This window comes from Gossypium hirsutum, chromosome A13 (genome assembly GCF_007990345.1).
Source record: "Gossypium hirsutum isolate 1008001.06 chromosome A13, Gossypium_hirsutum_v2.1, whole genome shotgun sequence".
Taxonomy (NCBI): domain Eukaryota; kingdom Viridiplantae; phylum Streptophyta; class Magnoliopsida; order Malvales; family Malvaceae; genus Gossypium; species Gossypium hirsutum.
This window is the reverse complement of record NC_053436.1, coordinates 103,599,143-103,671,231: the sequence shown is the minus strand read 5'-3', so window position 1 is coordinate 103,671,231 and position 72,089 is coordinate 103,599,143. Positions and strand designations below refer to the sequence as shown.

Sequence of the window (72,089 nt, the reverse complement as noted above, 5' to 3'; positions counted from 1 at the left end):
ATACAAAAATAGAAGGAAATTGAAATCCAAACAAATTCTCTGCAACACCTGTCCAAACAAACCCTTCATCAAACAACTCCATTGAAGACATATCATCTGGAGACGCATCCAACAAATATCGATCATCCAACTTTGCTTTAGTATTTGTTGTAACAACATTGACAGGCTCTCCCATATCAGAATGTTGGCCTGTAAGTTCTTGAACAATTGCACGAAACTCTTCAGCATTGCTTGCTTTAACCATCATTGGACTAGAAATATATTTGACTTTGATGGGGATTTTCTTGGGATTTTTGCTTTTATCACAATGGTCATCTCTAAGTTTCCCCATGTTTTTTTTTTTTGGCATAAAAAAAAAGAAAGAAGAAAGACTTTGAGATAGATATCTGGATTTCGTTGGGTTGCCTTTAAATGCTTTGCTTTTTATAGGCAACGGTGGGCTTAAGAAACGAGGACAAACGTTTCTGTTAGGGAAGAGTAACTTCAGAAAGTGACAAAATTGACTGAAAAAGTAAGACACGACACTAAAAATAGTCTTCAAAGACTGAAAATGACTGTTTGGTGGCCGGGAGAATTTGTTTTTGTTTTTCCAAATTGTCTGCTAAAAACTCTAGCTATGAAAACATTACAACATTTTAAGGAAACAAATTAAATTGACGTATGAAAAACCAAACAAATTAAGTTGGTTTGTTTGAGTTAGAAGTAAGATGACAGTAGGATTAATTTGTGTCTCATACGTTTGTTTCATGGTCAAACTTCAAACTAATTAATTGTTTATGTATTCTATTACTACTACTAGGTATTGTTGTCATTTTTGACCCAACTATTTTATTTGCCACTTAAACTGATAAACAGTAATTATCTAGATGTGTTTCTTTCTTTTCTTTTTCTTTTTTTTTTTTTAATATTTTAGTTTTAGTATAGATGAATGTTGCTCAATACTTCAACTTATGAAGTAAGCCTAGTTTGAATATGTTTAATGTTAAGCCTCATCAATTTAGTTTTTGTTATTAAAAATATATATTTAGCAATGAAGAAAATATTGAGTATAACTAAATTTGAAGTTTCCGAATTAAATCCAGTAAATTTGATGTTTGTTAAGTAAAATTTAGAATTTAAATCATATGGTTTTATCCCTTCAATTTTATTTAACACACATAAAATTTAAACTTGTCTTGCAAATCAAATTGAACCAACTTGATTGGTTTAATTTTAGTTTTAAAATTCAATTAAATTTTATATTATTTTTTAGTTGAAGTCAATTAAAGGTGAGAGTTGACATTTCTATAAAATTTCTAAAGATTTTTTTGGATGAATATTTACGAGTTTATATTTTTTTTTCTTTATCTTACATTAAAATATCTAATCTTGTAAGTGGATTTTGGTATTTTTATTATCAAGGCATCAAAGGCCTCTATGTCCAGTCAAATTTCAACATTAATTTTCCTTTCAAATGTTACTGTCGTCTACTGAGACTTTGAGAGGTAGCATATGATCTCCTCCACAAATTAGTTAATTAATTTGAGATGTTTTTATTTATTTATTGAGTTTTAGTTTAATTGGTATGAGTATTATTGTTAATATAGGAATACATAAATTTGAATGCACCAAAGCGCGCTATCCTCCTACTTATGGGTTGGGGAGAGAGTTTAGATAGTTCTAAATATTGTGTTAAAAAAAATAAATATTATCAAAGTAAATAATGAAATTGTTCAAAAAAAATAATTTTGAGTTCTTTTTAATATAATAATAATGACTCAATGCATAAATATAAAATAATTTATTAGAATATTAAAATTAGAGATATTCATGGATCAAATGAAGTTAAGGTCCGATTTTTAAAAAAAATTCAAGTCCAAGTTCATTTTCAGCCCAGTCTAGCCCGCCCAAAAATCCATTTCACTATTCAAAAAATAATAATATTAAAAAGTATATTTTAATTGATATTTTATAATTAAAATTAAAAATAATTTTTATTATATAAATTTAATTTGGGTTCCCCTAGACATTTTTTACTTTCTCCAACAAAAAAACTTGGAATGCCTACTCCATTTGTAATTCCATCGATTACTTGTCTAAAAAAAAAATGAGTTAATTCTTCCAATCCTCTTATACCTTTTGTTAAGGATATTGAATAAAGCATATCTATCTAACGATGATTATATGACTAATCAATCATGTATCAAATAGATCATTTTATTCAATAAATTTCTTTTAGGACCCCTTTTCACGAATGAATTTAATAAGTTGAAATTTTGTAAAGAAGAATAAAAAGGTTTATATAAAATAAATATAGTAAATATTCCGAAACAAGTTATACAATCAAAGTGCAAAATTTTTTATCCAAATTCAGCCTTAATTGAGTTGGATGAACTATTCAGCCCTTGGATTGATCTACCTAAAACATAAGTACAATATATAAAAATATTAATATATTAAATATATTTTATTTTCATATTTAGCCACTATATTATAATATCTATACTACTATATATAAAAGGAAGTCCTTCCTTAAATAACACCTATCCAATGTGACACGAGAAGTTAATGGACAAAATTCTATTCTAATTTACTCTTTTTCAGAGATTATATAAGAATGGTTGAATTTTAGATTTAATTCTCATGTTTCGTTTAAATTTATAATTTAATTTTGACATAATTTGATACCTCAACTTTTATAATGTCTTAGTCCAAATGATTTTTTCTAATTAAAATGTTTTTGTCAATTTTAAAAATTTATTAACAGTGTTAGAATTTTCTATTAAATTTAAGTCCATACAATATCATTTTTTGCTATATGGATACTAAGTGAATTTATTTTTTGAATTTTTAAAATATCACACCAATAAATTTAATAGAAGAATCTTAACATTGTTAATAAATGAATCTAAATTTTTGAATTTGAAAAGTAAAGAGACTAAATCCCAAAAAATAAATAAATAAATAAATATATATATAAAGTACTGCAAAAACTTTAAGCATATAACATTTATTCTATAATTTAATAAAATAAATAATTAATCTGTAATTAGTAACCATACTAATATGTATTATAAAGTAAAGTATATAAACAAATCAAGAAATAATTCTATATGACAACTTAAAATTTTGCCATATATATTTTTATAAAGGAACGTATAAATATGTAAGTCATAATTTATATAATATCAGCCACATTTATAAAAAAAAAATGCAAATCATTTTCCAATTTACATATTAATAATATAAATTAGTTGTTATCTTAATACTCATATTTTTTTAATATACTAATTTTCAATTATTTTATTTTAATTTCATAAGTATATTGTAAATCAATTAAATTTAATATAAATTAATTTAGTATATTTTATTTTTTTATACAAAGCCTATCTCTACCCATAAATCTCCTCAAATTCTTAAATTAAAAAAAAATAGTTAAAACTAAATGTTCTTGAATTGTTATTACAAAAATACTAATTAAATTAAGATTCAATTGACTAATTTAATTTAATTTTTAAATACAATAAAATAAAAATAAAAATAAATTGTTATATTTCCGTATGGTATTTGAAATCAATAAATCTTACAATGTGATCCATATTTTCAAAATCAAGAATTGATTCTAGAAATTAAGGAGTTGGGCAGGTTGCATGACTCACGTTGCAGTTTTACTTTTCCAAAAAAATAAATTGGTTGAAGCATCCTGGAATCTTACTTCAACTTCAATGTCATCTGACTTCCTAACTATTCTTTAGTCAAACAAGGAACCTAATATTAATTATCATATCATGTATGCAATATCATTTGCATCGCATATTTGATGGGAAAATTTCACAAAAATTAATAAATAATAAAGAGAGTATATGAACAAGAAATTGAAGAGTAAACTAAGATGTATTTTATTGTAATATTTCTCTAAAATTAATATTTATAGATATAAGACTTATAAATTAAATAAAATTCTATTAATTAATTTTAGAGTCTTAAAGTATATTAAACCTGATGAAAATCTCGTTAATAATAAAATATTTATATTAATAATTTATTTTATTTTATTTTACAATATAAATTATCTTTTTCTTAAATTTTATTTTATTTTTATTTTTAAAATCTCATATTTATTACTACGAATCTACCGTAGCTCATTAATAAGAAAATAGTTGCTTAAAAAGAGGGCTAATTTCTTTAATTGGTTTTTTAGGTTTTTTTTTTAAATTAGGGATGTTGTAGGCCAATTTTAACTCATTTACATCAAAACTCAATTTAGCCTTACCTAACCCACCAAAATTAAACCCAAAACCCAAAATCTTAACTACCCAAAGCCCAATTTACATCAAAACCCCAATAGCCCAAACCCTAAGCCCAAATCAAAATAAAAAAACCTAGCCCACAACTTAAACTTTTCTCAACTAGCCACACCTTTTCCACCACCAACTCCACTAGCCACACCTTTTCCACCACCAACTCCACTAGCAACTCTTTTTCCACCACCAACTCCACTAGTCACACCTTCTCCACCACCACTTGTACCTACAAATGAAGACATAAACAATAAAAAATATTTTGTAAATGGCTATATAAGCCTTATCATATTTTGTATATGGGGGGATTTTTTTTTTTGGAGAGTTTTTGGGAGAGAAGGTTATTGTAAAGGATTTTTGGAGAGGTTTCTTTTTAAAGTAATTAAGGAGAAGAGTTATTGTGAAGGCTAGTTTTTGGAGAAGCTAGTTTTTTTTGAAGATTAATCAAAGATCAAAGCAAAAGAGGTTTCTTTGTCTATTCTCATTTTAAGTTCTTTGTTTACTTATTGTTTTCCTTTCAATCTTATTTTGTTTCTTTTATACGAAAGTAAAAAATAAATAAAAGGAGGAAGCTTACCCATTTTTACCGAAAAAGTTTTTTTGAGGTCCGGCTGCCGTGTACGGTGGCGCCGGCGGCGGTCCGGCGACCGGACGATGGCCGACCTTGTGGCCGAAAATCATCCACCCTCTCCCTCTCTCTCCTTTTTTGTTATTATTATATTTCTTAATATTATATTATATATATTCTTTTAATATATTAGGTATATTTTAAATTCTATATTACGTATATATATATTTTATACTATTTTATGTATATATCTTTAATATTATATTATTTATATATATATATTTTTACATGTTATCTTATGTATATATCTTAACTATATTATGTATGTATTTTTAACACTATATTATGTACATATTTTTAATATTATCACGTATTTATTTTTTTATATATGTACATATTGATGTAGTATTATTAATAGTATTGATTTTTAAACATCATTATTATTTCTAATATATATATTATGTACATTTTTTTATTTCTATTTTATTTTTTATTTGTCAATATTAATTATTATTATTCTAATATTTTGATATTTTAATATTTTATATTTTATATATTTTATTATTCACATCATTATTCGCATTTTTTTGACAATAATATTCTTAGATTTTTTTTTACTATCATTTTAAAAACTTTTTACAATTTAATTTTAAGAATAAGGCAGTGTACTGATTTTAACATTAAGTCATCGATTTCATCGCTATGTTGGGTGAAATTAATCGGCTCGTGTTAAAAACGGGACGTCCTTCTAAAAAATAAAAAAACTTGCAACTTCTCATTTCCTTCAATCGGATCACACTTAAATGTCAAATTGAATTCGTATTTTTGAAAATCAAGACAACATGTGTTTAATAAGATACCAATTTTGGGCGTCGCGAGGGTGCTAATACCTTCCTCGCGCGTAACCGACTCCCGAACCCTAAATTTTCTCTGGATTTTAACGTAGACCTAAACTTAGCCTTTTATTTGTTTTAATAAGAGATCTAATAGGTGCCCGATCACACCTAGGAAAAAGGATCGGTGGCGACTCCCTGTTTATTTCAAAAATCAAACGTCAAATTTCAAACTTTTTTCAATAAATCGCCACAATTAGCGACCAATCTAAGCTAAAATTTTTACGTCGCTACAGCTGGCGACTCCACTGGGGACCTCCATTTTTGAGAGTCGAGTTGAATTAAACGCGTGTTGTCAAAATTTTCAAATTTCCGTGTTCAAATTAATATTTAATCATGATCCTTAAGTTTTGTTTTTTTTAAAAATCATACATACGTATCTCCTAATTTGTTTTATCTTTCATTTTAGTTTTGTAGTTTTAAAATAAATGGAAGGATTGCAAGTTTCTCCCACACACCGTGCACTTGCATTTTGCATAACATAAGCTCTCTACCCGGGCTCTGTCCGTTTAAGTGAAAGTAAACACTATGCCTTCGTGAGTTAACTCGTCCCTCCGCACAGGCTAGTGAATACTTTCGGGTTACATATGACTTATGCTTTCGTGAGTTAACTTGTCCCTCCGCATAGGCATAAGTAAATGTAATCCCTCGAATTGAACTTGTGAGCCTGTGATGGGTTATGACCGAGGCTTCGTGCTAATCTTAGCAGATGATAGTACGAGCAATTCGAGTACCTGTCTAGAACCAAAACCGCATATAGTGAACCATACGAGCCACCCAACTAGAGCCATGCCGAACCTCCGCTCATTTAGTAGTCACCGAAATAAGTACACGGGAAAAGCACATCTTACCTTCTATTTCTTTTACATTTGTGCTTTCTAAGCAAGGGAATGTTTCATTATTCTTTGTGAATAAGAGAATAGAGAGCATTTACTCAAACACTTTGTGTGCGTCCCTTTCTTTTGTTCTTTATAAGCTTCTTTTGGCATAAGTTTGCTTCCGCTGTACGAGTTGGTGCCTTGGAGGAGTTCTTAAGGAATCCTCATTCGAGTAAAGGCTGACTTGGGCGAGTTTGGACGAGCGAATCGCCTAAGGCCGCACGGATCGCGAGACGAAAGGTCTAGCCCCGTGACAAGGAGTCCACTGGACCAAGTAGCTTAATTTGTTAGATTTTCCACAGTTTTTCTCTGTTTATATGTGTTGCGCTAACTAAGGTCGTTTGTCTGTATTTTTATTTTTCATCATGCATCGAAGGCATCTTGTTAGGAAGGTGTTGATTAGAGATTGGTTGCCAAAAACGGGTTTCTAATGGAGGAGTCAATTATACGAGTGACCGAAACATTGTGTTATACTCCTTTGATTAAGGAAATGCCTAAATAGGGGCTATCTTGAAATTAACACCAAATTTTTGCATATTCATTCATTACTGACATTCATTTGACATTCATGCATTCATTCATACATTGCATATCCCATACTCGGTCGCTGAAGATAAAATATATAATTCGCAGTTGTAATACCACAAGACTAGAACCACGTCATCCGTATAAAACGCGCCGACAAGCTAGAGTAATGGAAGCTGAATTCAATGAGAGAATTGAAAAGATGGAAAGGGCTCAAAAGGAATTACAAGAGCAACTGGCCAAATCGCAACAAGAGACGAGAGACCTAATGGTGAGATATCGAGAGGAATCACTCGAGCAAAGAGATCAGATGGCTAAAATGATGGAGATGATGACAACTTTGGTCAAGGGAAAAGGACCCATGCAGAACCCCGATGTTATGGAACTTCGGTCAAGAATTCACCACGATCAGGATCCACTCTATCCCCCAGGATTCACTCCACCGCCCGCGTATACAACACAAAGAGGGTATACTCAAGGGGAACCCACAGGCTTGGAACATCGACCTATGCCACCTGCTCCACCCACTAATTTAGGGCAAGGAATATTCGCGTCGAACCCAGGGGCTAGTCCTGCTGATCCACTAGTTCCAGATCTGGATGACCTAGCAGAGGTAGCCAAGTTAAAATTGGATAACCATGACGCAAAATATAGGAGTCTAGAGGAAAGACTCAAAGCAATAGAAGGCACTGAAGTCTTCTCCGCACTAGGTGCCAAGGAACTCAGTTTGGTACCTGATCTAATTTTGCCTCCGAAGTTCAAAGTGCCTGATTTTGAGAAGTATGATGGGACAAGGTGCCCAAAAGCACATCTCATTATGTTCTGTCGAAAAATGACCGGTTATGTGAACGAGGATAAACTACTCATACATTGCTTTCAAGATAGTCTAACAGGGTCAGCTCTTCGGTGGTACAACCAACTTAGTAGAGAAAAGATTCGATCCTGGAAGGACTTGGCGTTTGCATTCTGCGAGAGTACAAGCATGTATCAGACATGGTGCCAGACCGGATGACCTTGCAAATGATGGAGAAAAAGCCATCAGAGACCTTCAAACAGTATGCGCAGAGATGGAGAGACATCTCGGCCCAAGTGGAGCCTCCACTAACAAAAACGGAGATAACCGTTCTCTTTATCAACACCTTAAAGACGCCGTTTTATGACAAACTAGTGGGAAGTGCCACGAAAGAGTTTGCGGATATTGTAATATCTGGTGAGCTCATAGAGAATGCCGTCAAGAGCGGTAGAATGGAAGGTTCAGAAGGTTCAAAAAGGGCAGCGCCTATGAAGAAGAAAGAACCAGAAGCTCATATGGTGGGAATGGGAAACCGTTATGCCCCTAATCCATATCCAAATCAATCCCGACCTCGAAATTATCCACCTCTAAATTTTTATTATCCTCCTCAAACCCCTTACTACCAAGCACCACATCCGTCCTACCCGGTATACGCCATGAACAATCAAAGACCCGTCACTACTTTTTCACAAAACACTGCACCAATTCAAAACCAACCCAGAAACGAACTAAGACCAACAAGGCCCAACCCCGAGAGGCCACAATTTACTCCTATCCCTGTGTCGTATGGGGAATTGTACCCAAAACTCTTGGAGAAACAATTGATATCTCCCCACTACAAGGCCCCCCTTAAACCTCCATACCCAAAATGGTACGATCTAAACGCTAGTTGTGCATACCATGCGGGGAACCAGGGGCATTCTACTGAGAACTGTCTTGCTTTCAAAAGGAGAGTTCAAGGGCTTATCGATGCGGGCATTTTGCAATTTGATGGTACTGGCAGTACGACCGGGAATCCATTCCCAAACCACACCGAAGGGAATGTGAGCGCAGTAAGAGAGGAAAATGAACGACAAAGTAGAAGATGGGTTTCTGAAATAAGAACACCTCTGCAGAAAATCTGGGAGGTACTAGTTGAAAAAGAGTTGCTCTATCGTCTTGACGGAGTATTCGAAGGAAAAGATGCAAAAGGTCACAGTTTTTGTGAGTTCCATGGCGTTGAAGGGCACGACATTCAGTCCTGCGACGAGTTCAGAGGATTACTGCAAAGTATGATGGATAACAAGGAGATTGGGATCTTTTATAAAAGCGAGGAGGCCGATAGAGGAGAAATATGCACTTCTGACAATCAATCATCGGGTTTCCTATATAGCGCTGACCGACCGTTAATAATTTATTATGACGCGAAGAAAGAGCCGGTGAAGCCAAAAATGATAATCGAAGCACCATCTCCTTTCCCTTATAAGGACAATAAAGCAGTACCGTGGAAGTACAATGTCAATATCATCGCACCTGATGGGGAAAAGCCCGAAGCCACAACTGAAGACATTGGGGAAGTAGGTCATTTTACCCGCAGTGGGCGTTGTTATTCGAAAGAAGTCGAACCAGTAAAAAAGAATATCGATTGGAAGCAAAAAGGGAAAGCAGTGATGCACGAAGTTGAAGTCGAGCAAGAAATTCCACCCATGCAAGAAACCAAAAAGCCTGTGAATGAGGAAGAAGCTCAGGAATTCTTGAAATTTATCAAGCACAGCAAGTATAGTATGGTGGAACAATTGAGTAAGCAGCCAGCACGAATCTCAGTTTTATCTCTACTGTTAAATTCAGAGCCACACCGGAATACTTTATTGAAGGTGTTAAATCAAGCTTATGTGGACAACAACATATCCGTTGAGAAGCTTGATAGGTGGGTAAATAATCTAAATACGGACAATTTCATCTCTTTTAGTGATGATGAGATACCGCCAAATGGTAGGGGCTCGGTGAAAGCGCTACATATCACGACTCGCTGCAAGGGTTACATAATACCGAACGTACTCATCGATAATGGGTCAGCGTTAAATGTTATGCCATTAGCCACGCTTTCCAGAATACCGATGGATTTGTCCTACTTAAGGCCCTGTCATTCCACGGTAAGGGCATTCGACGGAACGAGGCGCGAAGTCATGGGAAAGATTGAAATCCCTTTGGAAGTGGGCCCTTACATTTATGATGTCGAGTTCCAAGTCATGGACATTACACCCTCTTATAACTGCCTTTTGGGAAGACCCTGGATCCATTCTGCTGGAGCAGTCCCATCATCCCTCCATCAAAAGGTGAAATTTATCATGGACGGTTGTTTGGTCATTGTCGAGGGAGAAGAAGACATTGTCGCATCTGTCTCTGCCGATGCACCGTACTTAGAAGTGAACAAAGACGCATTGGAATGTTCCTTCCGATCCCTTAAATTCGTCAATGCCACTTTTGTTGTTGAGGGAAACAGAATTCCGATGCCAAAACTGTCGAGAAATACTAGAATGGGTGTCAAATTGACTGTAGGAAGGGGAGCTCGAGCGAGAAGAGGTTTAGGGAGATATCTACAAGGAATAGTCAGGGCTTTAAAGCCAGAGCACCACAAGGCCCGATACGGTTTGGGTTTCCAGCCTGACATGCGTCAAAGAAGAAGACAGTGGAAAAAAGATCACGAAAGAAGGATTGCAAGAACTTTGGGCCAAGAACCAGAATGGGAACCAATAGAGTACCCTCCTTTGTCAAAAACATTTACATCTGCGGAAATGATGTACCCTGAACAAGATGGTCCACGAAACACGCTATGGTTAATTGAAAAGGGTTTTCAGAATATCAGTATAAATGTCATTGATAAAGGAGCTGACGTGAGTAAGACGTCTCAAAGATACGCCCTTGTCCCCCGGGTTTCATGTTGAACAATTGGACTGCCGAGGATCTTCTTGTAGTTTATAAGTCTTCAGAGTAATGCTCAAACGTTAACATTCTGTTATGTCCTTAGATATAATAGAATTCTTTTGTAAGAGTTTGCATTCGCTCTTTATCATTTAAATGAATATCAATAAAGATGCATTTTGTCACGATTTTTTTTTTCGCATTATCGCTAATTTCATAATCATTTTCTCATTTCATAGCCTATACTCACATTTGCCTCATTGCCATGACATGACATTTCTTTGTTGATTCCAATACTTGGATGCCCCTCTATAGCTTCCTTTTCCATTCAACTTTCAGGTGCTCAGATATTGACGACATGAATAAGCCCGTTACGAATCTTAAAATTGAAGAGTAAACTAAGATGTATTTTATTGTAATATTTCTCTAAAATTAATATTTATAGATATAAGACTTATAAATTAAATAAAATTCTATTAATTAATTTTAGAGTCTTAAAGTATATTAAACCTGATGAAAATCCCGTTAATAATAAAATATTTATATTAATAATTTATTTTATTTTATTTTACAATATAAATTATCTTTTTCTTAAATTTTATTTTATTTTTATTTTTAAAATCTCATATTTATTACTACGAATCTACTGTAGCTCATTAATAAGAAAATAGTTGCTTAAAAAGAGGGCTAATTTCTTTAATTGGTTTTTTAGGTTTTTTAAATTAGGGAAATATGTCATTTTTTTGAAAGAGAGGGTCTATTATAATTATAAATCTTTTTTATTTACAAATTCTAAATAGAAATAAGAACAATTTCAAATTATTAATCAATCGAATAATATGAGAAATATGAGAAATACGTTGAATATTTGGCGGAAAACATGAAAGAAAAAGGAATTAAATTAAAATAAAAAAGGAAATGAAATCATAGCAAAAAGATGTGGTATTGGGTCATTTGTCCAATAAGCACAAATCAAAATCGAGCGGATATTTACTCGGAGAAGAGCATAAACCTAAAAAAATTGAATAAAAAATTGATGAAATCCATTCAGGAACTAGAAAATGACATCATGATTTGGATTGAATCTCAATGAAAAAAATAGATCAATGAAAAGTTTGTGCAATAAGTTTAGCGAATTTTTTTCTATATTATAAATTATAAAAAAATGGGCCAAAACTTATCTTTCTTTAATTTCATTTTGAATTTCATTTTATTTAAAAAATGTAAGAAAAAGCCCATTCGTTAAAAATTAGAAGTTAGAAAAAGCACACTAAACAAAATGAAGGATGGCTGGAATCTACACATTGATTATTTTTTTCACAATTTTTGTTGAACCATATGCATCAAAAGGTGCCTGTACGACTACTAAGGGATACAATTTTATCCTAATCAGCTGCATTATCGAGAAAGATTACTTTTTTTAGGCCAAGAGGTTGATAGCGAGATCTCGAATCAACTTATTGGTCTTATGATATATCTCCGTATAGAGAATGATACCAAAGATCTGTATTTGTTTATAAACTCTCCTAGCGAATGGGTAATATCCGGAGTAGCTAATTATGATATTATGCAATTTGTGCAACCAGATGTGCATACAATATGCATATGATTGGCTGCTTCAATAGGATATTTTCTCCTGGTTGGAGGAGAAACTACCAAACGTCTAGCATTCCCTCATGCTTGGTACCAATGAGTTTTTTTTGTATTTGATGGAAAGGAAAAAGAAGACTATGCCTTCGCCATATAAAATATGAATTAGTAAGTAATAATAGCATGGCACTTCGAATTCGATATGAAAGTTTTTTTAATTTCTTTTTTTAATTTTATCTTAGCTTTCATAGACTCATCTCGGTGTCACAAACTTTTTTTCTTTTCACACCAGAGGCTATTTATAACAATATTTATGTTATAAAATAAAAGAGTACGAAAAAAAACTATTTTTTTCTTAGCGTATCCAGTTGGGCGCGCTTTTCTCTAACGGTCATTTTCTTAACAGTGTTGTAGGCCAATTTTAACCCATTTACATCAAAACCTAATTTAGCCTTACCTAACCCACCAAAATTAAACCCAAAACCCAAAATCTTAACTACCCAAAGCCCAATTTACATCAAAACCCCAATGGCCCAAACCCTAAGCCCAAATTAAAATAAAAAAACCTAGCCTATAACCTACACTTTTCTCAACTAAATCCTAGCCTTTGCCACCACCAACTCCACTAGCCACACTTGCTCCACTACCTACTCCACTAGCCACACTCCACCACCACTTGTACCTACAAATGAAGACATAAACAATAAAAAATATTTTGTAAATAGCTATATAAGCCTTCTCATATTTTGTATTAAAGAGGGAGGAAGAAGTTTTTGGGGAGAAAGTTACTGTAAAGAATTTTTGAGAGGTTTTTTTAGAGTAATCAAGGAGAAAAGTTATTGTAAAGGCTAGTTTTTGGAGAGAATAGTTTTTTTGGAGATTAATCAAAAATTAAAGCAAAAGAAGTTTCTTCGTCTATTCTCGTTTTAAGTTCTTTGTTTGCTTATCATTTTTTCTTTCAATCTTATTTTGTTTCTTTTATCCGAAAGTAAAAATAAAAGGAGGAAGCTTATCTATTTTTTCCGAAAAAGTTTTTTTTGAGGTCAGGCTGCCGTGTATGGTGGCACCGACGGCGATCCGGTGACCGGACGGTGGCCGGCCAAATCACCACTCTCTCCCTCTCTCTTTTTTTGTTATTATTATATTTCTTAATATTATATTATATATATTCTTTTAATATATTAGGTATATTCTAAATTCTATATTACGTATATATATATTATACTATTTTATGTATATATCTTTAATACTATATTATTTATATATTTTTTACATGTTACTTTATGTATATATTTTAATTATATTATGTATGTATTTTTACACTATATTATGTACATATTTTAATATTATCACGTATTTATTTTTTATATATGTACATATTTATGTAGTATTATTAATAGTATTATTTTTAAACATCATTGTTATTTCTAATATATATATTATGTACACTTTTTTATTTCTATTTTATTTTTTTATTTGTCAATATTAATTATTATTCTAATATTTTGATATTTTAATATTTTATATTATTCACATTACTATTTCGCATTTTTTACAATAATATTCTTAGATTTTTTTTACTATCATTTTAGAAACTTTTTACATTTTAGTTTTAAGAATAAGGCAATGTACCGATTTTAACATTAAGTCATTGATTTCATCGCTATGTTGGGTGAAGTTAGTCGGCTCGTGTTAAAAACGAGATATCCTTCTAAAAAACCAAAAACTTACAACTTCTCATTTCCTTCAATCGGATCACACGTGTTTAATAAGATACCAATTTTGGGCGTCGCGAGGGTGCTAATACCTTCCTCGCGCGTAACCGACTCCCGAACCCAACCTTACTCTGGTTTTTGACGTAGACCTAAATTCGGCCTTCATTTTTGTGCAAGAATAAGTTTTCTTTTCTAAAAAAGGATGATTTATTAGGTGTCCGGTCACACCTAGAAAAAAGATCGGTGGCGACTCCCTTTTTTAATAAAATCGAAAGTCGATTTTTTTAAATTTTCAAATAATCGCCTCAATTAGCGACCGAAAGCGAAATTTTTACGTCGCTACAGCTGGCGACTCCGCTGGGGACCGATTTTTGAGAGTCGAGTTGAATTAAACGCGTGTTGTCAAAATTTTCGAAGTTCCTTTTTCAAATTAATATTTAATCATGATCCTTAAGTTTTGTTTTCGAAAAAATCATACATACATATCTCCTAATTTGTTTTATCTTTCGTTTTTCAGCTTTAAGTTTTATGGTTTTAGTTTTGTAGTTTTAAAATAAATGAAAGGTTTGCAAGTTTCTCCCCACACACCGTGCACATACATTTTTGTTGCATAACATGAGCTCTATACCCAGGCTCCGTCCCTGTTAGGTGAAAGTAAACGCTACGCCTTTGTGAATTAACTCGTTCCTCCGCACATGCTAATGAATACTTTCGGGTTACATATGACTTATGCTTTCGTGAGTTAACTCGTCCCTCCACATAGGCATAAGTAAATGTAATCCTTCAAATTGATCTCGTAAGCCTATGATGGGCCATGACCGAGTCTCTGTACTAATCTTAGTAGATGACAGTACAGACAATTCGAGTACCCATCTAGAACCAAAATCGCATATAGTGAACCATACGAGCCATCCAACTAGAGCCGTGCCGAACCTCCGTCCGTTTACTGGTCACGGAAATAAGTACATGGGAAAAACACATCTTACCTTCTGTTTCTTTTACATTTACACTTTCTATGCAAGGGAATCGAGTCTATTGGACCAAGTAGCTTAATTTATTAGATTGTCCACAGTTTTTCTCTATTCATATGTGTTGTGCTAACCAAGTTTGTTTGTTTTTATTCTTATTTTACATCATGCATTATAGGCATCATATTAGGAAGGTGTTGACTAGAGATCGGTTGCCAAAAAACGGGTTTCTAATGGAAGAGTCAATTATACAAACAACCGAGAGGAATGCCGCGGTTCGAGACTGGTCTCTAAAGACTTAAAAAGAAAGAGGGGATAGTCTAGTGGAGGGATGTATTGCCAATTTGCCCGAGCACGTAACTGTAAATGTTCGCCAGAATAACCTTGAAAATTTGGTTCAGGTGTGGAATCAGTGGGACTCGGATACTAGGGGTATCTTCATTGAAATATATGGGGACATAGCCGACTTGATTACTGTCAACGTAGACCAACGATTGATCCAAGACATGGTCAAATTTTGGGATCCAGCCTACCAATATTTTACTTTTAATCAGGAAGACATGACCCCGACTATAGAAGAGTACACTGCTTTGCTTCGTGTCGAAAACGTACAACCCTATAAGATATATGTGAAAGAACCTAAGCCAATGACCTTCAAGAAAAAGTTAGTGAGATTGACAGACATAACTGACGCGTGGGCCGAAAAACATATAAAGAAAAAGAATGAAACCATTTGCATTCCATGGTCTTTCCTACGATACTTGATTCTGAACCATCCCGATATGTTGAAAAGGGTAAATTTGTTTGCTCTGGCCATTTACGGCTTGATCATCTTCCCGAAGGTCCTTGGACACATAGAAGTTGCGGTGGTAGATTTCTTTGAAAGATTAAAACAAGGAATCAACCCCGTCCCAACTATCTTGGCCGAAACCTTCAGATCACTAAGTAGCTGTAGGAAGAAAGGGGGAGGTCGTTTTATCGGATGCGTGCAGTTACTCAATGTTTGGATTCTGAGCCACTTCTGGAAAGTAAAGTGCACACCGTTCCATATGTTTTCTAAAACATTCTCCTCGTTAGAAGCTTATCTCAAGAAAGAATGGCCAAGGGAGGTCACCGAACAACACTGGGTCTCAGTCTTTTAGAATATTTGCGCCGAGGACGTAACTTGAAGAGCACCATGGATACGCCCGTCAGTTCTGCTATACAAGGTCGGAGATCAAGATTGGGTGCCACTACTCGGGTTATGGGCAGGAGTTGGATATGCTCCGTTAATGGTCCAAAGCAAATTTTCTTCACGACAATTCGTACCCGCCATCGGAGGATTAGCACAATCAGAGTTTGCTTTTGCGGGTGAAGGATATATGAAGAGGGTCCGAGATACTGCAAAGTCTTAGAAGAGAATTCATTACATGGAATTAGCTCTATATGCTGATACCCTCACCCAATATTACGACATATGGAGAAAGCAACGGGTGAATAGCCAGCAAATCTCGTCGACAAATTACACCGTCCAGAATCCTTTCTCGGCAGAAGTGCCATCTGAGCTAGAAATAGCAAGACAGGAATTTGAGCACGAAAAGGCCAAAATGTTGCGGGACATTAGTATTCTTCAAGGAGAAAATTACCAGTTGAAGATTAACATCCAGATCGAAAGGTCTAAAACTGAGAAAGTACAAAAGAAAGTTGAAGTCGTAAGAAATGACTTAAGGGACCTTCATCTGGAAAATAAAAAGTTAAGAGTCGCTATCAACAATAGTGGGTTGGGTAAGTCGTCAACAGAGTAGAGAGAAGAATTAAACAATGCTAAAGGCGGGATGGAATTTTGGAAAAAGAGGGCAGAGAATGATGAGGAAAAGGCTACGCGAGTTATGATAGAATTAAGAAAGAAAAGCGCTGAACACGAAGCTATGTCTACCAAATGGACAACCAGTCAATCTGAACGTCAAAGCTTAAGAGAAAGAGTACGGAATCTAGAAGATGCGTTGCGAGCTCTACAGTAACAATTGGATACTCTCTTAAAAGCCTTGGAAGAAAAGAATGATCAGTATGATAGAGACACTCATGCTTATAAAACGGGCCTCCAAGAAAGAGAAATGCAACTTGGCTTTTTGATCAAAAAAATCCGTCAAGCGGCTGTGTACATGGTACAACTATCAGATGAAGCAGAGGATCTTAGTTGCCAATTCCTGCCGAGCCAACAATCGAGCATATCGGAGTTCTTAAAGTGAGTAAAGAAATATAGCGATATAGCTAGGAAGTTTGTGTAATGGCCGAATCAAAAATGGCGAAATGTTTTGTAATGAACTCTTTTGATGAATAAAATGCCTAATAGGGACTATCTCGAGATCAACACCAATTTCTCGCATTTCTTTCATGATTGACATTCATTCAACATTTATTCATTCACTCATTGCATATACATATCCCATAATCATTCGCTAAGGTTAGAATCATATAATTCGCAATTGCAACACTTCAAATCTGGAACCACGCCATTCGTATAAAACACGTCGACAAGCTAGAGCAATGGAGGCTAAGTTCAATGAAAGAATCGAAAGGATGGAAAGAGTCCAGAAGGAATTACAAGAACAACTGACTAAGTCACAACAAGAAACGAGGGATTTGATAGTAAGATCTCGAGAGGAATCAGTTGAACAAAAGGATCAAATGACTAGAATGATGGAGATGATGTCAGTTTTGGTTAAAGGAAAAGGACCCATGCAGAACCCCGACAGTATGGAACCTCAATCAAAAATTAATCATGACCAGGATCCACTCTATCCCCCAGGATTCACTCCACCACATGCCCACGTAGCACAAATAGGGTATACTCAAGGGGAATCCACAGGCTTGGAACAATGACCTATGCCATTTGCTCATCTAGGGTAAGGAACATTTATGTCAAATCCCAGAGCAACCCCTGCCAATCCTGTAGTTCCAGATTTAGATGATTCAGTCGAAATAGCCAAGTTGAAAATAGATGATCACGAGGCTCAAGAGAGGTATAGGAGCTTGGAGGAAAGACTTAAGGCAATAGAAGGCACTGAAGTCTTCTCTACACTAGGTGCTAAAGAACTCAGTTTGGTATCTGACCTAATCTTGGCTCCGAAGTTCAAGTGCCTGATTTTGAAAAGTATGATGGGACAAGATGTCCAAAAGCACATCTTGTCATGTTTTACTGAAAAATGACCGGTTACGTGAACGAAGATAAGCTACTTGTATATTGTTTTCAAGATAGTCTGGTAGGATCGGCTCTTCGGTGGTACAACCAGCTCAGTAAGGAAAGGATCCGATCCTGGAAAGACTTGGCATTGGCATTCTGTGAGCAGTACAAGCATGTATCAGATATGGTGCCTGATCGGATGACTTTACAAATGATAGAGAAAAAGCCGTCAGAAACTTTTAGACAGTATGCGCAGAGATGGAGGGATGTCTCAGCCCAAGTGGAACCCCCACTGACGAAAACGGAGATAACCGTCCTTTTTATCAACACCTTAAAGACGCTGTTTTATGGCAAAATGGTGGGAAGCGCCACGAAGGACTTCGCGGATATTGTAATATCCGGTGAGCTTATAGAGAATGCCGTCAAGAGCGGTAGAATGGAAGGTTAAGAAAGTTCAAGAAGAGTAGCGCCCATGAAGAAGAAAGAACCAGAAGCCCACATGGTGGGAATGGGAAGCCGTTATACCCCTAATCCGTATCCAAACCAACCTTGACCTTGAAATTATCCACCTCCGAATTTCTATTATCCTCCTCAAACCCCTTACTACCAAACACTGCCTCTTTACTCTTCTTACCCCGTTTACGCCACAAGTAACCCGAGACCAACCGCCATATTCCCACAAAATACAATACCCCTCCAAGGTCAACCCAAAAACGAGTAGAGGCCACCAAAACCCAATTCTGAGATACCACAATTTACCCCTATTCCTGTGTCATATGGGGAACTGTACCCAAAACTTTTGGAGAAACAATTGATATCCCCGCATTATATGGCACCCTTGAGGCCCCCATACCCGAAATGGTACGACCCAAATGTTAGTTGCGTGTACCACGCCGGGAACCATGGAGACTCTACGAAAAACTGCCTTGCCTTCAAAAGGAGAGTTCAATGACTCATCGATGCGGGTATTCTGCGATTTGATGGTACTGGCAGTACAACCGGGAACCCATTCCCTAACCATACCGAAGGAAATGTGAGCACAATAGGGAAAGAAGATGAATGGCAAGTCAGAAGATGTGTTTCAGAAATAATGACGCCTCTGCAGAAAATCTGGGAGGCACTGGTTAAGAAGGGATTGCTCTGTTGCCCCGACGATAATCTCAGAAAAGAATGTCAGGTTTTTTGTGATTTTCATGGAATTGTAGGGCACGACATTCAAACATTTGAGGAATTTAAAAAGTTACTGCAAGACCGGATAGCTAACAAGGAGATTGAGATCATTAATGAATGAGAGGCCAATGAGAGAGAAGTATGTGCCTCTGACAATGAGAGAGACCATTCGTAATTTATTATGATGCAAAGAAGGAATCGGTGAAACCAAAAATGATAATTGAAGTACCATCTCCCTTCCACTACAAGGATAATAAAGCAGTACCATAAAAATACGACGTCAATATCGTCACACCTGAAGACGAAAAATCCAAAGCTGTAACTGGAAACGTTGGAGAAGTAGGTCATTTCACTCGCAGTGGGAGATGTTATTCGAAAGAAGTCGAACCAGTGAAGAAGAATAGTGATTTGAAACAAAAAAGAAAGGCACCAATGTATGAGGCTGAAACTAAGCACGAAATTCTGCCTGAGCAACAAAAAACTAAAAAGTCGGTAGATGAGGAAGAAGTACGGGAATTCTTAAAGTTTATCAAACATAATGAGTATAATTTGGTGGAACAATTGAGCAAGCAGCCAGTACGAGTGTCGGTATTATCTCTACTGTTAAATTCAGAACCCAACAGGAACGCATTGTTAAAGGTGTTAAATCAAGCTTATGTGGCAAACAATATATCCGTTGAGAAGCTTGACAGATGGGTGAATAATTTAAACGCGGATAATTTTATTTCTTTTAGTGATGATGAAATACCGCCCAATGGTAGAGGCTCTGTGAAAGCATTACATATCACAACCCGCTGCAAGGGTTACATAATACCAAACGTGCTTATCGATAATAGATCGACACTCAACATCATGCCTTTGGCCATACTTTCTAAGATTCCAATGGATTTGTCCTACCTAAGGCCTTGCCATTCCACAGTAAGGGCATTCGATGGAACAAGACGAGAGGTCATGGGAAAAATCGAGATCCCTCTAGAAGTAGGTCCCTACATATACGATGTCGAGTTCCAAGTCATGGACATTACACCATCATATAACTGCCTTTTGGGAAGACCCTGGATCCATTCCGCTAGAGCGGTCCCATCATCCCTCCATTAAAAGGTGAAATTTATCATGGATGGCTGTTTGGTAACTGTCGAGGGATAAGAAGACATTGTAGCATCTATTTCTGCCGACGCACCATATATTGAAGTGAGTAAAGATGCTATAGAATATTCTTTCCGATCTCTTGAATTTGTTAATTCCATATTCGTCGCTAAGAGAAACAGAATTCTCGAGCCAAAATTGTCGAGAAATACCAAGATGGGTCTCAAGTTGACTGTAGGAAAGGAAGCCCGAGCAAGGAAAGGTTTGGGAAGGTACCTGCAAGGAATAGTCAGGGCTCTAAAGCCAGTGCACCACAAGGCCCGATACGGTTTAGGTTTCCAGCCAGACATGCGTCAAAGAAGAAGGCAGTGGAAGAAAGAACTTTGGGCTGAGAAATAGAATGGAAGCCCATAACGTACCCTCCTTTGTCAAAAACATTTACATCTGCAGGAATGATATACCCCAGACAGGATAATATACAAAGCACGCTGTTATTAATTGAAAAGGGTCTTCAGAATGTCAGTATAAATGTCATTGACAAAAGAGCTAACACAAGTAAAGACGTCTCAAGAATACGCCCTTGTCCCCTGGGTTTCAGGTTGAACAATTGGACTGCCGAGGATCTTCTTGTAGTTTATAAGTCTTCAGAGTAATGCTCAAACGTTAACATTCTGTTATGTCCTTAGATATAATAGAATTCTTTTGTAAGAGCCTGCATTCGCTCTTTATCATTCAAATGAATATCAATGAAGATGCATTTTGTCATGATTTTTCACATTATCACTAATTTCATAATCATTTTCTCATTTCATAGCCAATTCTTACATTTGCCTCATGCCATGCCATAACATTTTGTTTGTTGGTTCCAATACTTGGATGCCCCTCTATAGTTTCCTTCTCTATTCAACTTTCAGGTGCTCAGATGTGAATAGCATGAACAAACCCGTTATGAGTCCTAAAATCGATTTTGAGAAGGCTGTTTGTTTTGGAGAATTCGAAGCCGAAGAAAATGCTGAAGACTATGTCTCGTCTCCTGACTTGCTAAGAATGGTGGAACGAGAGGATAAACAGATTTTGCCTCATCAAGAGTCTGTTGAAACAATAAATCTGGGAACTGAAAAAAGGAAGCAAGAAGTGAAGATTGGGACTACTATTTCAGAGGGCACCAGGTATAATTTGATTGCTTTGCTCCGCGAGTATAAAGATGTATTTGCATGGTCATATCAGGACATACCAGGATTGGATGAAGATGTAGTGGTCCATAAGCTCCCATTAAAGCCAGAATGCAAGCCCATTCAACAAAAACTAAGACGGATGAGGCCTGAGATGTTGTTGAAGATAAAAGAGGAAGTCAAGAAACAATTTGATGTTGACTTCCTACAAGCCTCCAAATATCCAGAATAGGTGGCTAACATAGTCCCGGTACCAAAGAAAGACAGCAAAGTACGAATGTGCATGGATTATCGTGACCTGAATCGAGCAAATCCTAAAGAAAATTTTCCCTTACCACACATTGATACGTTGGTGGATAACACAACAAAACATTCATTGTTTTCTTTCATGGACGGATTCTCAGGGTATAATCAGATCAAGATGGCCCCTAAGGACATGGAGAAAACTACCTTCGTAACAATGTGGGGAACATTTTGCTACAAGGTGATGCCATTTGGGCTAAAGAATGCTGGGGCACCATATCAGAGGGCTATGGTAACGTTATTCCATGACATGATGCATAAAGAAATAGAGGTCTACGTCGACGATATGATTGTTAAATCTCGAGGGGAAGAAGAGCATGTAGTGAACCTGAAGAAGTTGTTCGATAGACTGAGAAAGTTCTAGCTAAAGCTCAATCCGGCCAAATGTACGTTTGGGGCTACCTCGGGAAAATTATTGGGCTTTATTGTCAGTGAAAGAGGTATCGAGGTTGATCTAGATAAAATAAAATCCATTCAAGAGTTACCACCTCCGCGCACGCAAAAGGAAGTTAGAGGGTTTTTAGGGAGGTTAAACTACATCGCCCGATTCATCTCTCAACTTACCAACCAATGCGACCTAATCTTTTGGCTCATTCGAAAACATAACCCAGGAGAATGGAATGAGGAATGCCAGGTGGCCTTTGATAAGATAAAACAATATTTGTCTAGTCCTCCAGTGCTAGTACCGCCAACTCCGGGAAGACTATTGATATTGTATTTGACTGTGTTCGAAAATTCAATAGGTTGCGTACTGGGGCAACACGACGAGTCAGGAAAGAAAGAAAAGGCGATCTACTACCTCAGTAAAAAGTTCACTGAATACGAGGCAAAGTATTCGTCTATTGAAAAATACTGTTACGCTCTGGTTTGGGTAGCTCGGAGACTTAGGCAATATATGTTGTATCATACAACATGGTTAATTTCAAAGCTGGACCCAATAAAGTATATGATGGAATCACCTGCACTCTCAGGAAGAATGGCACGATGGCAGATTTTACTGTCAGAGTATGACATTGTCTATGTGAGCCAAAAGTCGATAAAAGGAAGTGCAATAGCTGACTTCTTAGCAACTCAAACAATAGAGGATTATGAGCCATTAAGATTTGATTTCCTAGATGAAGACTTGATGTGCATTACAGAAAAAGAATGAAAGTCACCAAAAGAGAAGTCATGGAAGATGAGCTTTGATGGTGCATCGAACGCATTGGGGCATGGGGTTGGAGCAGTCTTAGTATCGCCAGAAGGGAACCATTACCCACTCACTGTCAGGCTGAACTTCTTCTGTACTAATAACATAGCGGAATATGAGGCATGTATCATGGGACTTCGTGCAGCTATTGAACGAAACGTCAAAACTTTAGAGGTATACGGAGACTCAGCCTTAGTGATTTACCAAATCCGTAGAGATTGGGAAGTGAGAGACTCGAAACTGGTTAAATACAGTGATCTTGTGGCAGAATTGATTAAAGAATTCGCAGAAATAACTTTTAATTACCTCCCACGAGAAGAAAACCAATTGGCTGATGCCCTGGCTACTTTGGCTTCAATGTTCAAAGCAAACAGAGAAACAAAAATAATGCCTCTTCAAATGAGCATATATGAAGTTCCTGCACATTGTTTTAGCATTGAAAAAGAGCTAGATGGATGGCCATGGTTCCATGATATCTTAGAATATATCAAGAATCAAAAGTATCCCGAACAAGCAAACGAGAACGGCAAAAGAACAATAAGAAGAATGGCTGCTGGATTCGTTCTTGATGGGGACATCCTGTACAAAAGAGGAAAAGATCAGGTGCTCTTGAGATGTGTAGATGCTGTTGAAGCCATAAAAATACTTAAAGATGTCCATGAGGGAATTTGCGGGACACATGTCAATGGTTTCACTATGGCCAGGAAGATTATGAGACTCGGATATTACTAGCTGACGATGGAAAGCGACTGCATTAATTTCGCACAAAAATGCCACAAATGCCAAATTTATGGTGATAAAATTCATGTAGCCCCTTTGCCTCTTCACGTCAAGACTTCTCCGTGGCCTTTTTCTATGTGGGGCATGGATGTTATAGGGCCAAGTTCCCCAAAAGCTTCTAATGGACACCGATTCATTTTTGTGGTTATTGATTACTTCACAAAATGGATAGAAGCCGCATCGTTTGCCAATGTGACGAAGACTGCAGTTTGCAGGTTTTTGAAAAAGGAAATCATTTATCAATATGGATTGCCTGAAAGAATCATTTCAGATAACGCATTGAATTTGAACAACAAGATGATGAAAGAAGTGTGTGAGCAATTCCAAATAAAGCATCATAATTCCTCACCCTATCGCCCAAAGATGAACGGAGCTGTTGAAACAGCCAATAAGAATATTAAAAAGATTATTGGGAAAATGACCGAGACATATAAAGACTGGCACGAGAAGCTACCATTTGCTTTGTATGCATATCGTACATCTGTGCGGACATCTACGGGAGCAACTCCTTTCTCTCTGGTTTATGGAATGGAAGCTGTGCTACCCATCGAAGTTGAGAACCCCTCTCTACGAGTCTTAATGGAATCAAAACTAGAAGATGCAGAATGGGTTCGAGCTCGATATGACTAGTTAAACCTTATTAAAGAAAAACTTTTGAAGGCAATCTGCCATGGACAGATGTACCAGAAGAGAATGATCGCAGCCCATGACAAGAAAGTACGGCTAAGAGAATTCCACGAAGGAGAACTCGTGCTGAGAAAGATTCTCCTAATACAAAAAGACTTCCGAGGAAAATGGGCGCCAAATTGGGAAGGTCCATACGTCGTAAAGAAGGCATTCTCGGGCAGAGCTTTGATTCTCACAGAGATGGATTGGAAGGAGTTACCGAAGCCAGTGAACTCAGATGCTGTAAAGAAATATTATGCTTGAAAAAGGAAACCAAGATGAAAACCCGAAAAGGGCATCTTAAAAAAAAAGGGAGATCAAGATGAAAACCCGAAAAGGGCGTCTTGATTAAACACAAAAGATTAGGATGAAAACTCGAAAGGGCATTCTAATGAAGCAAGCACTGGCTTAAAAAGCAAGGCGTTTTGAACGGTGGGTCAAATAGTGAGACTACAGTATTTGAAGCATTTCTGAAAGCTCGAAATCTTCTACGCAAGAAGCCATGCTCGAAAAGATTCTTGATTGAGGAACGTAGAGGAATTCATGCATTGAATATTTAGAGCATTTGTATTCATTGAATACAATCTTTTTTTTATTTATGACACTTTTTTTACTATCATTGGTTAACTTTCTTTGTTTGCTACATTTGAAATGAATAAATGTGAGGTATCCTTTTGTCCCTACCTGACCATTTTCATGCATCTCATTATGTGGTTCATTTACATGATAAATAGTGAGATGACATACTCTAAACAAAAGAAATGTTAAGCATTACCCGGGTAAGAATTTGAGCCTCAACGCAAGGACAAAGCTCAACCAGGGGCAAAAGAGCGATATCTGAGAAACACAAATTATTCGTGAAGCTTGAGGACGGGTACAGAGCCTGAAGAGAAAGTCAAGAGTCAAAGAAATGAACACAGATCATCAAAAATCATGACGGAAAAGGACATATGACAAACAAGCCCAAGGCGCATAGCATAATCATGTAGGCATAAAGGCATTTAAGACCAACATGTGCATATCATGATAACATCAAGCATGACATATACAGGTATTCCAACAGAGCAAGAGGATATGATGTTAGCTGTACTGAATAAATGAAAGACACTTGAGTTCCACCAGACGACATGTTCTGGTATTTGATGTTTATTTCTGTTTTTAAAAAACAAACTCATATTGTAAGAGGTGAGTTGAGCCTCGGGTCATACGCTGAGGTATTTTCCATTTCTGTTCTTTAATTTCTACGGTTCAAAAAAATCAACTCATATTGCAAGAAGTGAGTTGAGCCTTGACTGACATGTTGAGGTTTTTTCAATTTCTGCCTTTCAAAAATCAACTCATATTGCAATAAGTGAGTTGAGCCTCAAGACACGTTGAGGTATTTTCAATTTCTGTCTTTCAAAAAAATTCAACTCATACTGCAAGAAGTGAGTTGAGCCACAAGACACGTTGAGGTATTTTCAATTTCTGTCTTTCAAAAAATCAACTCATATTGCGAGAGGTGAGTTGAGCCTCAAGACACGCTGAGGTAATTTCAATTTCTGTCTTTCAAAATAATCAACTCATATTGCGAGAGGTGAGTTGAGCCTCAGGACACGCTGAGGTAATTTCGATCTCTGTTTTCAAAAATCAACTCATATTGCGAGAGGTGAGTGAAGCCTCGGATCACATGTCGAGGTATTTTTAAAATATGTTTTACAAATTTTGTTTTAAAAATCAATTCATTTTGCGAGAAGTGAGTTGAGCCTTGGCTCACGTGCTAAGCTATTTTCAATTTCTGTTTTTAATGTCTAGTTTTAAAGAGTCAATTCATATTGCGTGAAATGAGTTAAGCTCAGGATCACATGCCGAGTAAAGAATAAAGACTGGAATTAATCGAAGACACAGATTTTATATCCCTGAAGTTACAGCAAAGCTAATTGAAGTTGCAGTGGAGCTGATCGAGGATATCAGATCTTGCCTTTCTAAAAGTTGCAAAATAGAAGACCATAAACTTTATCTGACTAAAGCAATGGAAGAGCAGATTGAAGCTGTAAATCTTATCTTTTTGGAGTCACATTGGAGTAGATCGAAGCTACAAGGCATATATCAGAAGATGCAGTGGATTTGATCAAGAAAACAAGATACAGTGGTTTGGAAAGAGATTACCTGGATAAGAAGAGCACCAAAGAAGTCCATACTTAGTAAGACCGGGCAAAATTGGCCTTTCTTTGTGTCTTTGCTTTATTCTCGTTACACGATAATAAGCAAAGAGGGGCAGCTGTTGTAGGCCAATTTTAACCCATTTACATCAAAACCCAATTTAGCCTTACCTAACCCACCAAAATTAAACCCAAAACCCAAAATCTTAACTACCCAAAGCCCAATTAATATCAAAACCCCAATGGCCCAAACCCTAAGCCCATATTAAAATAAAAAAACCTAGCCCACAACCTAAACTTTTCTCAACTAAATCCTAGCCTTTGCCACCACCAACTCCACTAGCCACACTTGCTCCACCACCAACTCCACTAGCCACACTTGCTCCACTACCTACTCCACTAGCCACGCTCCACCACCACTTGTACCTACAAATGAAGTCATAAACAATAAAAAATATTTTGTAAATGATTATATAAGCCTTCTCATATTTTGTATTAAAAGGGGAGGAAGAAGTTTCGGGGGAGAAAGTTATTGTATAGGATTTTTGAGAGGTTTTTTTAGAGTAATCAAGGAGAAGATTTATTGTAAAGGCTAGTTTTTGGAGAGAATAGTTTTTTTGGAGATTAATCAAAGATCAAAGCAAAAGAGGTTTCTTCGTCTATTCTCGTTTTAAGTTCTTTGTTTGCTTATCATTTTTTCTTTCAATCTTATTTTGTTTCTTTTATCCGAAAGTAAAAATAAAAGAAGGAAACTTATCCATTTTTACCGAAAAAGTTTTTTTTGAGGTCCGGCTACGGTGTACGGTGGCCCGACGGCGGCCGGCGGCGGTCCGATGACCGGACGGTGGCCGGCCTTGTGGCCGGAAATCACCCACTCTCTCCCTCTCTCTTTTTTTTGTTATTATTATATTTCTTAATATTATATTATATATATATTCTTTTAATATATTAGGTATATTCTAAATTCTATATTACGTATATATATTATACTATTTTATGTATATATCTTTAATACTATATTATTTTTATATATATATTTTTACATGTTATTTTATGTATATATTTTAATTATATTATGTATGTATTTTTTACACTATATTATGTACATATTTTTAATATTATCACGTATTTATTTTTTATATATGTACATATTTATGTAGTATTATTAATAGTATTATTTTTAAACATCATTGTTAATTCTAATATATATATATATTATGTACACTTGTTTATTTCTATTTTATTTTTTTATTTGTCAATATTAATTATTATTCTAGTATTTTGATATTTTAATATTTTATATTATTCACATCACTATTCGCATTTTTTACAATAATATTCTTAGATTTTTTTACTATCATTTTAGAAACTTTTTACATTTTAGTTTTAAGAATAAGGCAATGTACCGATTTTAACATTAAGTCATTGATTTCATCGCTATGTTGGGTGAAGTTAGTCGGCTCGTGTTAAAAACGGGATATCCTTCTAAAAAACCAAAAACTTACAACTTCTCATTTCCTTCAATCGGATCACACTTAAATGTCAAATTGAATTCGTATTTTTGAAAATCAAGACAACACGTGTTTAATAAGATACCAATTTTGGGCGTCGCGAGGGTGCTAATACCTTCCTCGTGCGTAACCGACTCCCGAACCCAACATTACTCTGACTTTTGACGTAGACCTAAATTCGGCCTTCATTTTTGTGCAAGAATAAGTTTTCTTTTCTAAAAAAGGATGATTTATTAGGTGTCCGGTCACACCTAGAAAAAAGATCAGTGGCGACTCCCTTTTTTAATAAAATCGAAAGTCGATTTTTTTAAATTTTCAAATAATCGCCTCAATTAGCGACCGAAAGCGAAATTTTTACGTCGCTACAAACAACTTTTTAAACATTTTTAAAAAGCCAACGACAATTTTTTTTCCTATAAATATTAGGTCATTTTTCATTCTTTTCACTCAAATCCAACTCTCTCTACTCTCTTTAAACTTTTAATTCTCTCAATTTTATGAAGTTTTGTTCAAAATTTTCCTATACACTTGTTTAGAAATACTATTGTAATACAACATAACCCCAAACCGTCACCGAAATAGGGTTACTAAGCAGTACCAGATTTATACACTAGCAATTATACAAAATTGAGTCATAAATTTGCATTTCCAAATCAAAACTTATCAAATTACACTAAAAAGTCCTTAATATAGGTTTACAAGGCCCAATACATGATTTAGAAGTAATTCGGGATTAAACCGATAACTTTGGAAATTTTACCTTGAAGATAGGGGCACACGCTCGTGTGGCCTGGAACATGCCCGTGTGGCTTGGAACATGGCTGTGGGGCCAAGCTGTGGGCAGATCTGACTTATTCACACGACCGTGGAACTAACCAGTGGGAAATTCTGACTTTACCACACAGCCTGGGCACATGCCCATGTGACTTGGCCGTGTGAAAACATGATTTTTGACCCTTTTTAAGCTATTTTCACATGCTAAACACATCCATTTCATGCCCAAGCATTTGCTAATAATTCTTAAATCAAGTATCATTCATTATGTCATTCAAACTTAGCAAATTTTCATTCATTCAGATCAATACCTCAATTCATATCAAAATTATACTAAGTTATCATATTAGTCAAACTCATGTAAGTTTAACTTCCAAAATATACATATTTCATACCATGTTTCAACATCTTTCCTACTCATTCTTATCATTTACAAAATAAAATCATATCAACCTAGGTACATGCCATTTTACCAGAAGAAAAGTACTTCACCACTTTGAGTTCGGGATTAGCTTGGATGCTGAATCTTTAACTTTCTTTCGTACCTAACCTGAGCACAGAAGCAAATTGTGCGCTGAGTATGCACTCAGTGGTATTTTTATAAACTAATGCTTAGAACAATAATAAGCCGTATATATGTATTGTAACTTAAAAATTTTACCTTCATAATCTTAATAGCATAATCACTTACCTTTAACTTATAACTCTTAAATATAATTAAGAAATTCTTTATTTACATTTCATATCATTCAATACTTTTTAATAATCATAAACAGTCACATAATCAATAGCAGTCAGTCTTTGTCTTTAGTACTTTCATTTACCCCTATTAACATGACTCGGACCTGAACGGATACACGGATCCAACCCACACACCGGGGATAATGTATCGTGTTTCATCGGCCGAAGTTGGAATACACCGTAGGGGTAACAATAACAGTAGCAGTAATAGTCACAATCAGGTACAGAGTACCTCTTCGGAACGAGTCCGGAACAGTCACAATATTCGACACATATAGTGTCTCATCGACACACAGTCGGAATATCCCTGAACACTTCCAATCCTATGGCATGCCAATTATATCCGACTAGTCCGACACTTGTTAATTGGGTGTACAAATCGTTACATTTCAATACAAAAGCAGTAATAATTTCTATCATATCATTCATTATACATTCTAACTACTAAGAATAGCAATTACATTGTATTAAATCATTAAGCATAGTTTATAGAAATACAAACCGAATTTCTCGAGTTTACTCGATGTCCTTGTTCACTTTCTCCTTTCCCTTTTTCGATGATGTTTTCGGTGCTACGTTGGCTACATAAAATTTAACATTTAAAATTATTAATATATATTATTTAATAACACACTCTTGTATTTCCATGTATCTTTTACTTAAATTCCAATTTAGTCCTTCCACCATAACCATTCTTTTTCTTTAAAATAAATCTTATATTTTCATCCAATTATCATTTTAAACTATTCCGACTCTTAAGTTCACAGCATAAAACATTAATTATAACATCTTCTCAATTCAATCCCTATTATTGCAAGGCCTATATTATCTTTTACAATTTAATCCTTCTCCCACTCCTAACTTGAATTTCCATCAAATTAACACTTAATTCTTCCATTTATTCAACTTAGTCAACATCTAAAAATTCAATAACTTTCTAAATTTCAACATAACTCAAGTAGTATTCTTTCCTAGGATTCCACAGACATCAAAATTACAAGAAAGTGGATCAAATTGACTTACCAATCAAGCTTGAAACTCTAAAACCCTAAATTTTTCTTTTTTTTTCTTTCCCTTTTTCTTTCTTTCTTTCCCTGCTCTGTTTCATTTTCATTCATTCTTTTATTTTATTTTTTATTTAATTACTTTATTATATTATATTATTGTAATATACTTTAATCATTATTATTATTTTCTTATAAAATAAGTAAATACACATGTTTATTACATGTGTACCATTTATATTTTTACACATTTTATTTATTTTTACCATACATTTGTCACCTTATAGCCTAATTGCTAATTTAGTCCATTGGCTTTCTTACAGTTTATAATTAAACCTTCACACTTTATTCAAGCTAGTCCTTTCCACTAAATTAGCCTTAATTCAAGCTAATTCACTTAATCAAAGTCTAATCAACTACACTATTAGCTTCGTAAATATTTCTAATAAATATTTTCGAATTCATTTTACAAAAATAATGACCCGAAAATTCAATTTTTCAACGACCTTAAAATTTGGGTCATTACAACTATAGTTTTATTAATTATTTCGTATATTAATTTTGATTAAATTTTCATGAATAATAAGCTCTCTGATTCGTTTTGACAACAATCACATTTTCACCGCTCAAGCGATAATGGTAAGGAGAAAATTTAAATTTTGATATTTTCAATCAAGTTAAATTTAAAGTTTTTTAACTTTTAAATATTTTAAATTAATTTATCTTTTTTGATATAAATAGATGGATGATTGTGTTTTGGAAGGGTTCATACATAATTTGTCAAATAGCCTAGACATCGAAATTCGTGATTACTTGCAAGATGCGAGATTCTTACATGTATCTCACATGCTTGGGGGTTGTAAACTCGATCCTACACTCATTAGAGCGTTGGTGGAAAGATGGAGGCCCGATACACACACTTTTCATCTTCCATGCGGTGAGTTTACAATCACACTAGAGGACATAACTTTACAACTCGATTTAACGGTGGATGGGCAAGTCGTTACGGGGTCAATGATCATTCCAGATAAAGAGGACCTTTGCAAGGCATTTTTGGGAAAGGTGTCGAACAAGTTTCAAAGTAACCAGATAGATATGATCTGGTTGGAGAATAATTTCAAACTTAGGTACCGAATTGAACATTAAAACCAACTATAGGTACCAAATGATAAATTGAACCATCTAAAATTTTTACTAAAAAACTGCTGATGGGCTGAGCCCAACACTCTCAAGCAGAATTGGAATTTGGAACAGTATCCAACTGTAGTCCACCCATGGTTGTGAGATGTTATTTTTCAAGTTTGGTCTCAACTCAGAAAACCTTAAACGACACGATTGGCTACTGAAACAAGGACATGAAAGACCCATCAATGTCTTTCACATAAACTTGAATCTTAGATTTGCTCAAACACAAGGGCTCCAGGCAAAGAAGCAAAGCCAACTGCCGAAGCCTGAAGATAATGATGAGATATAAAGAGGTACAGTTTGTTTACTTCAATGTCAGCTTTAAACACACTTGTGGATTTCCGGTTTAGTTGTTGGAATTCTCTATTGTTTTTCACAGAAAATGCATTTTTTATCACTTTTAATTATAAATACTAAATACCCAGATTCTGGATTTAGGAAAAAGATGCTAAGAAAGAAGCATTTAGGAAGTACCTTGAGTCCAGTGGAGCTGTTGATGCTCTCACCAAAGGTTTTTTTTTTTCTTCTTTCTTTTTAATATATATAATTTTATTATTTTCTCTTTTCTAACATATTTCTTGATGTGGGTATTTGGTTGTTTGTAATTTAATTTCATTATTTTGTAGTTTTGGTTGCATTGTATGAACAAAATGAGAAGCCATCTTCAGCCCTTGAGTAAGTTTTTCAGAATTCAATCTTTCAATTGAGTTTTCCATGTCATTGTTCAAGTTTTTATATATATATTGAGATCTGTAGTTCAATTTCAATAATGTTGGATATTGTACATTGGACTCTATTTGTGTGAATCATATCTTACAAGTTACAATATTATCATCTTGGATTTCTTAATGTTGCTTTCCTTGCAACATCTGAAATCCTGTTTTCTTGTTTTTGTTTAATGTTTGTCCCGAATTCATGAAAACATGAAATGAAATAGCCTCTCTTAACATTATTTTAATTTTTATGCCAAATCATAAATTAGAATCGACTTTGTCAGGGTACATGTGTCGTCGTCTGTGCCTTTTGGTGAAAGGTTGCACGGTAGTAAAGCTAAAGCATTGGCACGCGACCATAGCAAATGGCTTAACTAAGTTTAATTACCTCTACGTTGAGCAGCTTATGGTTGACATCCACTTTATGTTATTTGCAAGGAATGTTGAGATATAATTATAGTTTTTTCTCCATGGTAGGTTCATACAACAAAAATTAGGGGGTCCAACTATATATGAATATGAAAAGCTACAAGCTGAGATTTCAGATTTGCAAACAAAGTACAATGAGCTATTGTGTAAGCATGAGGATGCTTGCAAAGAGGTATGGTTTGGTTTATTTGCGTAAGGTAGCATTTTGCATTACATATGATGGTATGTAAATGCTAACGTAGCTTAGTTGACCAATATTATGTTGCCATGTGTTGAAATCAATGCCACATCAGCATTTGAAAAAGAAATCTGGCCCAATATGTGGTAACTTAGCATTGGTCAACATACAATGTCAGCGGTTTGTGTAACAGTGTTAGTTCATTGGAGTAACATTTTAACGGAATATTAGATCAGGTACCATACCAGATTGTAAACTGGTTATAATTCGAGGTCAATTATTAACCAAAGATAAAAGCTTCATTATTATTCACATACGGCTTTTTAGATGAAAATTCTATCATGGTGGACATGATCATACCTCAGGCATGTTGAATGTGATGATTGCATGAACTAACTGGATTAGGTCTGGTGTTTATGTTGATGCAATTTTTTGCATTCATCTTGCTCCTGCCAACATCCATGCTGCTCCAGCAATTTTGACTGATTTTGACATGTGTAGCCTAACATTGCAAGCATATAGTTTAAGCATTACAAGTTTGTCCTGATGACAAACCTTTTCTTACTGTTCTTTTATCAGTTTAATCTGTGCACCTTGATAATCTCGGAATCAAAAAATTTTCACTAGTTAACTGATTTCTTTATTTGTTGCAGTTAGAGGAGCTTAAGAATATGCATTCTTCAGTTTCACCATCGACAAAGGAGACTAATGATGGGGAGCCATTGAAAGATGAGCATGTTGAGAAGAACTCATGAAGCAGTTCTTCATATGGTTGTGATCTACTGCTAATGACTCATTGTCTCTATTAATGTCTGTAAAATATTTGTTGATTTGCACTTTGTTACTCATTGTTGATACCCCATTTATATCTGTGTGAGTTTATCCGTGCATTTGAAGGGATACCTATATGATTATGTGGATGATTCGTATTTATTGTATTTGCAGTGTATAAATTTATATTTAGTGTTGCTATTGAGGCTTTAGTATTATTGGCAAAGGAGGCTGAGGCCCTCTGATCTTGAATGTCCCAATAGGGATCTCATGGCTCACCAATTCCTTTTGCATAGGTAAATAGTTATTGCAAATTTATTTTACAAGAACATGATACTTTTATAGAGGAGATTAAGCTTCCAAAGAATTACCACATATTGGTTGGTAGTTAAATTGCCTTTCTCAGAGAAAGATACCTTTTGGATCCTCCCTCCACACCAGTTTATCAGAAGAAGAGTGACCATTTTAGTAGTTCATTGAGAGTACATCCATTTAGCCACCAATCCACCCAGGGTACCAATCTTTCCCTGGAACTTGTAATTGGTTCTCTTTCAAATTGTTAATATAATTAATTGTTACTTAAAATTATATATATTATCAATAAATTAAATGTATGTATTATTAATAAATTAAATGATGTGCAAATAAATTAGGAAATTTTTTATGCAAATTTATCTTTCATATTTTAACGTAGAATTTAGATGCTTGTTTTAATTAAAAAAATGTGATTAAATAAGTTTTTTTTATTTATTTTTAAAAACTTTTGAAAAGGTTGTGTAATTCATATATTGATTTTAGCAGCAAATACTAGTGCTACTGGTTATTTGTTTTAGTTTTTGTACTAAAAAATATTAAAAAGTTAAAGTTTTACTTTTTGGATAAACTACACATAGTCACTTAACTATAAGTTTATTTTTTTTAAGTACTCTTAAGGAAAAAAATACAATTTAAGCACCCACGTTACATAAATTAATTATTTTGGTCACACCTGTTAAAACCATATTATTTTTTTTTAAATTTTGATTTCCATGTCATGGTTATTTATTAAAAAAAATATCATTTTAGTCTCCCAAATTTTTAGTTTAATTTAAATGTGGCCTAAAAAAATGGTGACATTTGCATTTGTCAGCCTCTATGTCAGTTTTTACCACAACAATCTCAAACCCGCTCTGGCCGATGATTCTATTGGCATGGAAGCGTCTCGTGGCAGCTTGAAACCGCTCAGCGATGTTCACTTAACCAACGGAAGCGTTAGGCTCTATAGTAGTTTAGATTATTTTTTATATAAAAGTAAATTTAAAAAATATAATATATCAAATATACTAAAAATATAAAAATAAATGTTTCTCAATGGATTAAAAATATATTTAAAAATTCTTTATACTTAAATAATACTAAGATATCTACAACTTAATAAACAGATGCCTTTAAAATAGTAATAAAATTAATAATAAAATAAGAGTTATATAATATTCAAACAATAACAATAAAATAATAATAATATAATAACAAAATGACAGCGAAACAATTGATTCGGGCCGAGCTATTTAAAAATTGGCTTTATTTTTACTTTAACCCTTTCACTTTTTGAATAAGTATAGATATTAATAAGATAATTTTGGATATCGATTTAAATACAATGTTTGATTTAGAGTTTTCAAACATATTAATTTCATATTCAAATTCAAATTCGTAACAACCCCATTTTATTATTCACTTTTAATATGTTAATAATTTCACGTACGTAGGATTTTCAGGCTCAGCACAAGGAAGCACCGAGGCTCATAGCATGGAAGTCTGGATTAGAGTCAACATAGTCTCCGCCGCCACCAACGGCGACTACTTTAATAAACCTAACCGCCAATGCCGTCAAACCACCGCTGCCGCTTTCACCTCCTTCTTCTTCTTCATCATGCCATAACCAACGTTGCAGATAAGGTCCAGCCGTCCAGGAGCTGTTGCAGGGGTGGTAAGCGCCAGAGCATTATTTTTAGCCTTATTTGCTGGTGCTTTGATATGGGTTTACTCTAAAAAGTTCAAGCATGAGTAGAAATTAGGACTATCTTTTGCATCGGAGATAATCAAAATCCCACAAGAATTCACTTACAGAGAGCTTAAAGCCACGGGATGCTTCTATGCCAATAGATTCATCGGCCACGGTAGGTTTGGGACTGTTGTGTTAGAAACGGACACAGAGGCTCACAAATGCAAATGTGCCAATTTTTTTTAGGACTCATTTAAATTAAACTTAAAAGTTTAGGAGACTAAAATGATAACTTTTTAATAAATAACAATGACGTGGAAATCAAAATTTTAAAAACTAAATGTGAAGTCAGATTTCTATTTATGGGTTTAACGAGAATGATCAAAATTATATAATTTGGGTGCTCAAATTATAAATTTTTTTCTTAGAGTATTTAAAATATTTTTTTTATAATTAGATGACCATGTGTATAGTTCACCCTTATTTTTTATTTAAAAATATTGAGTAATTAAAATTGTAATTATTTTTTTATTAAAATTTGTTAATTTTAATTTTTTATTAAATTATTTTCATATGATGTAGCATATGATTGATAGAAAGTAAACATGTTAAATTAATAAAATTTGACAAAAATTATCAACAACAATAATTGGACTAAAACTTTTAATTTGAAAAAGTAAAATCACTAAATTTTTAGCTTTAATGACTAAATTTTTAACGTTTAAAATATAGAGACCAAACCTCAAATTTTATACAATTACAGGTACTAACTGAGGAACGAATGGAATTTAGAATCTAATATCTTCGGTTTCCAAACACGGACACAAATAAACCAAAATTATTCAAAAATAAAAAGGGTAAATTTTATTAGTAATCACTCAATTATTAACAAGTTTCTTTTTTATCATTTAATTATGAAAAATTACAAAATAGTCACTCATTTTTCTTTTCCAGCTAACGAAAATATGAAGTGTCAGCTTTACAATTTGCTATAATAGCAACTTTGACCCTTAATATTTACACATTATATCAATTTAGTTTTAATTATAAAAATTTAGTGAGTTTATTGAACGAGTGGTAACAGCGATGATGATGACGATAACAAAAGGCTTGGTTGAACCAATATCGAACAATTCAAGCATGAACCTTATGAAATTAGTAAAGAGTGAACTGACGAAAACTGAGTCATCTTAAGCTTTAGTGTTGAACCCAATGGTTGAGACTTAAAATATAAAGAGAAAAGAATGAAAAAAAGTGAAAATTATGATATTAGATTTTTTGATGTTTCCATTTTTAGTATTTTTAATCTAATTTAGCTAATAAATTTATTTTTAGGTAGAAATAGTCATAAAGAAAAACAAAATTGTAAAAAATATCAAATTACATAATATGTAAACATTAACTGTTAATTTTTTTAGAATCAAAATCAAGCTAACACAATGTATAAATGTTTGAGGGTCAAAGTTACTATTATGCTAATTTTAATAATTACATCCTGTTTCCGTTAGCCATTTAACCACCTGTGACCGAAAAGGAAAAGATAGAACAGTTAAGTGATATTTTGTAATTTTTCATAATTAGGTGACTACAAAAATAATTTACCCTAAAAATCTTAAACCCTAAAAACAAAATCCGTTTTGTCTTTATGAAGATATATATATTATTTCAACAGTGAATCGTCTGACCTTCCTAAGCTTCATCCAACGGCTCAAATACCTCGAACCCAAATTAAAAATCCCTAAAACGAAAACAAAAAACCCCCAAAACCGAAAAAGAAATTATAAACAAAAAATTAAATAAATAAAAAAAAGTCTGCAATTTTTTTATTTTTATTTTTCGAATTTCTCTCTCTAAAAATCTCAATAAACAGAAAATATCAATGGAACCCAATGAAACCCATCATCACCAACACTACTTCACCACCACCACCACCACCACTGTCACCACCACTCCGTCAACGACAAATGGGCTTCTCCTCCATAATGAAAGTGGGGGGTCCCACAACATGTTGTACCCTCATTCGGTGCCTTCGGCGGTGACGTCGCCGTTGGAGCCTACCAGGAGGAAGAGAGGGAGGCCTAGGAAGTATGGCACCCCGGAACAGGCCATGGCAGCTAAGAAAACGGCGTCGTTGAGCTCCAAGGAACGGCGTGAACAGCAGCAGCTGCAGCAGTTGGCTCTTGGTGGTACCAGTGGTTCGCTTTTTGGGTCTTCTAAGAAGTCTCAGTTTGCTTTAGGTGGGTGTTTATTCATAAAAAAAGATTATTGCCTTTTGGTACTTTTTTATGAATTTGATGGTTTTGGGGGGGGTTTTGTTGCAAATTTATTGACAAATGAAAGAGTTTGGGTGCATTGTTTTGGAAACCGTCGTCTTTGTTTTCTGCTTTGTGGAGGCCTTTTTTTGAAGTATTTCACGTTTGGTACCCTTCTTCGTGAAAATTGAGAAGCTTTTTTTTACCACAAATTTCTTTTTTGGGAATGAGAGGGTTTGATGCATTGCATGTGAATCTATTGTCTTTTTCTTTTCTTTGGTTGGATTTCTGATAAAAGAGATTATTCTTTTGTTCCATATTCGTGAATTTGATGGCTTGGGGGGTCGTGTTGCTAATTTGTGGAAATTGGGAACGTTCTGGGTATATTGTGTATGAAACATTGCAAATTTATTCGAATTGAGAAGGTTTTTGGGGCTTTTCTTTCATGATTGCAAATTTGTTCAAATTGAGATGGATGCACATTCTTAACCCCTCTTATTATTGTGAAACATTTAATTGTTTCATGTATGAATCCCTTCTCAAGTTGGTCGAGTTATTGTTTGCTTTTATTTCATTTTTCCTCTCATTAGACACTTAAGTTCTTTCTCTTGCGTCCTTGTAATGGATACAGGCAATGCAGGTCAAAGTTTTACTCCACACGTTATCAATGTAGTTGCAGGAGAGGTATGATGCTCATCACTGCTGCAAGTTTTTATTAATATTTCAAATATGTGTTGGCATCAATTATATATGTTCCTGCAGAACAGATATGCATACTAGCCTCCTTAAGAATTCCGTGTAATCTCATCTGTTACATGCTGCATTATCCAGTAGTTTCAACAAGCTGTGTTCTTCATCTTGTTAAAGAAAAATAGCATGTTTTGACTTTGTGTTTCTGATATAAAATCCTTATGTTTTTTAAGGTTATGATGTTTCAGTTACAAACAACTTGAGGCCATGGTAGCCATTGTGGAAAGTTCAATGAGAACATTCGTGATAGTTCCTCCTGTTGGTTTTATCTTTCCTTTAGATTTTCCTCTTTGGAGTTGAGAGCAGTTAGAAGGATGTGAATTAATGCATGAATCCTTATCCATTTCTGCCTTGGCTATTTCAGAGTTGAATGATTTTTTTTAAAAGTGTCATGAGAGTAGTTTTTTAATGTTAATATTTTCGAATACATTTCGAAGAGTTGAGTCTTTTAGGGTTAGGTCTAGATGCGGTAGTGTTTCCGCATGTAAATCAAGTTATTTTCTTATCCTCTTGACATGATACATTGATCCATGTAGGATGTTGGCCAAAAGATAATGATGTTCATGCAACAAAACAAGCACGAAATATGTATTTTGTCTGCATCTGGTACAATCTCTAATGCATCTCTCCGAGAGCCAGCAACATCAGGTGGTAACATAGCGTATGAGGTAACCACTTCTTTTTCTTCTTTTGTTATAATTTTCCTTGTTTATATGTTCTGTGATCTTCAAATTATTACTGCATCCTGAAAGGAAAAAAAAAAATACACATGAAAATATGAATAACGTTTTGATAGAGAAACCCACATTGCTTTGAAGAGCTGACAGAGTATTTGGTATTACCTAAAGTTTGCAAGGATTAGGGAACATGAGAAATGTTTGTTACTTAATACAAAGTAAATAAAAGGGTCTAAAGAAAGAGATAAATATTCAACAACAAATGGAAGCTTATTCGTATGCTTATTGTGATGTTATTGCCATGCCCATATGCCTAAAAGGCTTGTATAAGTGCCTTGATATGCTCACCTTTGTTAATATTCTCACCTTTAGGATATCTTGGATGAAACTTGCAACTTGTTTGTATAGAATATACTTATTTTGCTACTGTCAAAAATATAATTTCTTTCCTTGATGATATAATGTTAGGGCCGATTTGAGATAATCTCACTCTCTGGATCTTATGTTCGGACTGAGATTGGAGGGAGGACTGGTGGGCTCAGTGCATGTCTATTAAGTGCAGATGGCCAGATTATAGGAGGAGGAGTTGGTGGACCTCTAAAGGCTGCAGGCCCGGTTCAGGTATTAGTGTTATTATTCTTTGGTTTAGATAAGGGGAGGATTGAACCTGATCTTGTGCATTATTAAAATATACACCAATATTAAGAAAACTTCGGTTCATGATACTGTGTATGACTTGGGATTTTATCATTTATGTTGGCATGATAGCAAACGAGAACAAGAATTAGTAGATTCATTTCTTTAAGAAGGTGTAGTTGTCAGTTATCTTACGTTGAAGTCGCAATGGTTTATTGCCCGTACAGGTTATTGTTGGTACATTTGTGATTGACGACAAGAAGGATGTTAGTGCCGGTGCAAAAGGTGATCCAGTTGGTGGGGCTTCTGTATCTAATGTAGGCTTTCACTCTGCTTTTGAAACTTCAGGAAGAAATCCAATTGGGGGAAACGATGATCATCATCATCATCATCAGAGTTTTGGAGGAAGTCATTTCATGATGCAACCACAGGGCATGCATATGACATCTTGGCCCACAGATTGGGGGAGTGGTCTAGGTGATAGAACTGGTTTCGAGTTGACAGGTTAGACTGTTAAGTGTCATTATCATGCATAGATGCATGCATGCTGGGGCAGCAAGAAATTCTGAAACTACACGTCTATTGCAGGAAAAACAGGCCTTGGAATTCATCAATCGCTGCAAAATGGGGAGTATGGTCATATGGCAGATTAGATATTTGTTTTGTCGTAGGTAGTTAAACCACAACTTGTTTTTACAAATAGTGAATAGATGTACAACTCCTCCCCCCATGCACCATTGCCGCAGTGTAATATTATATATCTGTACAGGTCGGTCCAAATCTGTTACTCCCTTGTTAGTTGATACATTTGACTGATTAGAGACTATGCACTGACCTTTGAAAACCATAGTGCTTTGCTTAATAGTTGAAATGCTTTCTTCCTAATATTATTGCTGATAAATTTCCAGACCTGTTTTGAGGGCTTGAATGATAACACATGCTAGCTGCATTTAATCTTGAAATTACTGATTGTTCAACAAAAGCCTTTAAATTAAGTTGATTGCAGGTGTAGGAGTCGGGGGAAAAGAAGGCATTTTTGTCTGATAATTAACTTGGAAGTTTGGTAGAATTGGCATCTTCATGTTAAACCTCTGTGCAGGGATTCAAAAAAATTGAATCAGGTTTGACTTGGTTTGTTGGTCCATTTCGCTGTTCAAATAAGAATGAAATACTATATATATAAATATATATATTAATTTGAACTTGGATTAGCCTATTTGAATTCATAAACCCCCCCATCCACAAATTGATCATTCTTTAAAACTTTGCTTTTCTTCTGTGCTTCCATTTTTTTGTCTCTCTATGACAGTATTATTTTTCTCAGCTTCTTTCCAGTATTGTCTATTACATTCCTTCTATGCTAGAAAAAGAGAGGATACTAACAATAAAGAGCAGAGAATATTTTAAAAAAAAAATACATGGGTTTTGAATTGGAGTGAGAAAGGAATCAAAATTAGGGTTTAAAATTGGATAAACGAACAAAAGAAGAAAAATTGTGACGTTTTTGAATTTTCAGTCACTGGAATTATTGGATTAAAGTGCCAATTTTTTATTGCTTTTGAAAGAATGTTATGAAAAGTATTTTTGAAAAGTTTTATTTAAGATTTAAATGTTTATTATTGCTGTAAAGAATACATATGAGAAATAAAATGTTTATTTTAAATATGTGATTTAAAAAATTGTATTTAAGTAATGTTTAGATTTATTAATATTATGATATTTCAGTAGAAATATAAGTTTTAAATATTTTAAACAATTAATATTAATTGTTTGTAAAATTTAATTTGAATGCATAATTTACATTTTAAATATTATTAAAATATAGTCATTACAAATTTTAAAATACATAATGTTATATACCCGAAATGAATTTCAATAGAAAACTAATTTTAAACTCAATATAAATATTACATAAAAAGACATTAAATTATAAATAAAAGTTAAAAATATCACTTGGGTTAAAAGTTGCTTTCACCAAAAGTAAGAATTAAAAAAATGCTTTTGTTTTTTTTTTTGGTTCAAAGCACTTTTAACCTTAAAAGTTATGTGTCTAACACTGTTAATTATTTCGAAAATACTTTTAAAAGTTATAATATCAAAAAATACTTTTTAAAAATTAGTGAGAATAGGGATGATAGTGAGTCAAATATCTGTCAATTTTAAATTATTTGAATCTAAATCTCGATTTTTAATATCTAAATCTGAATTTAAACTAAATATTATTATCGGTCGAATGATTTGTTATTAAATATGTTATTCTTGTCCTAGTAATCGAGTGCTTTGTCGTAAATTTCCAAGAACATATGCAGAAAATAGTAAGATGCAGACCAATTAAAGCCAATATTTATTCCATTATCCATAATGCCACCTTATTGCTTTTCTTTTTAATTAACAAATAGAATTTTTGTTTGACTAATTTTCTTTTCCACCATGAATTTAACTGAATACCAACATCGTAATCAACTTTATAAACAATGGTTTTCACTTTAAGATAGATAAGCAGATTGGCAAGTGAGATAATAAGCAATAATGGGTTTTTTTTTTTAAAGAATTGGAAAATGTTAGAAATTCTATAGGAGTGATGAATTTTACATTTAAATATTTATTGAGTTGGATCAGATCGGGTTTGAGTCAAGTCTAAGTTTGATCTAATTTAAAATATGAATATTAAATTTTGTTTAAGTTTATCTCTTAAGCTGTTTTAAGTCCATTTGTATTTGAAGATAAAATTTTTAAAAAATTATGTTATTTTTAATTTGACATTTTTTATTTATTAAAATTTTAAACCTAAATATTATAATATTATATAGTATTATAAAATTGATTTTTATGCGATATAAATTATATAAGATATTATAATTAAAAGCAAGTTAGGTCGAGCGAGCATGAACTTTGAATATCAGAGCTCAAAATAACTCATTTTTTAGTCATCTAATATTTTTACCCAAACCTATTTTTTAAATTTAGTTAATGGAGTAAGTGATCCTCAAACAAAACAAATTTAGTAACATAGCAAATTTATGATTGAAAACCTTACGAATTAAATTATCACCAAGTTGGGAAATATTTGAGGACATGAATAATAATGCATGGATCATTTTGGCATGGAATTAAACTGAGATTCAGGTTTTAAAATTTGATCTTAACCATCTAAGAGATAGAGCTAATAAAGCTCTGGTTTAAGTTATTGGGAATTTTAAGAATTCATATTCCATTCTCACCACATATGGATATTGTTGGAATGTATTTGTATTATTTATAATGGTTGATAAATGGTTAAAGATGCACTGATGCATGGGGAGATGAATGGAAATTGAAGCACTATATCCTTTTCATACAACTTTTTAGTGAAATTGAAGATAAATAATGATATATGGGTTCATTCTGCCTAATTGATTTTGACTGCAGGCAAAGAAGTAAGAAATCACTACAAAATGGGCAAGTTGCTAGGTATATTAATCCACTAACATGAATGAAATAAACGTGACAAGTTTTACGTAACTACTGTTATATTATTAAAGGCTTTTTTGGTACGAAAAGAAAGCCTCAACCTTTTTCCATCTCTGCAATATTTAGATTCATGCACATGTCAAAAAGAGTTATAATTAATTTTCAATTTCCTCATAATTTACTTTAAAATTCAGATGTACCCACATGCTATTTTAGATTAAATTATGATTATTGAAAGTTTTTAATAAATTTAACTTCTTGTCAGAAAATTGGGAAGAGGCTGCGTACCTTTTTGCATGTAGGAATTAATGGATTAAATATTAGAGGTTGCATACGAGATTTTTTGGATTTGGATTAATTTAAGTTTGGATTAGGTTATGTTCGTATATTTTTAGACTTGGATTTTTTAGATTCAAACTTTTTTGGGTTCGAATTTTTTTATATTCAGATCAATTTAAATTGAGTGCGGTTAGATAGATCCAAATAATGTTAGTGTTTTATAAGTTATAAATATTTTTATTTTTTATTTTACATAATGATAAACATAACATAAGCTTGCTTCATATAAAATAGAAATTTGATATAGATGTTTTATTTTGATAGTAATATTGTATATAACATAGCTAAAGGTGTTTATTATATGTATATGAATTCTATAAACATAATTAATAGTATTATATGATAATTATATGAGTTTTTTATGTACTATTTATTGTTATATAATATATATAACTTTTGTTTATTTGAATTATTATTTAGCATATATATATATTAGGTATGAGTTTGGTAAAAGAAAATTAAATTGATAAAAATAATATTTATTATTTATTATATTACTAAATTGAAATTTGAATAATTTTTAAATTTATTATTAAATTTTGAATATTGAAAATATCTTATTATAATTAGGCTTAAGAGTAAAAAAGTTTCTAGAAAAAATAAAAAAAATCAATTAAACCCTTAAAAGAATGTATTTAGTTGAGCCTCGGGTGATAAAAAAGAAAATCAACTAGACCCTTCTATTAATGAAAATCATCATTGATTTGATCGTTAATGGATGACGAGTACTTGACTAAATCAATGAGAACCTAACATGTGGCATGCTATATGGACAAATATGTTGACGTGGCATGCCATGTTTAGAAAGAGTTATATTTTTTAGAATTTTTAATAACTTTAATAATATTTCTATTTTATAACTATTTTATTTATTTATATTTTAATAAAAAATATATTTTTTTAAAATTTTAATGGCATTTTATGATTTTTTAATAACCATGTCCAGAAAGAATTTAGACAAATAAATGTCTATTAATAGTTAAATCAGTCAATGATGAATTTTATTAATGGGAGAGTCCAATTAATTTCTTTTATTCACTGAGGATTGAATTGAGTCATTTTTTCCTTTAAGGTTTTAATTATTTTTTTTTATTTTTTACCAAGAAATTTTTTAATACTTAAAGCACACATAAATTTGATTTTCTATTAATGAGAAGTTTAACAAATTGGATTTAATTTGATTTTCATTTTGTTAATTTAATATATTTATATCATTATTTCTTTTATATAGTCATTAAATTTATTTTTTTTAATTTTATTAAATATTACCTTTGTATATTTATTGTACACATAATGGTTGTATTAAAAATTATTTTATATTCAGAATTAATACTTTTAAAATTTATTCTAATTTAAAATTTAACATAAATATTTATTATGAATTATAAAATTTTAATATAATTATATAATATTTAAAATATATTTTCATAAATTAAAAATATCAATTTTCATTTATAATTTAAACATTATCATTATCATTATCATTATCATTATCATTATATTAATTATTAATGTATGTTTAGTTATAAATTCAAACATTTTCAGATTTTAGATCGAATCTACTTTGGGCTGATCAAGTTTAGATCGGTCATAGGTTTAGGTTATTATGAGCTCGAGCTTAAGTCAATGTTGGGCTTAGATTATTTCATGCTTTCATTTTTGCGAACTTAGATTATTTCAGGTTTGAATTTTTTTAGGCTCAAACATTTTCGAGCTCAAATTTTTTTTCAAACTCAAATTTTTATGAATATATTTTTTCAAATTTAAATTGTAATGGCGAATTTTCGAACTCTGACATATTTTATCAATTCTATTAACTATCAAATATGCCAAAAGTGTCATCATCACAACTTTATTTATGGAGTTTTTAAGGTTCATGTATGTGATTTTTTTTGGTTGAACATGTATGTGATATTAATCCAAAATAAAAAGTTATATATCATTAAATCAAGTTAGGTTGGCCCTAATCTAAATTAACAATTTTGATTAATTATTTTACTAGATAACAAATTGAATAATCGAAGTTTATTTGATTTGTGAAGTTCTCTATAAAAGTTCACATCAATTTAAATCTCATGATTTTTTTTTATCCTCATACTAATTTTATGTAAAAATAATAAATTATACTATTATAAAATTATAAAATTTCAAAAAAAAAATTATTATTTTTACAAAGTAATAAATATTATTTTGAGGGGATTTTGTGGTTTTATATTTTTATATAAAATTTAGATAAACACGTACACATATATATATAAATTGAACTCAAAACATCATAGTCTTCACTATCTCAACCTTACCATTTTAATCAAAAAAATGTTTAATTTTTATATCAATTATTTTTTATAAATTTGTTACATAAAAAATTTTACCCACATCATCTGCCATAATCTTGTAATTGTCTTGCTTTATAGCGGATAGAAAATTGGAAGGGTAGAAAATTAGAAGATAGAAACATAAATTTCTTCTATTGGTGTATTTTGTAGAATGGATGGAAAAATTAAAAGAAAAAAAATTATCCATTCATTGGTTGATAGAGTTGGAAAGTAAGATAAAATATGTGAAAAATGTATAAATTTGAACTAACACTTTTAATTTTCTCTTATCTTATTTTTTACGCTTTAGGATGGAAAATAATTATTTTTAATTTTACCAATCACACCCAAAATGTATTTTCCTTCCACTTTTTCACGCCCTAATTCCGACATCCTCCAATTTTTTCACTCAACCAATCACACTCTTAATCACATCTTTATTTTAATGTTTTAATAATTTAAATATGATTTCTTGAATTAAATAATAATAAGTCTATAAAAAATCGTAAAATATTTAAAAAAATAAATATTTAAAAAAAACACATAAGAACCTTTTAAAACTCTTTTTAAAATAAAAAAAAGACAAAATATTATTTTTTATTGTTTTCACATAGATTTGAGTTCCTGCATCTTAGATTTTTTTTTTTGCTAGCAAAGTTTCTTAAAATAATATGCAATAAAAAAGTTCAATAAATCATGTTGGGAGGAGCTTTTTGGATATGGCCTAAAATCAGACACACTACCCCATACTTGCAATATTAAAATAATTGATAACTTTTAATTCGTATAAACCACCACTATAATCATAATGTACTAACCCACCACCTTTTTAACTTTTTTTTTGTGTTATTTCAAAATAATTAATAAAAAAATCAATGATAATTGAGAAAAGGGGTGATATTATATACTAATATAAAGTATCAGTTTATAAAATTCTGTAAAATAAAAAAATTAGTATTAAAATTAGTACTAGTATCGATCGGTACATTTTGGCTCAGTCTTAAATTAATACTAAGTAACCTTTGTTTCATTTCGGTGTGTTTCAACTATTTTAATGCATGTCGGTTTGCTTCGATCAATACCAGTTTGTATTGATGAATATCGACCCAAACCGATTGGTATAAATTTTGATATTTTAAATTAATTTTTAAATTTTTTTATTTTAATCATTTTAAATGTTCTATACTTATATTAAAAGTAAAAGCTATTGGATTAAATTATTGAACTTAATTAAAAAATTTAAAATTTAAAATTTAAATTTACATATAAATATATTTATACGAATGCAATTGAGATATATTTATATGTATATATAATATATAATTTATTAACAAACTAAACAATCAAGCTATAAACATATATAAAAAATATTTAAATGTTTGTATAATTTATTAAGAAATTAAAAATAAGACTATAAATATATATGTAAAAAATATTTAAAAAATAATGATAAATTCGAAATATGTTGATACCAATACATATTAATATCAAGATATACTATATTAACTTATAACTTTTAGATTTAATAAAATTTTATGTAGATAGAAAAAGAAACATGTTGTATTTCTCTTGTTGTATGGAAAAGTTAATTGTACCTCAAATATTAATATCGATAAATTAATGTTGATTAGTGTAACGTAAATAAATATGATTCTAAGATATCATTATGATATAGGGTTTATATAGGGAAGACATAGCTGAAGTCATGAAGATGATGCTAGATTTAAGTTTTTTAAACTGACATGGCCGCCATGCCCCACGAGCGGTCCCTTTGACTCACACGTGCATCAACAACGTCCATTTGGGGGTTCCCTTAACGATCAAATGATAATCTTTGAAACTTTGTTCAATCTCACTATAAATAACCCTAATCTTCAAAATGGAAAATGAAACAATCCCACATAATTGAACAAAATCGTTTGCCATAACACATTTAACTTACCTGATTTTCTGACATGGATTCTTCATTCTTTCATTACCCAAATCTCCATTTCTCACCTGAATCATCATCTTCTTCTTATGTTTCTCAAGCCCTTCCTTTCAACGAAAACGATTCCCAAGAAATGCTTCTTTTGGGAGTCTTAAATCAAGCTCCAGCACCTGCAGAGAACTCCATTGATACCGCATCTGTCAATTGTACTTCTCGAGACGAACATGAAGTGAACTCTAAAGAGGTTTCTTACAGAGGAGTTAGGAAGAGACCGTGGGGAAAATATGCAGCTGAGATAAGGGATTCAACGAGGAATGGTGAGAGAGTTTGGCTTGGAACCTTTGATACTGCTGAGGCTGCGGCTTTAGCCTATGATCAAGCTGCATTGGCAATCCGAGGTTCAATGGCGATACTTAATTTCCGAATGGATAAAGTTTATGAGTCACTTCTAGAAATGAACTATGGGTTTGAAGAAGGTTGTTCACCTGTTTTGACGATGAAGAAAAGGTACTCCATAAAGGGCAAACGATCAGGGAAGAAGAAGATCATCAAGAAAGAGAAGGAAAGTATGGAGATGGAAAATATCATTGTGTTAGAGGATTTGGGAGCTGATTATTTGGAGGAACTTTTGAGTATGTCTGAGAGTGCAACTCGTTGGTGAATAATTAGTGAATTCACTTAGAGGTCAAGATTTTGGAATAAATAAAAACAGTAAATGTTAGGATTCAAACCCCAAAATGTTGATATAGTCATTAAGATTAAGTGTATGAATCAACCTTATCAAATTTGGGTTCTTTTTTCCTTTCATTTGATCATTTTCTTTTCCGTTTCGTCTCCATCTTTTTATTGATATACTGATATACCGAAGAAGGATTTTTTTTTTGTTGCCAATTGTCTTTGAATTTGTAAATCTTTGAGATGGTGAAGAATCAAAGTTAATTATAATCAAATAGCTAAATACTAGTTGGATTTTCAATATATTGTCTAAATACACGTCAACATTGATTACACATTTTCATTCTTTCTATATATATTCGATAAATATTTCCATTTTTACTTTTATAAAGATTGATGATGATGGAAATTGTCAACATTTGTTTGGAATAGTAGTTACTGAGGCAGTTTTTAAATAGTTTGGACCAATGTTATTTGGTTAGAAAACTTGTAATGCTTAAGTTTGCAATATTTCTTTTCTAACAAAATTATTAGGTTATGATATTATTTAGGACGTGTAAGCTCATCTATGATATCCAAAATTATTATACGAACATATCTTAAAGATTATTTGGATTGGATTAAGGAAATCAACTTTTCTATTTTATGGAGATTGGATTAGATCGGTTACCTTGGTAACACATCCTGAAGATTTGAATACTTATCTTAGTCATATTGAATATGTTATCCTAATTGATTATCTTGCTATTTAGATTTATTGCAATTGATCTTTATCTTAACATGCTTTAACTTTTATATATTGAAAGGCTTGTGTGTGGAGAATTTTAGCACTTATTTTGTTCTTTAGAACTTGTTTCTTTAAAGTGCTTTTTTTTTGTAAGCAATCAAGTAAATCACTTGGTTTTATCCTAAGTTTTCAGAGGGAACTTAGAGGAGAGTGACGTCACATGTTAAAAACAGGGTTAGAAGAAATTGGGTTAGCGAAATCAAGAGTAGTCACATTCTGTTTTGAATTAAGGTTGTAAAAATTATGTTAAGTAATTTGTTATGGTTTCAGTGGTTAAAAGTTGTGTTTGTGTGTGAGACGTCTTATGTTCAAATCCCTTTTCTTAAATTTTTGTTAATTTTTATTTCAACATTTGATTTTAAAGACCTATTTTATATATTATTTTCACTCAATTGATGATAATGATGAGTTTGTTGGTTTAGTGTTAAGGCTTCAACTTACCCTTTGGTCTTGTATTCAAATCCTGTGTTTGCAAAATGGGAATTGTTTTTGTTTTGAAATCTGAGGGGAATCTGATAGGTGGTTAGTTAATAGGATTTAGTGGGATATGGGTAGTTCTGAAATTATCCCAAATTATCTCTCCGACTTCCGGCTCTCTTACATTCCTCTCTCCCACTCCCCCTCTTCTCCATCTTTTCTTCTTTCTTTTGTTTTTTCCCATTACTCATTTATATCGTTTTATGTTATTCTATCAAATTGATTCGTTTTTCGTTTTCGTTTTGCCTCCGTTGTGTTTCCCGTTCTCCTACGTTTCTTCACCTTGTTGTGTGGTTGAATCTTCATCTTTTTGTTGTCTTCTTACGAGTAAGTAATAGTAATATTTCTATAAGGTTTGGTGTTGCTATGTTATTTGTGGGAAGATAAGTGAATAGCTGGTGGTTCAGGATTGAGATTGAGTTTAATAGTTTTGTTGGAATTGTTTAGGTGTTGATTGTAGAATGACCAATTGTTCAGCGAATTAGTTGTTGTTGGCCATTTTTTTTTTGCGAGGTAAGAGTTTGAATAGTAGATTTGGGGATTTTTGTATTAAGTTTTAACTTTGGAATTCAAAATGTCGGTGTTGTTAGTTGATTTTTAATCAATCCGATTTAATGTCATATGTAGGATTTGGAGTGTGCTGTTGTGTGGTTTATCAGAAATATCATTAGGTGTGTGATTCTAACCCGAAACGTCGATTAGAACTCGAAAACCAAGAATGTTTTCGAAACTGCTCTACGTCATATGGCCCTATAATTGACCGTGTGCACCACTTAGGCGTGTGGTCAGCCGTGTGCCAGGCCATGTGAAGCACACGGATGTGTGCGATTACATAGGTTATTTGGTTAGGCCGTGTGAGACACACGGGTGTGTGTGATCACATGGGAATATTAGGTCAATCATGTGGGCCACATGGGCTGGCCATTCAGGCCGTGTGGGCTCATTTTTTAAAAATTTTCATTTAGGCTCGTTTGACTAAAAAATTTGTAATTAGATTTCTGAGGGGTTCGTTTGGCTTAAATAAGACTCGAAATGTGATATCTATTAATATGTGTCAGTATGTGACATGGTTAAAGTATGTGAAAAATGTATGTACGATCTGTGTTCTGATAATTTCAAAAGCATAATTATGTATAAAAATATGCATGTCATATATATGTAAAATAACTATTAGTATAAGTAATATGATATGTTATGATCTGTAAGTTATGTTTAGTTATGCATGTCATACCATTCATGTGATATGTACGTATGTTATTATGATTATGCATGTGCATTGGGGGGGATTTTGATATGATGGAGGAAGTCTTTTCTGGCAGTATTTTCTGCAATTCTAGCGGTTAAACCACAATATCTGTCTGACAGCTCAGCTACACTATTTTGATTGGCATACCACCACGACCCGGTGTGATTGGATGGATAGACTCTTGTAGTCCTATTTGGTGTGATTGGTTGGACGGATTTGGTGTGTAGTGGATGGAGGTAGGATTTGTTCTGATATGATATGACATTCTGATCTGATATATGTTTTTGAAAGTATGACATTCTGATATGTTATTTGCATATGTGTACGTTATAAGTAAAATTTTGTTTTGACATTTGCATTCGTGCATGTTATAAAAAAAATCTATTTGTGGGCCGAGTCATACACTAGGCTTTTAGCTTACTCGTTTGTTTAATACGTTTTAGGTGATCTTCAGACTTAGGACTAGACGGTGTGTGAGACCTCGAATTATTTTCTCAACTAATTAAATATGGTGACTTACATTACTAATTTATCTGGACTTTTGGGACTGTAATTCTTTTTTGGGCTTTGATTTGGTTTTTGTTTGTTCGTCAATATTTGATATTTTTAAACGTAAAAACTAAAAAAATGGCACGGGTTAACAAACTAAGATTCGAATTTCAAAACTAAAACTTTGAAAGTTTTCCGTTGCATAATTAAGTAATCACCTAAGTGTATTTTTGTAAATAAATAGTTTTTAGCAAAAGTTAGTGTTAATTGGAAAAGATTTGTCCAAAATTGATACTTTCAAATTCTGAGTTTGAAATAAGTGTTTCTAGACTTAAGTTTTCCTAAACATTTGTGAGAATTCTGCCAAATTTTATGCTTTCGAAATGCAAAACTAAATTGATTAAGTCAAAAGTTTTTAAACAAGTTAATGTAATTCCTCAAGATTCGGTCATAACGTTTAGGCTGGGTTTGGGGTATTACAAACAATCTAGATCTTAGGAGCAAAACTGAGGTTGCTATTCTGGTGAGTGTTAGTGCTTGTAATCACTTGTTGTATAAGTTTCTAAGATAGTGAATTATCTCTCTAGTTAAGGCTTCACAAACATAAGGAAATCAAACTGTGTAAACATATCGGTTGTTCATTGTTTTTCTACTTTGTTCTTCACTAGTGCCTAAAGCAGTTGGCACGACTCGTAGCACTTGTTTTATCAGTGCTCAATTTCTACTTACAATTATCGAATTTGGACCTAACAGTTACAATTTTTATCTGGTACTTAGGCAACACTGGTTCAAACCTTGTTATCTCCCCTCCCCTACTTCAATATTGTAATGATAAAAAAAGTCAAGCCTTAGCTTTTTTTCTATTAGAAAATGATTTTATTTGTTTCCCAAATTTGTTCAAAGGTTGAAGCAATTGCTAATCTGGGAGTTTTATTGCTAGTTTGTTTGTAGCCTTTATATATAAAAATGTACATTCAAGGAATAATATGCACTTAATTTTTATTTTTTCCTAAACTTTTTTACTTCTTTATGGAAACAAATTTATTTTGATAAGTATGATCATCATATCTTTCATCCCCACATGTTATTGCACACCATTGGCAAGCAACTTGATAGAAGCATAAATACTCTTCAAAATGAAAGAAGGATTGGCACCTTTTAACAGCATCAAGAAACCTCATGTTACGGAAATATTTAATTTTAAAAATCATACTGGGAAGAGACTCGGGATTACAGATAAAACGCCAACCTTTTTTGCCAAGAATAACTAGATTAAAGTAGTGAAGATTATGGGAATCCATGCCACCATACTTCTTCGGTACACACAAGCGGCCCCAAGATGCCCGAAAAATACTCTTAGAATCATTAGCCTTCAATCTCCACCAAAACGAATTCATTAGCTTTTGCATCTCACATAGAAATAAGAAGTAGAAAGGCACTCATACTGTAAATAGGTAAAGCTTGAGCAATAGTTTTGATCAAAATTTTCTTACCAATTCGCAATAAAACCCTATTTTTCCAGTTAAGAATATACTTACTAAGACGCTCCTAAATAAAGCAAAAACTTGCTTCTTATTCCTCCTTATCAGATATTGTAGCCCTAAATATCGCCTGTGATCTAATGATACATCAGCACCCAAAAGCGAACAAATATTTTTGTCAAATATGCAACCTAGTGCTAGAGTTGAACATAATACCGAATTTATTAGAATTGAAAGTTTGACTTGATGCTTTTTCAGAACTAGAGGGGATATGCTTAATAATAAGACACTCGAAATCCGTAGCTCTGAAGAAAAAAACTATTATTAGCAAACAACAAGTGGGAAATATTAAGACTGCCTCAACAAACCAACAAACCATAGAGCTCTCATTTGCTTTCCGCTTGCATAAACAAATAACTTAACCCCTTTATACACAATATAAATAGATATGGGGATAATAGATTGTTGGAAAAATCCAGTTTAGAAAACGGTTTTCGATCACAGTGGAAGTTTAAAATTTTTGAAAATAAAACTGATTTGTGATATTTATAGTAATAAACATTCTACTAAAAAGTACTCGTGTTTTGTGAGACGGATCTGAAACATTCTTGACTTTCAACCAAATGACTTTCTATGCTATCCTCACACCTTGAATTTCATTGAGTGTGGGCTCAAACAATAAAAACCAAACATAGAACCAAAAACGATTTATTGCTTTCAATAGGAAAATAATTCTTTTAATAAAAACTAGTAAAAATTGTAATTTATAAAAAAATAGAATTTACTCTTAGAAAATAAATTCTCACTACTTTTTGGTAGAATAGCAATATATGAAACTTGTGTGTAAAGACTTGTGTAAATAGCTCAACCAATACCATCTAATTATAAAGAGAGTTAAGAAAATCTTGGTTGAATATTTATTTACTAGAAAAAGTCTTCTAGTCTAACTAGAAGTGGGGGATGGCACACCCTCTCAATTCCCTTAGGGTTTTTGCCCCTCACATGTTTATGTGAGGTAGATTAGGTTTCTTATTTATTGAGTCCAATTATATGGGCTTTTTGGACTTTTGACCCATCACTTTATAATTTAATTCAACCCAATATTTATTTTCTATTTTCAAAATAAATATGATTTATTTAATTAATCAAGTTAAATAAATTAATTTCTCAATTAAATAATTTTTTCTCAACCCAGTTCTAATTCGTTACAACCGTGCCGTAAAAGAATTTATGATGAAATATATTTAGTTTCCATGTTCAACGGATTCATAATGACTAATTAATTTAATTTAATTTTCGTATTTCAATTATTTAATTATAATTTGTGAAAATAAAATAAAATAAAATAAAATAAAATAAAGAACACATAGATTTTACGTGGAAACCCTTTGGGGAAAAAAACCACGGGCAGAGGAGAAGAAAATTCACTATGTCGAATTCGAATGATCACAAAAGGAATAGATTATGTCTATTTATAGGCTTGTAAAGCCATATTCTAGTAAGATTGAAACACCTTATTCTAATCAATATAAAATAGATGGAATTTAATAAGGTTTAAAAAACTTTATTCTAAAAAAAAATAAAAGAAGCGTAGTTCTATATGAATTTTACTTTTATTTTATTTTACCACTGTATTTTATTTAAATAAAGATTCGGGTCATTTAATTCTAACAATCTCTACCTTGACACGAATTCTCAATGAACAAGTTCTTCATCGCGAACTCTCAACGAACAAGTTCTTCACCTCTTCCATAAAACCCCTTAATGTAATACCCCGAAAATTTTTACAGTAAGATATTATCCTTGATATAGTAAAATAAGAAAATAAAGTGACAAAAAGGGAAATTCTGAGTTATGTCAAAATTGAGAAGTATATTATGATATATTAATTCAAGAAAGGACTAAATTGTAAAAGTGAGAAAAGTTTTGTTGCACAAGAGTAAATACTCAAAATTTGAGGGGTTAAAGTGTAAATATGAAAAATTTGAAGGACCAATAGTGTAAATATTTTAAGAGTGGAATGATCTAGAAACTAAGAAAAATGGATGAATTAGGACCAAATTGAATAGGTGAAGAACTATGATGGACTAAATTGTAATTTTACCAAATTAAATGATGACTCAAGGATGGAATTTTAAAAGATAATAAAGGGAAAAATGGTCAATTGGAAGAGAGAGAAATCTAGAAAGCAATGATGATGTTGGAGATATTTTAGATTAAATAAATAAATATTAGTTTATTAATATTTTAATTTAATTTTTAAATTATATTTTATTATTTTATTATTATTTTATTTAGTATATATAAGGAAAGAAAGATGAAGAATCATCATCTTTTTCCCATGCACCCAACGTATGGAGAGAAAAGGAAGAAAGAAGCTTTCTTTTCTTTACAATTTGGTCCTTCTACCAAAAATTCACTATTTTCACCCAAAAATCAAAAGAATTTCCATAGCTACCAAGAGAGAAAAATGTTAAGGAGGCTATGGGAAGTTAAAATATCAAGTTGGATTCAAGAAATGAAAGCTGAAGGAGAGAGAAAATCAAGATGAAGATTGAAATCAATAGAACAAGGTAAGAACATCATGATTTCAATATATTTTTAAGTTTGATATTATTGAAAAAGCATGGGATTGATGTTAATATAGAGTTTCATTACATATGATCCTATGTTCTTGATATGTTAGTGAAGAGAAAATAAGAGAAAGTGATGAAAAATAGTGTAGAGAAAGAAAATAAAGGTGTTATAAACATGGTAATTAATATCTGGCACGAAAATAGTTTTGGACAGCAGCAGTAGGCTAACTTTGAAAAATCACCATAAATTTTTGGAATTGAATTTTAGGATTAAAAAAATATAGAATTAAATCTTATTGAGTCTAGTTTCTTATAAAAGAAATTCTGTAAGAAATGGAATTGTGAATTATGAGAAATAATAAATTTTGTGAGACAAGGTCAGAGTGAATTCGGGTTCCTCTGTTCTGACTTTGGAAAATCATAAAAAATTGGAGAAAAATAATTATGGAATTTAATTTATATGATTATAATTATAATTATAAATTAGTATATTTTCAATAGAAATAAACAGGAACATCATTTGAATCCTGTAAGAGGAGATAATTAATTTTTAGTGAAGAAGGGTCAAAACTGTCAGATAGCAGAATAGGGGTGAATTTAAAGAATAAAATGTACTTATTGGCTTAATAAAAAATTATTAAAATTTTATGAAAATAATATATGTGAGTCTAGTTTCATGGAAAATTAGAGAATCTTAATTTCAAGTTCTGTAGCTCAAGATATAAATAATTTCGTGACTATGATGCAAATGGACAGTTTTGAATATACACATAAGTAAATAGTGAAATTATTTATAATGTTACTTGTAGCATGTTATATAAATTAAGGATGTGGAATGGAGAGGATGAGGAGGAAAATATGTATGAATATTCATCTAGCATGGCTAATTTGCATATTTTAGGCTTAGGGACTAAATTGAATAAAAGTAAAACTTTATGGGAAATTTTGTAAAAATGTCAGAAATGACTAAATTGCATGAAATGGATTATTTTATTATTTAAATTACAAAATTGAATGAAATTATTAATTTAGTTCAAGATCGGGGGAAAACATGTTATAGGGATTAAATTGAAAAGTGTTGAAATTATGAAAAATTCTTATATTTTATAGAATTTATGGACTGTTATCAATATGTATGAGAATAATAGTTGGAAATAATGATTAAATTGCAAGAATTTTATTTTCCTGACTTTAAGGATGAAATTGTCATTAATTAAAAGTTTAGGGGCAAAATGGTAATTTTGCCTAGAGCATTAATTAAATGCGTTAGAATATGAAATGAATGAAAACGATGATCAAATTTATTTATAAAGATCCGGACGACTCAAATATGAGACTTGATCGTGGAAAAGAAAAGATATTGGATTAATGAAATTATAAACACAAACAAGCAATGAGGTAAGTTTGTGTAACTTGAATTGTATTTTTAAATACTTGAAATATGTGGTTATGTGATGAAAATATGATTTGAATGTTCAATTCATGATAATTGATGAAATATTGATAAAACTCGATATAAATTGAAAATAAATCTCAGTTGAATGGAATGGAATTCGATGGATCATTGGAAAAGGAATTGATAGTAAAAAGGATCTAGCCCGGACAGATGATCCTATCCTGATATAGCCCTCCCGAAGAATACATGTAAAATGGATTTAGCCCGGACGGGTAATCCAAATTAGGGTCTGAATTTAGCCTGGACTGGTAATTCAAATCCAAGCTCATTAGAGTAATTGTCGTTGCAGGGGATTTAGCCTTGACTGGTAATCCCGACAATACTCTATGAGTTTATATTACAGGGGATTTAGACTGGACTGGTAATCCCGCTGTAAAGACGAGGTTCGCGGGAGTGTGCTCTCTGAAATGAAATGTGTAAGACCATGGTTGAAAGATACCATGCCAACATGATATGAAATGTGTAAGACCATGGTTGAAAGATACCATGGCAGCGTGACATGAAATGAATAAGACCATGGTTGAAAGATACCATGGCAACATGATATGAAATGTGTAAGACCATGGTTGAAAGATACCATCGCAGCGTGACATGAAATGAATAAGACCATGGTTGAAAGATACCATGGCAACATGGCAGAAAATGAGTAAGACCATAGTTGAAAGACACTATGGCATCATGTCAAAGATAAATAAGACCGTGGATGGGAGACGCTATGACATATGTTGAATAATTTATATTCAGGTAATATGTATTAGATAACGAATGGTTATATGAAATGGTTGTGTGAAATGTTTACAAGAACTGGTCATATGGAAATATATGTACAAAATAGTTGTATGAAATAATTATGAAGATAGATAAACGAAATAAGTATAAGTACATGGAATATAATTTATGTTAAGTTTGATATAAGCTGTTACCGGAATAAATATACATAAAATATATGGAAATGATGGAGCATGAAATATTGATATAATGAAATGAATGATAAATACTTATGAAGAAACGGTAAGAGAATGATATGTTTCATGACATGTACATATATGATTATTTTCAACATATGAATAATAAATGACTCAGAATTATCTGAAAATGTTCAGTAAACTACGGTAATGCCTCGTACCCTATTCCGGCAATAGATACGGGTAGGGGGTGTTACACTTAAGGGTTTAACTTTAACAATGAACACCAACCAAGTCTAAGCAATGCTCAAACTTGGTTATAGGAAGTGACTTATTCATCATATCTGCAGGATTTTCATGAGTACTAATTTTGCTCACAACAATATCACCACGAGCAATAATATCACGAACAAAATGATATCGACTATCAATGTGTTTTGTTCTCTCATGAAACATTTGATCTTTTGTAAAGAAGATTGCATTCTGACTGTCACAAAATACTGTACTGATTTGAAGGTCTTCATTGAGTTCATTAAAGAGTTCCTTCAACCAAATAACTTCTTTACAAGCCTCAGTAATCGCCATGTACTCAGCTTCAGTAGTAGACAAAGCGACTGTAGTTTGCAAAGTTGCTTTCCAACTGATTGCATAACCTCCGATTGTAAAGACATAACCTGTGAGAAATCTTCTTCTATCAGGGTCTCCAGCAAAATCAACATCAACATATCCAATGACTCCATCTCTAGTTCTTCCAAACTGTAAGCAGACATCAGTAGTACCTCGTAAGTATCTTAAAATCCATTGAACTGCTTTCTAGTGTTCTTTACCGAGATTCGCCATGTATCTGCTAACTGCACTGACTGCATATGATAAATCTGGACGTGAACAAACCATAGCATACATGAGAGACCCCACTACACTAGAGTATGAAACATGTGACATGTACTCAATCTTATCATCTAATTGTGTAGACAAAGCCGATGAAAGTCTGAAATGGGCTACTAAATGAGTACTAACAGGCTTAGCACTCTACATATTGAACCTATAAAGAACTTTCTCAATGTACCCCTTTTGACTTAGGTACAATTTACTTGCTTTTCTATCTCTGAAAATCTCCATACCAAGTATCTTCTTTGCTGGTCCCAAATCTTTCATCTCAAATTCTTCACTTAGTTGGGCTTTGACTTTTCTTATCTCTCATTTATCTTTTACTGCTATCAACATGTCATCAACATAAAAAAGTAGATATACGAAAGAACCATCACTGTTTTTCTTAAAGTAAACACAACTGTCAAAACTACTTCTTTTGAAATCATTAGAAGTCATAAAGGAATCAAACCTCTTGTACCACTGTCTTGGTGACTGTTTCAAACCGTAAAGGGACTTTTTCAGCAAGCAAACATAGTCCTCTTTTTCTGAGACTGTAAAACCCTCTGGTTGTTGCATGTAAATGTCCTCTTCAAGTTCTCCATACAAAAATGCAGTTTTTACATCTAACTGCTCAAACTCTAAATCGCGCATGGCCGCAATACCAAACAAAGCTCGAATCAACTATGCTTCACAACTAGGGAGAACACACTTGTGAAGTCCACTCTTGGAATTTGACTGTAACCCTTTGCAATAAGCCTTGCTTTATATCTGGGTTCTTCAACTCCTAGAGTCTCTTCTTTCTTTTTAAACACCCATTTACAACGAACAACTTTTTTACCTTTAGGAAGTTTCACAAGATCCCATGTTCTGTTTTTATGGAGTGATTCCATCTCCTCTTACATAGCAAACATTCACTTTTTTGAGTCTTCATAGCTAATTGCCTTAGAATAATTAGATGGCTCTCAGTTTGCATCTATATGTTCAGCCACATTTAAAGCATAAGCAATTAGATCAGCTTCGACATACTTCTTTGGAAGTTTAATTTCTCTTCTAGTTCTGTTTTCGATAATAGAGTATTGTGATGAAGAAGCAACTCTATTCTCATTTTTTGTATTGGCTCGAGGAGTCGACTCTATATTAATCTGATGCTCCACTTGCTTTTGATTTTCTTTATTGGAAGGGTCTTTAAAAGATAAGTTAGGTAGCATAGCAGTTTCATCAAAAACGACATCTCTGCTAATCACAGCTTTCTATTTTCAAGACACCATAACTTATACCATTCTACACCAGCTTTATAACCAAGAAAAACACATTTAATGGATCTCAGTTCCAATTTTCCATTATCAACATAAGCATACGCAGGACATCCAAAGATCTTTAAGTCAGAATAATTAGCAGGATTACCAGACCATACCTCTTGTGAAGTCTTTTTCTCAATGGCAACTGATGGAGATTGGTTGATAAAAAAACATGCATTAGAGGCTGCTTCTGCCCAAAATGACTTCAAAAAGTTGGCATTTGACAACATACATCGAACCTTATCCATGATCGTTCTGTTCATTTGTTCTGCAACGCCGTTTTGCTGTGGAGTATGACGAACTGTCAAGTGTTTCACGATCCCTTCTGACTTGCACAACCTATTAAACTCATCAGAACAGAACTCTAAGTCATTGCCTATGCGCAGGTATTTTATTTATTTTTCCATTTGTTTTTCAATCATAATTTTCCAAGACTTAAATACAGAAAACACATCGCTTTTCTGCTTCAGGAAGAACGCCTAAACTTTTCTAGAAAAATCATCAATAAATGTTAGCATATAATTAGCTTCACCTCTCGAAGGCACTCTGGATCGCCCCCACAAATCAGAATGAATATACTCCAATGTCCCATTCGTGCTATGAATTCCTCTGATGAATCGAACTCTCTTTTACTTCCCAAAAACACAGTGCTCACAGAGCTTCAATTTGTAAATTCCTTGCCCATCAAGAAGTCCTCTTTTGCTCAATTCTGTCATGTCATTCTCACTCACATGCCGTAGGCGCATATGCCAAAGTTTAGTAATATCATCATCTGACAAGGAAGAGGAAGCAACATCTGCATCACCAGTAATAGTAGAAGCCTGCAAAACATATAACTTAGTAGTCTTTCTCTACCCTTTCATCACAATAAGGGAATATTTGGAAATATTTAAAACTCCACTTTCAGCTGTGTATTTGTACCCTTTTGAATCAAGAGTACTTAATGAAATTAAATTTCTCTTCAATTCTAGAACATGTCGTACGTCACTAAGTGTTCTAACAACTCCATCAAACATCTTAACTTTAATTGTTCCAACAACTATGATTTTACATGAAGCATTATTTTCTATCAAAACAACACCTTCAGACACTATTTCTTAAGTTGTAAACAAATCCCGATTCGGACTTATGTGGAAGGTGCAGCCTGAATCAAGTATCCACTCCTCGCTCACTTTAGAATTATTGATAGAAGCGACTAGAAGTTCACCATCGCTATAGTCTTCTACCACATCAGCTTCACCGAAATTTTCTAGTTGTTTCTCCTTTTGATTCGCAGCCTCCTTTTTAATCTTGTTCTGTAGCTTATAGCACTCAGATTTAATGTGCCCCTTCTTCTTGCAGAAGTTACAAGTTTTACCTCTGTTTGAAAACTTTGATCTACCCTTTGATTTACCGCGATGATTCCGTTCTTGTGCTTTCCATGATCATCATCAGCATTCCGATCTTGTCTCCCACGAATAATGAGACCCTCTCCTTGAGAGTCAGGTTTAACCACAAGATGTTTCATCTTATCATACGAGGTTAAAGAATCATAAACTCATCAACTGTGAGAGGCTCGTGGCTATATAAAATCGTGTCTCTAAAGGTTGAATAAGAAGTAGAATCAACCCTAGATCTTCTTTATCATACTGAACCTCCATGGCCTCTAAGTTTAAAAGAATTTCTTTAAACAATGTTAAGTGTTGGTGTACAAACCCACCTTCCTCCAAACGATGAGCATAAAGACGCTGCTTCATATGCAACTTGCTTGTTAGAGTTTTCAACATACATATTTGTTCCAGCCTCTTCCATAATGCAGCGGCGGTCTTCTCCTTCATCATATCTTGTAAAATTTCGTTAGACAAATGCAGGTGTAATTGTGTTAACGCCTTTCGATCTTTATGCTTCTTCTATTCATCTGTTAATGTCGAAGGCATCTTATCTATCTCTAGCAAGGCATCCTCCAGATCCATCTGCGTAAGAACTGCTTCCATCTTAATCTATCACAACGCAAATCTGGCGTTGCGATCCAACAATAGAATTTTATACTTCAAAGATGCCATTACCGTGATCGAGATGAACTACCCGAAAGCTCGGATACCAATTTGTGAAAATAAAATAAAATAAAATAAAGAACACACAGATTTTACGTGGAAACCCTTTCAGGAAAAAAACCACGGGCAGAGGAGAAGAAAATTCACTATGTCGAATTCGAATGATTACAAGAGGAATAAATTATGTTTATTTATAGGCTTACAAGCCATATTCTAGTAAGATTAAAACACCTTATTCTAATTTATATAAAATAGATGGAGTTTAATAAGGTTTAAAAAACCTTATTCTAAAATAAAATAAAAGAAGTGTAGTTCTATATAGATTTTACTTTTTTTTATTTTACCACTGTATTTTATTTAAATAAGAATTCATTTCATTTAATTATAACATAATTAATTAAATAATAATTTGAAAATCTTAAATTAATTCCCAAGTCATTTTTATACTTATGAGAAAACACATGCATTTGTGAATGTTATTCTACATGCAATTCATTTATGGTTTCAACGAGCTAGCTGAGGGATCGATTGAACATATATAATTAGGGCTCAAATAATTTATAATTAAATTTTACATTTTCGCCTTTTTTATTATAAACTTATCTAGTCACAAAGTTATTCTATTATAGTATCGTGATTGAGCTCTTCCTTATTACATACCATTATGAAAGTTACTTAATTAGTACTCATCCAATGACCTTATCATAAGTATGTTACCCTCATAGGATATCCTTAATCTCTTTGTGATAAATTCATTCTCCTAACATGATTCTATTTTATCTCATAGTAACCATTACATCTTCCTTCATGGAAAGTCAATTACTATCAAATAGTAATCAAGTCACTTATCACAAAGATAGGCAACCTATAGTCATGTTTACTTTTCATCTATCATGTAATATCAGGGAGAGGATATCATTTACTCATTAGTTGTGCTATGAATTCCACTATTTTGAATAATGCTACAAACTATAGAAGTCGTTTACTTAACGCACCAACTTTCAGTTTCTTATTTGAACTCAGGTTTTTACTTAAATCAAAGTATACCAGTCATGCATACATAGTCCATCATCCACTCAAGATTAAAATATGCCACACTATGAACGTCAGAAGTGAATAAATCCATAAACGAATCTATTCTACTTCGGTCCTGTCCGATGTACTGTCCGTCCATCAGTCACATCTATGTCTTTATCTTTTGGGATTCATCTGCTCTGATACTCTAGATAAAACATCTACCTAATTGGATTTGATAGATGACATATTAGTTTTTCAATCGGTTTGGTAATTTTTGATTAAACTAAGGACATGTTTAGGTTCATCAACTAATACAAGTTATCTTTCCATATTATGATTCGACCATGTAATAACGCTTAGTATTAGTTAAACATTAGATAATCTGCAAACCAATATTTGCTTCCATTTTGCTTTACATACAAAAAAATTAAGGATAATATACAAAGGGTATTAGTGTTATTAATGGATATTATTATTAAACAAATTGTTTGAAAAATACAAGTGTACATAAGCAAAAATACTACACTTAGGGCACCAGATCCAACAGTCTCCCACTTGTCCTAGTGAAGTAGATGAGTCATGTTTTGCATTCTCAGGCCCTCTATTTGTTTTTTAAAACTCTTAACTAGCAGAGTCTTGGTAAACAAATTTGTAGGGTGTGTCTTTAAATGCGATATTTGACAACATCTATTATTCTATCAATCACTATTGTCTCATTTATGATATTTTTTATCAATGTGTTTTGTCATAATATGGTTTCTTTTGTGCTTAGTTATTTTTCGCATTGTTACAGTGTCATAGCTTCTTCTATACCTTATATTTAGCCTCTATAGTGAAGTTTAGCAGTGTAACCCTTATTGGTACTTATTCACACTATAAATCTACTGCCTAGGACAAAGTCATAGCATGATGTCAATTTTCTCGAATCCCGACAAGTTTGGAAGTCAGAATTGGTATAGTCGATAAGAGTAAGATCTCCTTCGAAATACACAATAAAATCCATCGTTCTCCATAAATACTTTAGTATATGTTTAACTGCTTCCTAGTGTATTTGACTGTGATTCACCTGATATAGACTCACCAACCCTACTGAAACATAAAACTGAATGTGTGCATAATATAGCACACATGAGACTTCTTACTGCTAAAGCATAATGAACCTTTCTCATGTATTCTTTTTCTTCTGCTGTCTTAGGGCAATCCTCCAAAGAAAAATGAAAGTTTGCTACAGAAAGTCAAGTTCCCTTATTGAATCAACCATTGCATCATGTTTCAATATCTTGTTTATGTATGAAGCTTGTGATAATGCTATCACTTTTTTCTTTCGATTCATCAAGATTCGAATACTTAGAACAAAGTTAGCTTCTCCTGAGCCATTCATGCTAAACTGTTGAGTTAACACAGTTAAACTGATGATAATACCCCTACATCATTTCCAATGAGTAAAATGTCATTGAAATATAGAACAAGGACCACCTTTCCATCCCTAATACATTTATAAACACAATGTTCATCTATGTTTTGCTCAAATCCAAAAATTTTAATCACTTTATCAATCTTAGATTCCATGAACGGGATGCTTACTTAAGTCCATATATGGATTTAAGTAGTTTGCAAAATTTATGCCTATGTATTTTAGCTATATATTCACTTGGTTGCATCATGTAGATGCTCTACTCAAGATAGTCATTCAAGAACATTGTTTTGACATCCATTTGTAGATCATTATCAGGAGTTGCCGCAATGGATAACAATATGATGAAATGTTTCTTCATAATCAATACCTTCTTTTTTAGTATATTCTTTTGCTACAAGTCTGGCCTTATAAGTTTCCACTTTCTCATCCACATTTCTTTTTATTTTTCTTGTAGATCCACTTACACCTTATAGGTTTTATCCCTTTCGGTAAGTTTACAAGTTCTCACACTGAGTTGGGTTTTATAGAATTCATTTTAGCTTTCATAGCTATTTCCCAAAGCTTGAAATAAACACTCTACATTACTTCATCAAATGTGAATGAGTCATCATCTTCCTATTCGACTGACTCAGTGTTTAAAACACTTTCACTAGATTGGAAGAACTCAAGCCTACGAGAGACACTCCCATTAGAACGAAGCTCCCTATGCTGTCAATTGTTTGCAAGTCTACTAGTAGGTGTTAATTTTGGAACTATTGCTGTAGGGTTTTTTGTATTCCTCGAAAGTTCCTTTGAGTACTTCTTTACTTTAATAATTATTACATCGATAAACAAATTCTTTACCATTACACCAATAATTATTATTAAAAAAATAAAAGTAATACAAATATTTAGATAAAATATTTTTTTCACCCACATCATATATACCAAATAATCTCCTATATATAAATTGTTTGTAGTTTGTATTCTTTTATTTATATATATATATAGACATATGTACATATCTAAATTCATCATTTTAAGCTGTTGATGAGTTGAATTATGAGTTACGTTTTTTTTTTCTATATGAAAATATATTTAACATTGTAAGTAAGAATCCAAAACTAAATTCAATGTGACGGTGGTATAAGTGAAAAGGAAATTGGCAACTAATTTGAAAATGAAGGAGGTATAATTGAACAAATAAGGACAAGAAGAAGGCAGCGTGATATTCTCACTCTTCTTACTTGACGGGTGGGATGCTCTCAATGTATCTTAATGATTATTACATAAGCTTGTCTGGAAAAGAAAATATTCAGTGGTTTAGTGACTACTTCTTCTTCTTCTTCTTCTTCTTCTTCTTCTATCACATAATAAGGTTGTCTATGATTATTTTATTCAGATTTTCATTTGCTGTTCAATTTGTAATTCAATATTTAAATCAATAAAAAAATTTTAAGTAAGGGGAAATATAATCGAAGAAGTGAATAAGGTTTTAAGTTTATACTTTGAAAATTTTTTATTCTTTTAATTGAAAATTTTGTTTTTAAAAAATAAATATATGTATATGTTGGAGAATAAAAAAATCAGAACATGAAATAGCAGAAATGGAGATGTTGAAACAATCATGGCAGGCAGTCGGCTCGGAAACTTCCATAAAAATCGAGCATGCATTAACACATAAATGCATATGATGTATGTAGTTGGTTCTTGACTTTGTAAAACATGGATGGAAATCTAGTCAAGGAAGACTGCCTAATCATAAGACAAATTTCCATTGATTTATACATATATACATCATATGGGATATTTAGGATTTTGCTTCTTACATCATATTTAAGATTTAAGCTCTAAAATATTTCTCCTATGAAGAAAAAATTACACTTCCTTTTTTGTGTAAAAGAAACCACGTGTTGGAGAATAAGAAAAGTAAGTGGTATTCTACTTGAATTGAATTTATTAAAAGTGTTTGACAAAGTATTTAAAAATTAGAAGAAAATTATTTGGTAAATTAGTAAATATAATTATTAAATTTTAAATTTTAATTTTATTAATATAATTATATATTATTTATTATTTTGGATAGTTTTGAATGAAAAATAAATATTTTAATTTGAATATTTAATTTTATAAAAAGATAATTTATTTCATTTTTTTAAGAAAATAAAATCAACTTAATATTTTTTACATTGAGTGATAAGTAGCTACATACTTACTTACCTTATTTAACATTTTTTTATTGGAAATTTTATATTAAATAAAAATTAAAATGATTATCAAACACAACTAAATACTAAATCTTGAAAATTATTTGTTTGTGTTTAATTATAGAGTAAATTTTTTTATGTTAAAATATGTTCTAAGTCTTTATAATATATACACTTCATACATTTGAAATTTAATCCCTACTTTTAATTTTAAGAATTTAGTCCCTCTATTCTTTGGATTTAAAACATCAGGTCTAGTAATTACCGTCGTTAAAGTTCTTCAATTAAATTCACCTACCTGACCTTTTGCAATTAATATATATCCACTTGGTAGTTATGTAATATTCAAATAGATAATAACCTCTTAGCTTTAGTGGCATGAGAGCTTGGGTTCGATCCTTAATCATCCCCACCCTTAACCCTAATTATAAACAAAATAATAATATTTTAGGATTTTACTTAAAAATACCATTTGAACTTGTCATGATTTTTTTCGAGAAAAATCGACGTCTTAATTAAAAAGAAATTAAAAACTAATTAAAAAGTTAACCAACTAAAATAAAAATTAAAAAGATTTTAACAATACTTTGACCTACCAAAATTTTCAGAATTAAAACTAAAACAAAAATATTTCCTACTAAGCGTCTTAAAGGATTCGAGCATAGGAACTAATAGAGTACTAACACTTAGCCGATGAACCACTAGACTCTCTGATGTCCTCCAAATGCAATAAGAAAATGTAAATTTCCAACTGAAGTCTCTGACTCACATGGAAAGCTTAATTCTTCTAACCTCCAAAACCAGGATGTTACAACTCACCCTTCTTTAAAAAAATTTCGTCACGAAAATTTCTCACTAATAGAATAGTCATCTAGACATAACTCACTACCACGCTTCTGCTGTGCACTCTGATCCCAACGCATTACCGAACCAAACTTAACCTTAAAATCTCACACACACCATCCAAACACTTAACCACTAAACCAAATCAATTTTACTTTACTGTCACACACAATACGTTATCCAACAATCAAAAAGTCAAATCATTCTTAAACAACAACAACAACGTCGAGATAACCTACAACCATACCTGTCTCAATGTTGTCGAGGGCACTCCTTAATCTGATGCTCCGTGGACACACATCTGAAACATGCTCCTGACTTTTTTTAAGATTCTCTCGGATGGCATTTATTACAATACCCACAAACCACAATATTCGTGCCACTACCAGAACCTTCCGCATTACCTTTCTCCAACTTTTGCTGAGATTTGAGCCGCTTTACAACTGGTGACACCGATCTCGAACGACTACAACCTCTCTTATTCCCACATTCCACACACCTAATTTTTCCCAACCTAGCTTCGAAAACAGCCTCCAAAACTTCCCTCACCAACTGGGTAAGTGCCTCAACACCAACCTTCGAATTACTGCCACCCATAATTAGCGTCTCCACAGTAACTTCCAGCTCATGAGCAAACACTCACCTCGGCAAAGCCGAAGATTCATCCAAAATCTCGCAGGGCTGCTACTCGCGATCTTGCTTATCACCAGAATCTATAACAATTCTCGTATCTAAATTTTTAACAGATCTACAATTCCAATCGAAATACTAGAAGTAAATATCTAAACCATACAATTCTAATCTTACAATTCTAAACTTACAATCTCGGTGTTTCACACAAACCAACATCAGAGTCTCAGACATTGTATTTTCATAAATCACTTTCAAACACTATGGTATATTTTGTCAATTTTTTTAAACATGCACGCATGCGAACACGTAAAAATATATGTCGAACTTTTGTAATCCTGACTTTAATAACATTAAATGTAATACTCAAAATTTGATTTAAAAGTTTTGACTAAATATCGGAGATCACATTGACCATCGAAGTGACTTTCAAAATAAATGACATACGGTTTCATAAAACTCATTAAAAATTCATTATTGTGTTTAAAAAAAAAACATCGGTAAAACCTCCCTTAGATTTTTTCAAATGTAATTTTCAATAGTCACTTAATTTAATTAAAACTAGTTTATCGACTTATGCACCATATACGAAAGTGTCAAATCAAATCCAGAAGTAAACCATAACTTCAAGACTTAAGTAGTTACCGAATAGACACAATCGTCTAAATTAACCAAAGCCATGCTTGAGAACATTAAATTAAATCAGGTTCAGAAATTATACCATAGTTCACATAACATTTATTTCCAAAATCAATAAGACATAATTTACGAATTCTTAATTAACGTTCTTAAAGATCAAACCGAAAATGGAAAAGCTTCGAGACTTCTGATTTGCTGAGTCCAGGAACTAGCTACGTGAATTACATGAGAATGAGAAATTAGAGAAGTGAGCTACACAAGTTCTGTGTAAGTCCAAAACAAAAGTAAATGGTAAATGATGAAGAACTAATTAAATATACAGAAAAATATTTACTGACAACATACGGAAATCTCGAACCTACAGTTAGATATACAAAAATTTCCATTAACATATAAAACACGAATACAATATTCCAACCACACATGTACTTAATCACATCAGATTATACAAACCATTTCACAAAAATACCAACGTTCACACAAACAAATATATACTTGGATGCGAAATAAATGAAATAAGTAAAATCACATCCATCCAACCAACCAAAACACCACTCCGACCACCCTGCACACCACAATTGGGCTATGATAGACCGATCCACACTACACATTACAAAAGGTTATGGTAGGCTAATCCACCTTACACACCATGATAGTGGATCTAAGCCACTCAAATAGAAATATGCATCTGAACTGACATATATTACGAACGTACCGCTATCAAATTAATTTGTAGTTTGACTGCCAAAATAGACTTCATTCTCTTCACAACCAAAACCCCAGACCCAAATGCAGATATGAAATGTCATACATACATAGTAACATATCATGCTATACAGTCATATTTTTAATAAACTATGATATGTATCATGCTTAATGGTGACATTACTTGTGGATGAATAGCCTAAGCAGGCAGCCTTTACGCGCCTCATATACTAGCATGATCAGGTTATAATTCAGCGAACAAACTTATCACAAAAACAACGTACTTATATCACACATGTTCCCAGTAGCCCACTTCACATATATGCACAATGCTTGCGCACCAAAACAATAACAACAAAAACTAACCCGCATATGTGGCATTTTACGCACTAAAAACAACAACAACTAGGCTCATATATGCAACAATAAACTCATCCAAAAGCAGCAGCAAAATGTGCACACATATATGACATTTACTCAACAAAAGCAACAGCAAAATGTGCACACATACGTGACATTTACTCTGCAAATACAGCAACAAATGTTCATGACAACGACAGGATATTTTCACAAAAAATCAAAATACGAACAACCCATTCCAACACAAAATGACAAACAACATCAACATATTTAGTGTAAAATAGCTATACAAACACGACACGGTAACAACAACCACATTAGCGTAAAATGGTAGCAAGATATGACTTAAGTGCAGCATGCAAACATATACAATATAACTTAACAAAGTCCCACACTCCTACAGAAGTTTAGACGAGCAACGAATTGCGTGAGGACCTAAATGAGTCAATTTGCGAATAAAGAGTGAAAACTGCAAAAAAATTGAACAAGACAACAAAACTCATCCCTAATTACTAATGTTTGAGAAAGACACCTGATTTAGCGATTCAAAGCACCAAAATCGACTGATATACCTCCATTCTACCGATCTGAAAACTCAATTACAATTACCCACAAACTATTTTAAAACCTCGATCAAACAGTATTAAATAATGAAAGAAAACCAAATTACAAACTCAAAAGGAAACACTTACACGCTATAAAACTTTGACGAATACAAATGATGATACTCTAATGAAGCGACAGAAATTAAAGCTTTAATGCAAAACAAAGTTGGCGCAAAACTACCAAAAATTTAATATTCTAACAGTGAAAATAAACAAAGAAAATAATAAAATAATGGTCAGCAAAATAAAAAACTTGATATTTGAAGGAGGAGAAGGAGTTGACGTGAGAGAGAGGGAGAGAATAGAGGAACGTGAGCCAAATTTTTTTGTGACTTCTCTTTTTTTATTTAAAAAATAAAACAAATTAAAAACTTAACCAACTAAAATAGAAATTAAAAAGATTTTAATAATACTTTTATCTACCAAAATTTTTAAAATTAAAACTATAATAAAAATATTTCCTACTAAGCGAGTACTAGCACTTAGCCCTGAATCACTAGACTCACTGATGTCCTCCCAAACACAATAAGAAGACATAAATGTCTAATTGAAGTCTCTGACTCACATGTAAACTTTAATTTTTCTAACCCCAAAATTCGGATATTACATATATAGATTTGATAGTGATATGGTATCAGCTCTCCACCTTCCTCACCTTCGCTAGTTGGTGGGACTTCCTTAATGTAAGTGAGCTACTCTTTAGCACGCCAGGTGCCTTGGTGTGTAGGCATAAGGCCAAGTGGATGATATGTTGTCTCCTTGGAAGGAAACCCAAGGATAGTTTAGGGCCAATAAGCCTCGTATCGTAAGTTGTGCAGCTAGGTGGGATTGAACCCTAGATTTCTCTCGGCCTCACAAGATCCTCCAATGAAAATCCTTACTGCTACCTTTAGGGCTATAAGACGATGTTAACATAGGAAAGGCGTCAAGATGTTATCGTTAGAGTGGACAACTAGTTGGTGGATCAACTACTA

General features: G+C 32.8%; 3 protein-coding genes across 3 annotated transcripts; all 3 read left to right on the top strand.

Annotated features, from left to right (window-relative positions):
* Window positions 1-32,035: 32,035 nt before the first annotated feature.
* LOC107893203 (c-Myc-binding protein homolog) lies at window positions 32,036-34,218 on the top strand. Its single transcript, XM_016818131.2, has 5 exons — window positions 32,036-32,289; window positions 32,435-32,507; window positions 32,623-32,671; window positions 33,187-33,310; window positions 33,970-34,218. The coding sequence occupies exons 1-5, from the start codon at window positions 32,272-32,274 to the stop codon at window positions 34,069-34,071; spliced, it is 366 nt and encodes a 121-aa protein (XP_016673620.1). The 5' UTR covers window positions 32,036-32,271; the 3' UTR covers window positions 34,072-34,218.
* A 3,531-nt stretch (window positions 34,219-37,749) lies between these two features.
* LOC107893202 (AT-hook motif nuclear-localized protein 14) lies at window positions 37,750-41,271 on the top strand. Its single transcript, XM_016818130.2, has 6 exons — window positions 37,750-38,308; window positions 38,955-39,007; window positions 39,610-39,741; window positions 40,219-40,371; window positions 40,614-40,890; window positions 40,975-41,271. The coding sequence occupies exons 1-6, from the start codon at window positions 37,951-37,953 to the stop codon at window positions 41,037-41,039; spliced, it is 1,038 nt and encodes a 345-aa protein (XP_016673619.1). The 5' UTR covers window positions 37,750-37,950; the 3' UTR covers window positions 41,040-41,271.
* Window positions 41,272-48,445: 7,174 nt separating this feature from the next.
* LOC107894434 (ethylene-response factor C3) lies at window positions 48,446-49,081 on the top strand. The gene has a single exon (XM_016819711.1). The coding sequence runs from the start codon at window positions 48,446-48,448 to the stop codon at window positions 49,079-49,081; it is 636 nt and encodes a 211-aa protein (XP_016675200.1).
* Window positions 49,082-72,089: the final 23,008 nt, after the last annotated feature.

Coding starts and splice junctions, on each gene's coding strand:
- LOC107893202 (XM_016818130.2), top strand. CDS start 37,951: ATGGAACCCAATGAAACCCATCATCACCAACACTACTTCACCACCACC. Junction 39,008..39,609: donor TCAATGTAGTTGCAGGAGAG/GTATGATGCTCA, acceptor TGATCCATGTAG/GATGTTGGCCAAAAGATAAT. Junction 40,891..40,974: donor AACTGGTTTCGAGTTGACAG/GTTAGACTGTTA, acceptor CGTCTATTGCAG/GAAAAACAGGCCTTGGAATT.
- LOC107893203 (XM_016818131.2), top strand. Junction 32,508..32,622: donor TGTTGATGCTCTCACCAAAG/GTTTTTTTTTTT, acceptor ATTATTTTGTAG/TTTTGGTTGCATTGTATGAA. Junction 32,672..33,186: donor AAGCCATCTTCAGCCCTTGA/GTAAGTTTTTCA, acceptor TCTCCATGGTAG/GTTCATACAACAAAAATTAG.
- LOC107894434 (XM_016819711.1), top strand. CDS start 48,446: ATGGATTCTTCATTCTTTCATTACCCAAATCTCCATTTCTCACCTGAA.